Source organism: Rhinoderma darwinii, unplaced genomic scaffold, assembly GCF_050947455.1.
Source record: "Rhinoderma darwinii isolate aRhiDar2 unplaced genomic scaffold, aRhiDar2.hap1 Scaffold_850, whole genome shotgun sequence".
NCBI classification, from domain to species: domain Eukaryota; kingdom Metazoa; phylum Chordata; class Amphibia; order Anura; family Rhinodermatidae; genus Rhinoderma; species Rhinoderma darwinii.
Window position 1 is genome coordinate 181 of NW_027464419.1, and position 71785 is coordinate 71965.

General features: G+C 46.9%; 2 protein-coding genes across 3 annotated transcripts; one reads left to right on the forward strand and one right to left on the reverse strand.

Annotated features, from left to right (window-relative positions):
* Positions 1-19760: 19760 nt before the first annotated feature.
* On the forward strand, positions 19761-49228 carry LOC142731684 (choline/ethanolamine transporter flvcr2a-like). Of its 2 annotated transcripts, XM_075849459.1 has the most exons (11): positions 19763-21682; positions 25859-26000; positions 26149-26289; positions 26373-26440; positions 26510-26613; positions 27225-27335; positions 27491-27596; positions 46763-46874; positions 48367-48422; positions 48820-48877; positions 49078-49228. In XM_075849459.1, the coding sequence occupies exons 1-10, from the start codon at positions 21107-21109 to the stop codon at positions 48850-48852; spliced, it is 1449 nt and encodes a 482-aa protein (XP_075705574.1). In that variant the 5' UTR covers positions 19763-21106; the 3' UTR covers positions 48853-48877; positions 49078-49228. The 2 variants fall into 2 exon arrangements, with proteins under 2 accessions (XP_075705573.1, XP_075705574.1); XM_075849458.1 differs by lacking the exon at positions 48820-48877 and having other exon boundaries at positions 19761-21682.
* LOC142731685 (ergosterol biosynthetic protein 28 homolog) lies at positions 49184-59408 on the reverse strand. The gene is made up of 5 exons (XM_075849460.1): positions 59269-59408; positions 53584-53733; positions 53369-53459; positions 53175-53293; positions 49184-49825 (listed from the first exon to the last, which is right to left on the reverse strand). Exons 2-5 carry the CDS (start codon positions 53714-53716, stop codon positions 49737-49739), a joined length of 432 nt encoding a protein of 143 aa, XP_075705575.1. The 5' UTR covers positions 53717-53733; positions 59269-59408; the 3' UTR covers positions 49184-49736.
* Between the last annotated feature and the right edge of the window lie 12377 nt (positions 59409-71785).

Below are 71785 nucleotides of genomic sequence, written 5' to 3' on the forward strand. Positions count from 1 at the left end.
TATTCTTGTATATAGGGGCAGTATTATAGTAGTTATATTCTTGTATATAGGAGCAGTATTATAGTAGTTATATTCTTGTATATAGGAGCAGTATTATAGTAGTTATATTCTTGTATATAGGGGCAGTATTATAGTAGTTATATTCTTGTATATAGGGGGCAGTATTATAGTAGTTATATTCTTGTATATAGGGGCAGTATTATAGTAGTTATATTCTTGTATATAGGAGCAGTATTATAGTAGTTATATTCTTGTATATAGGAGCAGTATTATAGTAGTTATATTCTTGTATATAGGGGGTAGTATTATAGTAGTTATATTCTTGTATATAGGAGCAGTATTATAGTAGTTATATTCTTGTATATAGGGGCAGTATTATAGTAGTTATATTCTTGTATATAGGAGCAGTATTATAGTAGTTATATTCTTGTATATAGGAGCAGTATTATAGTAGTTATATTCTTGTATATAGGGGCAGTATTATAGTAGTTATATTCTTGTATATAGGGGGCAGTATTATAGTAGTTATATTCTTGTATATAGGGGCAGTATTATAGTAGTTATATTCTTGTATATAGGAGCAGTATTATAGTAGTTATATTCTTGTATATAGGAGCAGTATTATAGTAGTTATATTCTTGTATATAGGGGCAGTATTATAGTAGTTATATTCTTGTATATAGGGGGCAGTATTATAGTAGTTATATTCTTGTATATAGGGGCAGTATTATAGTAGTTATATTCTTGTATATAGGAGCAGTATTATAGTAGTTATATTCTTGTATATAGGAGCAGTATTATAGTAGTTATATTCTTGTATATAGGGGCAGTATTATAGTAGTTATATTCTTGTATATAGGGGCAGTATTATAGTAGTTATATTCTTGTATATAGGGGGCAGTATTATAGTAGTTATATTCTTGTATATAGGAGCAGTATTATAGTAGTTATATTCTTGTATATAGGGGCAGTATTATAGTAGTTATATTCTTGTATATAGAGGCAGTATTATAGTAGTTATATTCTTGTATATAGGAGCAGTATTATAGTAGTTATATTCTTGTATATAGGAGCAGTATTATAGTAGTTATATTCTTGTATATAGGGGCAGTATTATAGTAGTTATATTCTTGTATATAGAGGCAGTATTATAGTAGTTATATTCTTGTATATAGGAGCAGTATTATAGTAGTTATATTCTTGTATATAGGAGCAGTATTATAGTAGTTATATTCTTGTATATAGGAGCAGTATTATAGTAGTTATATTCTTGTATATAGGAGCAGTATTATAGTAGTTATATTCTTGTATATAGGGGCAGTATTATAGTAGTTATATTCTTGTATATAGGGGGTAGTATTATAGTAGTTATATTCTTGTATATAGGAGCAGTATTTATAGTAGTTATATTCTTGTATATAGGGGCAGTATTATAGTAGTTATATTCTTGTATATAGGAGCAGTATTATAGTAGTTATATTCTTGTATATAGGGGCAGTATTATAGTAGTTATATTCTTGTATATAGGGGGCAGTATTATAGTAGTTATATTCTTGTATATAGGAGCAGTATTATAGTAGTTATATTCTTGTATATAGGGGCAGTATTATAGTAGTTATATTCTTGTATATAGGAGCAGTATTATAGTAGTTATATTCTTGTATATAGGAGCAGTATTATAGTAGTTATATTCTTGTATATAGGGGCAGTATTATAGTAGTTATATTCTTGTATATAGGGGGCAGTATTATAGTAGTTATATTCTTGTATATAGGGGCAGTATTATAGTAGTTATATTCTTGTATATAGGAGCAGTATTATAGTAGTTATATTCTTGTATATAGGGGCAGTATTATAGTAGTTATATTCTTGTATATAGGGGCAGTATTATAGTAGTTATATTCTTGTATATAGGGGCAGTATTATAGTAGTTATATTCTTGTATATAGGAGCAGTATTATAGTAGTTATATTCTTGTATATAGGGGGCAGTATTATAGTAGTTATATTCTTGTATATAGGAGCAGTATTATAGTAGTTATATTCTTGTATATAGGGGCAGTATTATAGTAGTTATATTCTTGTATATAGAGGCAGTATTATAGTAGTTATATTCTTGTATATAGAGCAGTATTATAGTAGTTATATTCTTGTATATAGGAGCAGTATTATAGTAGTTATATTCTTGTATATAGGAGCAGTATTATAGTAGTTATATTCTTGTATATAGGAGCAGTATTATAGTAGTTATATTCTTGTATATAGGGGCAGTATTATAGTAGTTATATTCTTGTATATAGGGGGCAGTATTATAGTAGTTATATTCTTGTATATAGGGAGCAGTATTATAGTAGTTATATTCTTGTATATAGGAGCAGTATTATAGTAGTTATATTCTTGTATATAGGGGCAGTATTATAGTAGTTATATTCTTGTATATAGGGGGCAGTATTATAGTAGTTATATTCTTGTATATAGGGGGCAGTATTATAGTAGTTATATTCTTGTATATAGGAGGCAGTATTATAGTAGTTATATTCTTGTGTATATAGGGGCAGTATTATAGTAGTTATATTCTTGTATATAGGAGCAGTATTATAGTAGTTCTATTCTTGTATATAGGAGCAGTATTATAGTAGTTATATTCTTGTATATAGGGGGCAGTATTATAGTAGTTATAGTCATGTATATAGGGGCAGTATTATAGTAGTTATATTCTTGTATATAGGAGCAGTATTATAGTAGTTATATTCTTGTATATAGGGGGCAGTATTATAGTAGTTATATTCTTGTGTATATAGGGGGCAGTATTATAGTAGTTATATTCTTGTATATAGGAGCAGTATTATAGTAGTTATATTCTTGTATATAGGAGCAGTATTATAGTAGTTATATTCTTGTATATAGGGGGCAGTATTATAGTAGTTATAGTCATGTATATAGGGGCAGTATTATAGTAGTTATATTCTTGTATATAGGAGCAGTATTATAGTAGTTATATTCTTGTATATAGGGGGCAGTATTATAGTAGTTATATTCTTGTGTATATAGGGGGCAGTATTATAGTAGTTATATTCTTGTATATAGGAGCAGTATTATAGTAGTTATATTCTTGTATATAGGGGCAGTATTATAGTAGTTATATTCTTGTATATAGGAGCAGTATTATAGTAGTTATATTCTTGTATATAGGAGCAGTATTATAGTAGTTATATTCTTGTATATAGGGGCAGTATTATAGTAGTTATATTCTTGTATATAGGGGCAGTATTATAGTAGTTATATTCTTGTATATAGGGGCAGTATTATAGTAGTTATATTCTTGTATATAGGGGGCAGTATTATAGTAGTTATATTCTTGTATATAGGAGCAGTATTATAGTAGTTATATTCTTGTATATAGGGGCAGTATTATAGTAGTTATATTCTTGTATATAGAGGCAGTATTATAGTAGTTATATTCTTGTATATAGGAGCAGTATTATAGTAGTTATATTCTTGTATATAGGAGCAGTATTATAGTAGTTATATTCTTGTATATAGGGGCAGTATTATAGTAGTTATATTCTTGTATATAGGGGGCAGTATTATAGTAGTTATATTCTTGTATATAGGGAGCAGTATTATAGTAGTTATATTCTTGTATATAGGAGCAGTATTATAGTAGTTATATTCTTGTATATAGGGAGCAGTATTATAGTAGTTATATTCTTGTATATAGGGGCAGTATTATAGTAGTTATATTCTTGTATATAGGGGGCAGTATTATAGTAGTTATATTCTTGTATATAGGAGCAGTATTATAGTAGTTATATTCTTGTATATAGGAGCAGTATTATAGTAGTTATATTCTTGTATATAGGGGGCAGTATTATAGTAGTTATAGTCATGTATATAGGGGCAGTATTATAGTAGTTATATTCTTGTATATAGGAGCAGTATTATAGTAGTTATAATCTTGTATATAGGGGGCAGTATTATAGTAGTTATATTCTTGTGTATATAGGGGGCAGTATTATAGTAGTTATATTCTTGTATATAGGAGCAGTATTATAGTAGTTATATTCTTGTATATAGGAGCAGTATTATAGTAGTTATATTCTTGTATATAGGGGGCAGTATTATAGTAGTTATAGTCATGTATATAGGGGCAGTATTATAGTAGTTATATTCTTGTATATAGGAGCAGTATTATAGTAGTTATATTCTTGTATATAGGAGGCAGTATTATAGTAGTTATATTCTTGTGTATATAGGGGGCAGTATTATAGTAGTTATATTCTTGTATATAGGAGCAGTATTATAGTAGTTATATTCTTGTATATAGGAGGCAGTATTATAGTAGTTATATTCTTGTGTATATAGGGGGCAGTATTATAGTAGTTATATTCTTGTATATAGGAGCAGTATTATAGTAGTTATATTCTTGTATATAGGAGCAGTATTATAGTAGTTATATTCTTGTATATAGGGGGCAGTATTATAGTAGTTATAGTCATGTATATAGGGGCAGTATTATAGTAGTTATATTCTTGTATATAGGAGCAGTATTATAGTAGTAAGGGCGGGTTCACACATGGCGGAATTTCACTTAAATTCCGCTGCGGACACTCCGCAGCGTTAATCCGCAGCGGAGCCGTTTCTCCATTGACTTTCACTTTAATTTAGCAGTGTTCGTTTACACGATGCGTACAATTCCGCTGCGGAGCATAGGCTGCGGAGCGGAATTTGGTGTCCGCAGCATGCTCTGTCTGTTGCGGAGCAGTGGCGGACTGGTTGCGGACTCATGGCGGAATTTCTCCATTGACTTCAATGGAGAGTCAAAATTCCGCAATGAAGTCCGCAGATCTTATGTGTGCTGCGGAGCGTATTGTTTTTACTACCATGACATTTCTTCATTCTGGCTGGACCTATGTAGTTCTAGGTCTACAGCCAGACTGAGGAAGTCAATGGGGCTCCCGTAATGACGGGAGCGTTGCTAGGAGACGTCAGTAAATAGTCACTGTCCAGGGTGCTGAAAGAGTTAAGCGATCGGCAGTAACTGTTTCTGCACCCGGGACAGTGACTACCGATCTCAATATACATGTATCTGTAAAAAAAAATATAAGTTCATACTTACCGAGAACTCCCTGCGTCTGTCTCCAGTCCGGCCTCCCAGGATGACGTTTCAGTGTAAGTGACGGCTGCAGCCAATCACAGGCCAAGCACAGGCTGCAGCGGTCACATGGACTGGAGCGTCATCCAGGGAGGTCGGGCTGGTTGCCGAAAGAGGGACGCGTCACCAAGACAACGGGCGGTAAGTATGAATTTCTTTGACTTTCACTAGGGAAAGTGCTGTCCCTTCTCTCTATCCTGCACTGAATAGGGAGAAGGGAAGCACTTTTCCTGCAGTCCGCAGCGGCCAGTCCGCATCAATTTTCTGCACATTTTGTGCAGATCCGCTGCAGAATCTGCAACGCAGATTCTGTGCGGCATTGATGCGGACAGTTGCGGAGGAATTCCGCCATGTGTGGTCATGCCCTTATATTCTTGTATATAGGAGGCAGTATTATAGTAGTTATAGTCATGTATATAGGAGCAGTATTATAGTAGTTATATTCTTGTATATAGGGGCAGTATTATAGTAGTTATATTCTTGTATATAGGGGCAGTATTATAGTAGTTATATTCTTGTATATAGGAGCAGTATTATAGTAGTTATATTCTTGTATATAGGAGCAGTATTATAGTAGTTATATTCTTGTATATAGGGGCAGTATTATAGTAGTTATATTCTTGTATATAGGGGCAGTATTATAGTAGTTATATTCTTGTATATAGGAGCAGTATTATAGTAGTTACATTCTTGTATATAGGGGCAGTATTATAGTAGTTATATTCTTGTATATAGGAGCAGTATTATAGTAGTTATATTCTTGTATATAGGAGCAGTATTATAGTAGTTATATTCTTGTATATAGGAGCAGTATTATAGTAGTTATATTCTTGTATATAGGGAGCAGTATTATAGTAGTTATATTCTTGTATATAGGGGCAGTATTATAGTAGTTATATTCTTGTATATAGGGAGCAGTATTATAGTAGTTATATTCTTGTATATAGGGGGCAGTATTATAGTAGTTATATTCTTGTATATAGAGGCAGTATTATAGTAGTTATATTCTTGTATATAGAAGCAGTATTATAGTAGTTATATTCTTGTATATAGGAGCAGTATTATGGTAGTTATATTCTTGTATATAGGGAGCAGTATTATGGTAGTTATATTCTTGTATATAGGAGCAGTATTATAGTAGTTACATTCTTGTATATAGAGGCAGTATTATAGTAGTTATATTCTTGTATATAGAAGCAGTATTATAGTAGTTATATTCTTGTATATAGAGGCAGTATTATAGTAGTTATATTCTTGTATATAGGGAGCAGTATTATAGTAGTTATATTCTTGTATATAGGGGCAGTATTATAGTAGTTATATTCTTGTATATAGGGGCAGTATTATAGTAGTTATATTCTTGTATATAGAGGCAGTATTATAGTAGTTATATTCTTGTATATAGGGAGCAGTATTATAGTAGTTATATTCTTGTATATAGGGGCAGTATTATAGTAGTTATAGTCTTGTATATAGAAGCAGTATTATAGTAGTTATATTCTTGTATATAGAAGCAGTATTATAGTAGTTATATTCTTGTATATAGAGGCAGTATTATAGTAGTTATATTCTTGTATATAGGGAGCAGTATTATAGTAGTTATATTCTTGTATATAGAGGGTAGTATTATAGTAGTTATATTCTTGTATATAGGGGGCAGTATTATAGTAGTTATATTCTTGTGTATATAGGAGCAGTATTATAGTAGTTCTATTCTTGTATATAGGAGGCAGTATTATAGTAGTTATATTCTTGTATATGGGAGCAGTATTATAGTAGTTATATTCTTGTATATAGGAGCAGTATTATAGTAGTTATATTCTTGTATATAGGAGCAGTATTATAGTAGATATATTCTTGTATATAGGGAGCAGTATTATAGTAGTTATATTCTTGTATATAGGGGCAGTATTATAGTAGTTATATTCTTGTATATAGGGGACAGTATTATAGTAGTTATATTCTTGTATATAGGGGGCAGTATTATAGTAGTTATATTCTTGTATATAGGGGCAGTATTATAGTAGTTATATTCTTGTATATAGGAGCAGTATTATAGTAGTTATATTCTTGTATATAGGGGGCAGTATTATAGTAGTTATATTCTTGTATATAGGAGGCAGTATTATAGTAGTTATATTCTTGTATATGGGAGCAGTATTATAGTAGTTATATTCTTGTATATAGGAGCAGTATTATAGTAGTTATATTCTTGTATATAGGAGCAGTATTATAGTAGTTATATTCTTGTATATAGGAGCAGTATTATAGTAGTTATATTCTTGTATATAGGGGCAGTATTATAGTAGTTATATTCTTGTATATAGGGGGCAGTATTATAGTAGTTATATTCTTGTGTATATAGGGGGCAGTATTATAGTAGTTATATTCTTGTATATAGGAGCAGTATTATAGTAGTTATATTCTTGTATATAGGAGGCAGTATTATAGTAGTTATATTCTTGTGTATATAGGGGGCAGTATTATAGTAGTTATATTCTTGTATATAGGAGCAGTATTATAGTAGTTATATTCTTGTATATAGGAGCAGTATTAGGGCATGACCACACATGGCGGAATTCCTCCGCAACTGTCCGCATCAATGCCGCACCTAATCCGGGTTGCGGATTACGGCTGCGGATCTGCACAAAATGTGCAGAAAATTGATGCGGACTGGCCGCTGCGGACTGCAGGAAAAGTGCTTCCCTTCTCCCTATCAGTGCAGGATAGAGAGAAGGGACAGCACTTTCCCTAGTGAAAGTAAAAGAAATTCATACTTACCGCCCGTTGTCTTGATGACGCGTCCCTCCTTCGGCATCCAGCCCGACCTCCCTGGATGACGCGCCAGTCCATGTGACCGCTGCAGCCTGTGCTTGGCCTGTGATTGGCTGCAGCCGTCACTTCCACTGAAACGTCATCCTGGGAGGCCGGACTGGAGACAGAAACAGGGAGTTCTCGGTAAGTATGAACTTATATGTTTTTTTACAGATACATGTATATTGGGATCGGTAGTCACTGTCCCGGGTGCAGAAACAGTTACTGCCGATCGCTTAACTCTTTCAGCACCCTGGACAGTGACTATTTACTGACGTCTCCTAGCAACGCTCCCGTCATTACGGGAGCCCCATTGACTTCCTCAGTCTGGCTGTAGACCTAGAAATACATAGGTCCAGCCAGAATGAAGAAATGTCATGTTAAAAAACCAATACGCTCCGCACCACACATAACATGTGCATGACAGCTGCGGACTTCATTGCGGAACTTAGAATCTCCATTGAAGTCAATGGAGAAATTCCGCCATGAGTCCGCAACCAGTCCGCCACTGCTCCGCAACAGACAGAGCATGCTGCGGACACCACATTCCGCTCCGCAGCCTATGCTCCGCAGCGGAATTGTACGCATCGTGTAAACGAACACTGCGAAATTAAAGTGAAAGTCAATGGAGAAACGGCTCCGCTGCGGATTAACGCTGCGGAGTGTCCGCAGCGGAATTTAAGTGAAAATCCGCCATGTGTGAACCCGCCCTTATAGTAGTTATATTCTTGTATATAGGGGGCAGTATTATAGTAGTTATAGTCATGTATATAGGGGCAGTATTATAGTAGTTATATTCTTGTATATAGGAGCAGTATTATAGTAGTTATATTCTTGTATATAGGAGGCAGTATTATAGTAGTTATAGTCATGTATATAGGAGCAGTATTATAGTAGTTATATTCTTGTATATAGGGGCAGTATTATAGTAGTTATATTCTTGTATATAGGGGCAGTATTATAGTAGTTATATTCTTGTATATAGGAGCAGTATTATAGTAGTTATATTCTTGTATATAGGAGCAGTATTATAGTAGTTATATTCTTGTATATAGGGGCAGTATTATAGTAGTTATATTCTTGTATATAGGGGCAGTATTATAGTAGTTATATTCTTGTATATAGGAGCAGTATTATAGTAGTTACATTCTTGTATATAGGGGCAGTATTATAGTAGTTATATTCTTGTATATAGGAGCAGTATTATAGTAGTTATATTCTTGTATATAGGAGCAGTATTATAGTAGTTATATTCTTGTATATAGGAGCAGTATTATAGTAGTTATATTCTTGTATATAGGGAGCAGTATTATAGTAGTTATATTCTTGTATATAGGGGCAGTATTATAGTAGTTATATTCTTGTATATAGGGAGCAGTATTATAGTAGTTATATTCTTGTATATAGGAGCAGTATTATAGTAGTTATATTCTTGTATATAGGAGCAGTATTATAGTAGTTATATTCTTGTATATAGGGAGCAGTATTATAGTAGTTATATTCTTGTATATAGGGGGCAGTATTATAGTAGTTATATTCTTGTATATAGGAGCAGTATTATAGTAGTTATATTCTTGTATATAGGAGCAGTATTATAGTAGTTATATTCTTGTATATAGGGAGCAGTATTATAGTAGTTATATTCTTGTATATAGGGGGCAGTATTATAGTAGTTATATTCTTGTATATAGGAGCAGTATTATAGTAGTTATATTCTTGTATATAGGAGCAGTATTATAGTAGTTATATTCTTGTATATAGGGAGCAGTATTATAGTAGTTATATTCTTGTATATAGGGGGCAGTATTATAGTAGTTATATTCTTGTATATAGGAGCAGTATTATAGTAGTTATATTCTTGTATATAGGAGCAGTATTATAGTAGTTATATTCTTGTATATAGGGAGCAGTATTATAGTAGTTATATTCTTGTATATAGGGGCAGTATTATAGTAGTTATATTCTTGTATATAGGGGGCAGTATTATAGTAGTTATATTCTTGTATATAGAGGCAGTATTATAGTAGTTATATTCTTGTATATAGAAGCAGTATTATAGTAGTTATATTCTTGTATATAGGGGGCAGTATTATAGTAGTTATATTCTTGTATATAGAGGCAGTATTATAGTAGTTATATTCTTGTATATAGGGAGCAGTATTATAGTAGTTATATTCTTGTATATAGGGGCAGTATTATAGTAGTTATATTCTTGTATATAGGGGCAGTATTATAGTAGTTATATTCTTGTATATAGAGGCAGTATTATAGTAGTTATATTCTTGTATATAGGGAGCAGTATTATAGTAGTTATATTCTTGTATATAGGGGCAGTATTATAGTAGTTATAGTCTTGTATATAGGGAGCAGTATTATAGTAGTTATATTCTTGTATATAGGGAGCAGTATTATAGTAGTTATATTCTTGTATATAGGAGCAGTATTATAGTGGTTACATTCTTGTATATAGGGGCAGTATTATAGTAGTTATATTCTTGTATATAGGAGCAGTATTATAGTAGTTATATTCTTGTATATAGGGGCAGTATTATAGTAGTTATAGTCTTGTATATAGGGAGCAGTATTATAGTAGTTATATTCTTGTATATAGGGAGCAGTATTATAGTAGTTATATTCTTGTATATAGGGGGCAGTATTATAGTAGTTATATTCTTGTATATAGGGAGCAGTATTATAGTAGTTATATTCTTGTATATAGGGAGCAGTATTATAGTAGTTATATTCTTGTATATAGTGGGCAGTATTATAGTAGTTATATTCTTGTATATAGGGGGCAGTATTATAGTAGTTATATTCTTGTATATAGGAGCAGTATTATAGTAGTTATATTCTTGTATATAGGAGCAGTATTATAGTAGTTATATTCTTGTATATAGGAGCAGTATTATAGTAGTTATATTCTTGTATATAGGGGGCAGTATTATAGTAGATATATTCTTGTATATAGGGAGCAGTATTATAGTAGTTATATTCTTGTATATAGGGGCAGTATTATAGTAGTTATATTCTTGTATATAGGGGACAGTATTATAGTAGTTATATTCTTGTATATAGGGGGCAGTATTATAGTAGTTATATTCTTGTATATAGGGGCAGTATTATAGTAGTTATATTCTTGTATATAGGAGCAGTATTATAGTAGTTATATTCTTGTATATAGAGGGTAGTATTATAGTAGTTATATTCTTGTATATAGGGGGCAGTATTATAGTAGTTATATTCTTGTGTATATAGGAGCAGTATTATAGTAGTTCTATTCTTGTATATAGGAGGCAGTATTATAGTAGTTATATTCTTGTATATGGGAGCAGTATTATAGTAGTTATATTCTTGTATATAGGAGCAGTATTATAGTAGTTATATTCTTGTATATAGGAGCAGTATTATAGTAGTTATATTCTTGTATATAGGAGCAGTATTATAGTAGTTATATTCTTGTATATAGGGGCAGTATTATAGTAGTTATATTCTTGTATATAGGAGCAGTATTATAGTAGTTATATTCTTGTATATAGAGGGTAGTAATATAGTAGTTATATTCTTGTATATAGGGGGCAGTATTATAGTAGTTATATTCTTGTGTATATAGGAGCAGTATTATAGTAGTTCTATTCTTGTATATAGGAGGCAGTATTATAGTAGTTATATTCTTGTATATGGGAGCAGTATTATAGTAGTTATATTCTTGTATATAGGAGCAGTATTATAGTAGTTATATTCTTGTATATAGGAGCAGTATTATAGTAGTTATATTCTTGTATATAGGAGCAGTATTATAGTAGTTATATTCTTGTATATAGGGGCAGTATTATAGTAGTTAATATTCTTGTATATAGGGGCAGTATTATAGTAGTTATATTCTTGTATATAGGAGCAGTATTATAGTAGTTATATTCTTGTATATAGGAGCAGTATTATAGTAGTTATATTCTTGTATATAGGGGCAGTATTATAGTAGTTATATTCTTGTATATAGGAGGCAGTATTATAGTAGTTATATTCTTGTATATAGGGTGCAGTATTATAGTCGTTATATTCTTGTATATAGGAGGCAGTATTATAGTAGTTATATTCTTGTATATAGGGGGTAGTATTATAGTAGTTATATTCTTGTATATAGGGGGCAGTATTATAGTAGTTATATTCTTGTATATAGGGGGTAGTATTATAGTAGTTATATTCTTGTATATAGGAGCAGTATTATAGTAGTTATATTCTTGTATATAGGGTCAGTATTATAGTAGTTATATTCTTGTATATAGGGGCAGTATTATAGTAGTTATATTCTTGTATATAGGAGCAGTATTATAGTAGTTATATTCTTGTATATAGGGGGTAGTATTATAGTAGTTATATTCTTGTATATAGGGGGTAGTATTATAGTAGTTATATTCTTGTATATAGGGGGCAGTATTATAGTAGTTATATTCTTGTATATAGGGGGTAGTATTATAGTAGTTATATTCTTGTATATAGGGGCAGTATTATAGTAGTTATATTCTTGTATATAGGGGGTAGTATTATAGTAGTTATATTCTTGTATATAGAGTAGTATTATAGTAGTTATATTCTTGTATATAGGGGGCAGTATTATAGTAGTTATATTCTTGTATATAGGGGGTAGTATTATAGTAGTTATATTCTTGTATATAGGGGGCAGTATTATAGTAGTTATATTCTTGTATGTAGGGGCAGTATTATAGTAGTTATATTCTTGTATATAGGGGTCAGTATTATAGTAGTTATATTCTTGTATATAGGAGGCAGTATTATAGTAGTTATATTCCTGTATATAGGGGGCAGTATTATAGTAGTTATATTCTTGTATATAGGGGGCAGTATTATAGTAGTTATATTCTTGTATATAGGAGCAGTATTATAGTAGTTATATTCTTGTATGTAGGAGGCAGTATTATAGTAGTTATATTCCTGTATATAGGGGGCAGTATTATAGTAGTTATATTCCTGTATATAGGGGGCAGTATTATAGTAGTTATATTCCTGTATATAGGAGGCAGTATTATAGTAGTTATATTCCTGTATATAGGGGGCAGTATTATAGTAGTTATATTCCTGTATATAGGGGGCAGTATTATAGTAGTTATATTCCTGTATATAGGGGGCAGTATTACAGTAGTTATATTCCTGTATATAGGGGGCAGTATTATAGTAGTTATATTCCTGTATATAGGGGCAGTATTATAGTAGTTATATTCTTGTATGTAGGAGGCAGTATTATAGTAGTTATATTCCTGTATATAGGGGCAGTATTATAGTAGTTATATTCTTGTATATAGGGGGCAGTATTATAGTAGTTATATTCTTGTATATAGGGGCAGTATTATAGTAATTATATTCTTGTATATAGGAGCAGTATTATAGTAGTTATATTCTTGTATGTAGGAGGCAGTATTATAGTAGTTATATTCCTGTATATAGGGGGCAGTATTATAGTAGTTATATTCCTGTATATAGGGGGCAGTATTATAGTAGTTATATTCCTGTATATAGGGGCAGTATTATAGTAGTTATATTCTTGTGTATGGGAGCAGTATTATAGTAGTTATATTCTTGTATATAGGGGGCAGTATTATAGTAGTTATATTCCTGTATATAGGGGGCAGTTTTATAGTAGTTATATTCCTGTATATAGGGGGCAGTATTATAGTAGTTATATTCCTGTATATAGGGGGCAGTATTATAGTAGTTATATTCTTGTATATAGGGCCAGTATTATAGTAGTTATATTCTTGTATATAGGAGCAGTATTATAGTAGTTATATTCTTGTATATAGGAGGCAGTATTATAGTAGTTATATTCTTGTATATAGGAGCAGTATTATAGTAGTTATATTCTTGTATATAGGAGGCAGTATTATTATAGTAGTTATAGTCTTGTATATAGGAGCAGTATTATAGTAGTTATATTCTTGTATATAGGAGCAGTATTATAGTAGTTATATTCTTGTATATAGGAGGCAGTATTATAGTAGTTATAGTCTTGTATATAGGAGCAGTATTATAGTAGTTATATTCTTGTATATAGGGAGCAGTATTATAGTAGTTACAGTGAAGGAAATATGTATTTGATCCCTTGCTGATTTTGTAAGTTTGCCCACTGTCAAAGACATGAACAGTCTAGAATTTTTAGGCTAGGTTAATTTTACCAGTGAGAGATAGATTATATAAAAAAAAAACTGAAAATCACATTGTCATAATTATATATATTTATTTGCATTGTGCACAGAGAAATAAGTATTTGATCCCTTTGGCAAACAGGACTTAATACTTGGTGGCAAAACCCTTGTTGGCAAGCACAGCAGTCAGATGTTTTTTGTAGTTGATGATGAGGTTTGCACACATGTTAGATGGAATTTTGGCCCACTCCTCTTTGCAGATCATCTGTAAATCATTAAGATTTCGAGGCTGTCGCTTGGCAACTCGGATATTCAGCTCCCTCCATAAGTTTTCGATGGGATTAAGGTCTGGAGACTGGCTAGGCCACTCCATAACCTTAATGTGCTTCTTTTTGAGCCACTCATTTGTTACCTTGGCTGTATGTTTCGGGTCATTGTCCTGCTGGAATACCCAGCCACGAGCCATTTTTAATGTCCTGGTGGAGGGAAGGAGGTTGTCACTCAGGATTTGATGGTACATGGCTCCATCCATTCTCCCATTGATGCGATGAAGTAGTCCTGTGCCCTTAGCAGAGAAACACCCCCAAAACATAATGTTTCCACCTCCATGCTTGACAGTGGGGACGGTGTTCTTTGGGTCATAGGCAGCATTTCTCTTCCTCCAAACACGGCGAGTTGAGTTAATGCCAAAGAGCTAAATGTTAGTCTCATCTGACCACAGCACCTTCTCCCAATCACTCTCAGAATCATCCAGATGTTCATTTGCAAACTTCAGACGGGCCTGTACATGTGCCTTCTTGAGCAGGGGGACCTTGCGGATACTGCAGGATTTTAATCCATTACGGCGTAATGTGTTACCAATGGTTTTCTTGGTGACTGTGGCCCCAGCTGCCTTGAGATCATTAACAAGTTCCCCCCGTGTAGTTTTTGGCTGAGCTCTCACCTTCCTCAGGATCAAGGATACCCCACGAGGTGAGATTTTGCATTGAGCCCCAGATCGATGTCGATTGACAGTCATTTTGCATGTCTTCCATTTTCTTACTATTGCACCAACAGTTGTCTCCTTCTCAGCCAGCGTCTTACTTATGGTTTTGTAGCCCATTCCAGCCTTGTGCAGGTCTATGATCTTGTCCCTGACCTCCTTAGAAAGCTCTTTGGTCTTGCCCATGTTGTAGAGGTTAGAGTCAGACTGATTAATTGAGTCTGTGGACAGGAGTCTTTTATACAGGTGACCATTTAAGAGCTGTCTATAATGCAGGCACCAAGTTGATTTGGAGCAGTAACTGGTCTGGAGGAGGCTGAACTCTTAATGGTTGGTAGGGGGTCACATACTTATTTCTCTGTGCACAATGCAAATAAATATATATAATTTTGACAATGTGATTTTCTGTTTTATTTTTTATATAATCTATCTCTTACTGGTAAAATTAACCGAGCCTAAAAATTCTAGACTGCTCATGACTTTGACAGTGGGCAAACTTACAAAATCAGCAAGGGATCAAATACTTATTTCCTTCACTGTATATTCTTGCATATAGAGGGCAGTATTATAGTAGTTATATTCTTGTATATAGGAGGCAGTATTATAGTAGTTATATTCCTGTATATAGGGGGCAGTATTATAGTAGTTATATTCCTGTATATAGGGGCAGTATTATAGTAGTTATATTCTTGTATGTAGGAGGCAGTATTATAGTAGTTATATTCCTGTATATAGGGGCAGTATTATAGTAGTTATATTCCTGTATATAGAAGCAGTATTATAGTAGTTATATTCTTGTATATAGGGGCAGTATTATAGTAGTTATATTCTTGTATATAGGGGGCAGTATTATAGTAGTTATATTCCTGTATATAGGGGGCAGTATTATAGTAGTTATATTCCTGTATATAGGGGGCAGTATTATAGTAGTTATATTCCTGTATATAGGGGGCAGTATTATAGTAGTTATATTCCTGTATATAGGAGGCAGTATTATAGTAGTTATATTCCTGTATATAGGGGGCAGTATTATAGTAGTTATATTCCTGTATATAGGGGGCAGTATTATAGTAGTTATATTCCTGTATATAGGGGGCAGTATTATAGTAGTTATATTCCTGTATATAGGGGGCAGTATTATAGTAGTTATATTCCTGTATATAGGGGCAGTATTATAGTAGTTATATTCCTGTATATAGGGGGCAGTATTATAGTAGTTATATTCTTGTATATAGGGAGCAGTATTATAGTAGTTATATTCTTGTATATAGGAGGCAGTATTATAGTATTTATATTCTTGTATATAGGAGCAGTATTATAGTAGTTATATTCTTGTATATAGGAGCAGTATTATAGTAGTTATATTCTTGTATATAGGGAGCAGTATTATAGTAGTTATATTCTTGTATATAGGGGGTAGTATTATAGTAGTTATATTCTTGTATATAGGAGCAGTATTATAGTAGTTATATTCTTGTATATAGGGGGCAGTATTATAGTTGTTATATTCTTGTATATAGGAGCAGTATTATAGTAGTTATATTCTTGTATATAGGGGCAGTATTATAGTAGTTATATTCTTGTATATAGGGGCAGTATTATAGTAGTTATATTCTTGTATATAGGGGGCAGTATTATAGTAGTTATATTCTTGTATATAGGAGCAGTATTATAGTAGGTATATTCTTGTATATAGGGGGCAGTATTATAGTAGTTATATTCTTGTATATAGGAGGCAGTATTATAGTATTTATATTCTTGTATATATGGGGCAGTATTATAGTTGTTATATTCTTGTATATAGGAGCAGTATTATAGTAGTTATATTCTTGTATATAGGGGCAGTATTATAGTAGTTATATTCTTGTATATAGGAGGCAGTATTATAGTAGGTATATTCTTGTATATAGGGGGCAGTATTATAGTTGTTATATTCTTGTATATAGGAGCAGTATTATAGTAGTTATATTCTTGTATATAGGGACAGTATTATAGTAGTTCTATTCTTGTATATAGGGGCAGTATTATAGTAGTTATATTCTTGTATATAGGGGGCAGTATTATAGTAGTTATATTCTTGTATATAGGAGCAGTATTATAGTAGGTATATTCTTGTATATAGGGGGCAGTATTATAGTAGTTATATTCTTGTATATAGGGCAGTATTATAGTAGTTATATTCTTGTATATAGGGGGCAGTATTATAGTAGTTATATTCTTGTATATAGGGGCAGTATTATAGTAGTTATATTCTTGTATATAGGAGCAGTATTATAGTAGTTATATTCTTGTATATAGGGGCAGTATTATAGTAGTTATATTCTTGTATATAGGGGGCAGTATTATAGTAGTTATATTCTTGTATATAGGGGCAGTATTATAGTAGTTATATTCTTGTATATAGGGGGCAGTATTATAGTAGTTATATTTTTGTATATAGGGGCAGTATTATAGTAGTTATATTCTTGTATATAGGGGCAGTATTATAGTAGTTATATTCTTGTATATAGGGGGCAGTATTATAGTAGTTATATTCTTGTATATAGGGGTAGTATTATAGTAGTTATATTCTTGTATATAGGGGCAGTATTATAGTAGTTATATTCTTGTATATAGGGGCAGTATTATAGTAGTTATATTCTTGTATATAGTGGGCAGTATTATAGTAGTTATATTCTTGTATATAGGGGGCAGTATTATAGTAGTTATATTCTTGTATACAGGGGCAGTATTATAGTAGTTATATTCTTGTATATAGGAGCAGTATTATAGTAGTTATATTCTTGTGTATAGGGGCAGTGTTATAGTAGTTATATTCTTGTGTATAGGGGCAGTATTATAGTAGTTATATTCTTGTATATAGGAGGCAGTATTATAGTAGTTATATTCTTGTATATAGGGGCAGTATTATAGTAGTTATATTCTTGTATATAGGGGCAGTATTATAGTAGTTATATTCTTGTATATAGGGGCAGTATTATAGTAGTTATATTCTTGTATATAGGGGCAGTATTATAGTAGTTATATTCTTGTATATAGGAGCAGTATTATAGTAGTTATATTCTTGTATATAGGGAGCAGTATTATAGTAGTTATATTCTTGTATATAGGGAGCAGTATTATAGTAGTTATATTCTTGTATATAGGGGCAGTATTATAGTAGTTATATTCTTGTATATAGGAGCAGTATTATAGTAGTTATATTCTTGTATATAGGGGCAGTATTATAGTAGTTATATTCTTGTATATAGGGGGCAGTATTATAGTAGTTATATTCTTGTATATAGGGGCAGTATTATAGTAGTTATATTCTTGTATATAGGGGGCAGTATTATAGTAGTTATATTTTTGTATATAGGGGCAGTATTATAGTAGTTATATTCTTGTATATAGGGGCAGTATTATAGTAGTTATATTCTTGTATATAGGGGGCAGTATATATGAGAATACAGGCGTTTAGGGGGCGTGGTCACTGGATACATTGTAACACTTGTAAACCTGGGAGAACGCAATGAATGTGTCAAATTCTGGGAGGAGTCGCAGTGTGTGATCACGAGGTGTCTTCTTAGTGGTTGGTAGAATAGGTATGACGCCGGGAGGGCGTGTCGTATTTTCGCTTTGAGGAAGAGGCGTTTAATAAAGTCTTTCTCAACTGCTGACCAATCAGGGGCAGGGGCGGGGCAAGGGAGAGAATGCCGGGATGTGAAAACTTTTAGTTACTGAGAAACGTACGAGCTAAAGTTCGGGGAAAGGAGCGGAGAGACCGGGGGAGAAGAGGAAGGAGCGGAGAGACCGGGGGAGAAGAGGAAGGAGCGGAGAGACCGGGGGAGAAGAGGAAGGAGCGGAGAGACCGGGGGAGAAGAGGAAGGAGCGGAGAGACCGGGGGAGAAGAGGAAGGAGCGGAGAGACCAGGGGACAGGACGAGCGGAGAGACCGGGGGAGAAGAGGAAGGAGCGGAGAGACCGCGGGGACAGGAGGGATTTTGCTGACTAGACAGTTTATACTGAGAAAATTAGAGGAAGAGTCATCAGCTACAAGTGACCAGAGAAGGAGAGACTGTCCCATAGAGAAGAGGAGACTGTCCCATAGAGAAGAGGAGACTGTCCCATAGAAAAGAGGAGACTGTCCCATAGAGAAGAGGAGACTGTCCCATAGAGAAGAGGAGACTGTCCCATAGAGAAGGGGAGACTGTCCCATAGAGAAGAGGAGACTGTCCCATAGAGAAGAGGAGACTGTCCCATAGAGAAGAGGAGACTGTCCCATAGAGAAGAAGAGACTGTCCCATAGAGAAGAAGAGACTGTCCCATAGAGAAGAGGAGACTGTCCCATAGAGAAGAGGAGACTGTCCCATAGAGAAGAGGAGACTGTCCCATAGAGAAGAGGAGACTGTCCCATAGAGAAGAGGAGACTGTCCCATAGAGAAGAGGAGACTGTCCCATAGAGAAGAGGAGACTGTCCCATAGAAAAGAGGAGACTGTCCCATAGAGAAGAGGAGACTGTCCCATAGAGAAGAGGAGACTGTCCCATAGAGAAGGGGAGACTGTCCCATAGAGAAGAGGAGACTGTCCCATAGAGAAGAGGAGACTGTCCCATAGAGAAGAGGAGACTGTCCCATAGAGAAGAGGAGACTGTCCCATAGAGAAGAGGAGACTGTCCCATAGAGAAGAGGAGACTGTCCCATAGAGAAGAGGAGACTGTCCCATAGAGAAGAGGAGACTGTCCCATAGAGAAGAGGAGACTGTCCCATAGAGAAGAGGAGACTGTCCCATAGAGAAGGGGAGACTGTCCCATAGAGAAGGGGAGACTGTCCCATAGAGGAGAGGAGACTGTCCCATAGAGAAGAGGAGACTGTCCCATAGAGAAGGGGAGACTGTCCCATAGAGAAGAGGAGACTGTCCCATAGAGGAGAAGAGACTGTCCCATAGAGAAGAGGAGACTGTCCCATAGAGAAGAGGAGACTGTCCCATAGAGAAGAAGAGACTGTCCCATAGAGAAGAGGAGACTGTCCCATAGAGAAGAGGAGACTGTCCCATAGAGAAGAGGAGACTGTCCCATAGAGAAGAGGAGACTGTCCCATAGAGAAGAAGAGACTGTCCCATAGAGAAGAAGAGACTGTCCCATAGAGAAGAGGAGACTGTCCCATAGAGAAGAGGAGACTGTCCCATAGAGAAGGGGAGACTGTCCCATAGAGAAGGGGAGACTGTCCCATAGAGAAGAAGAGACTGTCCCATAGAGAAGAGGAGAGTGTCCCATAGAGAAGGGGAGACTGTCCCATAGAGAACGGGAGACTGTCCCATAGAGAAGAGGAGACTGTCCCATAGAGAAGGGGAGACTGTCCCATAGAGAAGGGGAGACTGTCCCATAGAGAAGAGGAGACTGTCCCATAGAAGAGACTGTTACGGAGAAGAGGAGACTGTCCCATAGAGAAGAAGAGACTGTCCCATAGAGAAGAGGAGACTGTCCAATAGAAGAGACTGTCCCATAGAGAAGAGGAGACTGTCCCATAGAGAAGAGGAGACTGTCCCATAGAGAAGAAGAGACTGTCCCATAGAGAAGGGGAGACTGTCCCATAGAGAAGGGGAGACTGTCCCATAGAGAAGAGGAGACTGTCCCATAGAGAAGAGGAGACTGTCCCATAGAGAAGAGGAGACTGTCCCATAGAGAAGAAGAGACTGTCCCATAGAGAAGAAGAGACTGTCCCATAGAGAAGAGGAGACTGTCCCATAGAGAAGAGGAGACTGTCCCATAGAGAAGAGGAGACTGTCCCATAGAAGAGACTGTTACGGAGAAGACGAGACTGTCCCATAAGGTCAGGGCTTTGAGAGACATCTAGTAATGATAGGGACAGTCTGAGTGGGCGGAGGGGGTGAGATTACAGGGGGAGGGGATACTTGTTTATTCTTTAGAGAGCGGGTGACCGAGGTGCAGAGTGTTAGGGACATAGCAGGATGGGACAGTGGATGGTCAGCTCTTGTGTCCAGAGATCTGCCGATACGTCATGAGTACTGCCACAATAGAGAATGAGGGGCGCTCAGGGCGAGATCTACTGCACCCCAAAAACGATAGCACAGAAAAGAACGCTGCGGCTGAGCTTGTCACCAATGGGGACACTGTCCGGCCGCCGGGGGGCCACGTGACTAAGCTGTACGCCCGGCGCTGGGTCATGGTGCTCCTCTTCAGCTCCTACTCGCTGAGTAATGCCTTCCAGTGGCTGCAGTTTGGGATCATCAGCAACATCTTCATTGACTACTATGGTGTCGGCAGCCTCGCCATTGACTGGCTGTCCATGTCCTACATGCTGGTGTACATACCGCTTATATTCCCCGTGGCCTGGCTGCTGGACACACGTGGCCTGCGGATCATTGCGCTCATTGGCTCGGGACTCAACTGTCTGGGCGCCTGGATTAAGACTGGCAGCGCGCGGCCGGACCTGTATGGTGTAACGCTGTTTGGACAGTTGATATGTGCGACGGCGCAAGTCTTCATCCTGGGAATGCCGTCACACATTGCGTCCGTGTGGTTTAGCTCAACTGAAGTCTCCACCGCCTGCTCTGTTGCAGTATTTGGCAATCAGGTAAGTGCCTCCACCAACTTTCTGGGGGTAGTTGTTCTACCTCACCCACTCCCTGATGGCTGCTATTCTATAAGCTGCAGTCATCGGTGTGAAGATCAGAGAGTATCCTCTACCGGTGACTGTGGTTGTATTTCCATGGGACTGGCTTCTCCATGTGGTTGTAGTTCCGTTCGACTGTGGCTTCTCCATGTGGTTGTAGTTCCGTTCGACTGTGGCTTCTCCATGTGGTTGTAGTTCCGTTCGACTGTGGCCTCTCCATGTGGTTGTAGTTCCGTTCGACTGTGGCCTCTCCATGTGGTTGTAGTTACCTGTGACTGTGGCCTCTCCGTGTGGTTGTAGTTCTCTGTGTGGTTGTAGTTTCCTGAGACTGTGGCCTCTCCCTGTGGTTGTAGTTCAATGTGACATCTTCATATGGGTGTAGTTCCGTGTGACTGGCCTCTACATGTGTTTGTGGTTCACTGTGACATCTCCATGTAGTTGTAGTTCCGTGCGACTGTGGCCTCACCGTGTAGTTGTAGTTCCGTGCGACTGTGGCCTCTCCGTGTGGTTGTAGTTTCCTGTGACTGTAGCCTCTCCGTGTGGTTGTAGTTACCTGTGACTGTGGCCTCTCGCTGTGGTTGTAGTTACCTGTGACTGTGGCCTCTCCCTGTGGTTGTAGTTACCTGTGACTGTGGCCTCTCCGTGTGGTTGTAGTTACCTGTGACTGTGGCCTCTCCGTGTGGTTGTAGTTACCTGTGACTGTGGCCTCTCCGTGTGGTTGTAGTTACCTGTGACTGTGGCCTCTCCGTGTGGTTGTAGTTACCTGTGACTGTCGCCTCTCCGTGTGGTTGTAGTTACCTGTGACTGTGGCCTCTCCGTGTGGTTGTAGTTACCTGTGACTGTGGCCTCTCCGTGTGGTTGTAGTTACCTGTGACTGTGGCCTCTCCGTGTGGTTGTAGTTACCTGTGACTGTGGCCTCTCCGTGTGGTTGTAGTTTCCTGAGACTGTGGCCTCTCCCTGTGGTTGTAGTTCACTGTGACTTGGCCTCTCCGTGTTGTTGTAGAAACCTGTGGCAGCTCCGGGTGGTTGTAGTAAACTGTGGCTGTGGCCTCTCCGTGTTGTAGTAACCTATGGCTGTGGTCTATCCGTGTGGTTATAGTAGCCTGTGGCCTCTCCGTGTGGTTGCAGAAACCTGTGGCAGCTCCGGGTGGTTGTAGTAAACTGTGGCTGTGGCCTCTCCGTGTTGTAGTAACATATGGCTGTGGTCTCTCCGTGTGGTTATAGTAGCCTGTGGCCTCTCTGTGTGGTTGTAGCTCCATGTGGTTGCAGTTCCGTGCGACTGGCTTCCATGTGGTTGTAGTTTCCTGTGACTGTGACCTCCATGTGGTTGTAGTTCCCTGTGACTGTGGCCTCTCCGTGTGGTTGTAGTTCCCTGTGACTGTGGCCTCTCTGTGTGGTTGTAGTTCCCTGTGACTGTGGCCTCTCCGTGTGGTTGTAGTTCCCTGTGACTGTGGCCTCTCCGTGTGGTTGTAGTTCCCTGTGACTGTGGCCTCTCCGTGTGGTTGTAGTTCCCTGTGACTGTGGCCTTTGTGTCTTTGTAATTACCTGTAACTGTGGCCTCTCCGTGTGGTTGTAGTTTGCTGTGACTGTGGCCTCTCTGTGTGGTTGTAGTTCCCTGTGACTGTGGCCTCTCTGTGTGGTTGTAGTTCCCTGTGACTGTGGCCTCTCCGTGTGGTTGTAGTTCCCTGTGACTGTGGCCTCTCCGTGTGGTTGTAGTTTCCTGTGACTGTGGCCTTTGTGTCTTTGTAATTACCTGTAACTGTGGCCTCTCCGTGTGGTTGTAGTTTGCTGTGACTGTGGCCTCTCTGTGTGGTTGTAGTTCCCTGTGACTGTGGCCTCTCTGTGTGGTTGTAGTTCCCTGTGACTGTGGCCTCTCCGTGTGGTTGTAGTTCCCTGTGACTGTGGCCTCTCCGTGTGGTTGTAGTTTCCTGTGACTGTGGCCTTTGTGTCTTTGTAATTACCTGTAACTGTGGCCTCTCCGTGTGGTTGTAGTTTGCTGTGACTGTGGCCTCTCCGTCTGGTTGTAGTTCCCTGTGACTGTGGCCCCTCCGTTTGGTTGTTCTCTGTGACTGTGGCCTCACCGTGTGGTTGTAGTTCCCTGTGACTGTGGCCTCTCCGTGTGGTTGTAGTAACCTGTGACTGTCCTCTTCGTGTGGTTGTAGTTCCGTTACTGTGGCCTCTCCGTGTGGTTGTAGTTCCGTTACTGTGGCCTCTCCGTGTGGTTGTAGTTCCGTGTGGTTGTAGCTCCGTGTGGTTGTAGTTCGCTATGACATCTCCATGTGGTTGCAGTTCCGTGCGACTGGCCTCCATGTGGTTGTAGTTTCCTGTGACTGTGGCCTCCATGTGGTTGTAGTTTCCTGTGACTGTGGCCTCCATGTGGTTGTAGTTCCCTGTGACTGTGGCCTCTCCGTGTGGTTGTAGTTTCCTGTGACTGTGGCCTTTGTGTCTTTGTAATTACCTGTGACTGTGGCCTCTCCATGTGGTTGTAGTTTCCTGTGACTGTAGCCTCTCCGTCTGGTTGTAGTTCCCTGTGACTGTGGCCCCTCCGTTTTGTTGTTCTCTGTGACTGTGGCCTCTGCGTCTGGTTGTATGTCACCACGACCTCTCCGTTTGGTTCGTTTACTGTGAATGTGGCTTCTCCGTGTGGTTGTAGTTCCGTGTAGTTGTAGTTCACTGTGAGATCTTCATGTGGTTGTAGTTCCGTGCGACTGTGGCCTCTCCGTGTGGTTGTAGTTTCCTGTGACTGTGGCCTTTGTGTCTTTGTAATTACCTGTGACTGTGGCCTCTCCGTGTGGTTGTAGTTCCCTGTAACTGTGGCCTCTCCGTGTGGTTGTAGTTTGATGTGACTGTGGCCTCTTCGTGTGGTTGTAGTAACCTGTGACTGTGGCCTCTCCGTGTGGTTGTAGTAACCTGTGACTGTGGCCTCTCCGTGTGATTGTAGTTTCCTGTGGCCTCTCCGTGTGGTTGTAGTTTCCTGTGGCCTCTCCGTGTGGTTGTATATCCCTGTGACTGTGGCCTCTCCCTGTGGTTGTAGTTCCCTGTGATTGGCTTCTCCGTGTGGTTGTGGCTCACCATGACATCTTCATGTGGTTGTAGTTCACTGTGACTGTGGCCTCGCCGTGTGGTTGTAAGTTCACTGTGACAGCTTCATGTTGTTGTAGTTCCGTGCGACTGTGACCTCTCCATATGGTTGTAGTTCTCTGTCACTGTGGCCTCTCCGTGTGGTTTCTAGTTCCCCGTAACTGTGGCCTTTACTTGTGGTTGTAGTTCCGTGTGACTGTAGTTCACTGTGGTTTCTCCGTGTGGTTGTAGTTCCCTTTTGTCTGTGGCCTCTCTGTGGAGTTGTAGTCCCCTGTGAATGTGGCCTCTCTGTGGGGTTGTAGTCCCCTGTGAATGTGGCCTCTCTGTGGGGTTGTAGTCCCCTGCGAATGTGGCCTCTGTGGGGTTGTAGTTCCCTCTGGCCTCTCCGTGTAGTAGTAGTTCGCTATGACTGTGGTCTCTTTCCCTGTGGTTGTAGTTCTTTGTGACAGTGGCCTCTTTCCGTGGGGTTGCGGTCCCCTGTGACTTTGGCCTCTCCGTGTGGCTGTAGTTCCCTGTGAGTGTGGCTTCTCCGTGTGGTTGTAGTTTGCTGTAACTGTGGCCTCTCCATGTGGTTGTAGTTCTTTGTGACTGTGGCCTCTCGGCGTGGTTGTAGTCGCCTGTGACTGTGGCCTCGCCATGTGGTTGTAGTCGCCTGTGACTGTGGCCTCTCCGCGTGGTTGTAGTTCGGTGTGACTGTGGCCTCTCTGCGTGGTTGTAGTTCGGTGTGACTGTGGCCTCTCCGCGTGGTTGTAGTTCGGTGTAACTGTGGCCTCTCCGCGTGGATGTAGTTCGGTGTGACTGTGGCCTCTGCATGTGGTTGTAGTTCGGTGTGACTGTGGCCTCTCCGCGTGGCTGTAGTTCGGTGTGACTGTGGCCTCTCCACGTGGTTGTAGTTGCTTGTGACTGTGGCCTCTCGACGTGGTTGTAGTCGCCTGTGACTGTGGCCTCTCCGCGTGGTTGTAGTTCGGTGTGACTGTGGCCTCTGCATGTGGTTGTAGTTCCCTGAGACTATCTACAGAGCAGAGATATTTGGACTGTATCCCCTCTATTTTGCAGCTTGGGGTGGCGGTGGGGTTCCTATTACCCCCGATCCTGGTTCCCAACATAGAAGATAAGGAGCAGCTCTCATATCATATCAGCATCATGTTCTACGGGACAGCGGCAGTGGCGACTCTTCTCTTCGCCCTGGTCATTTTTGGTACGCGACACCCAAATATAAAGTTATAGTAGAGATACAGGACAGGGTGAGCTGTGGGGTCAGTACAGGAATATTGGTGGGGAGTGACTAGCTTGGCAGGGGTTGTAGTACTCGCTGGGCCTCTTACTTCAGTTTATATTGGGTTCAGTATTTCAGGACGGGCCTCCGCTGCCCCCCACGTTGGCTCAGGCGGTGCAGCACTCTTCTCCTGATGTCCAGTATTCCTACAAATTCTCCATTCTGCGGCTCCTGAAGAACCCAAACTTCATCCTGCTGGTTGTTTCATACGGTGAGTTGTTGGTTAGGCCCCGAGGTGGACAGAGACCCATGGGCCTCCATTACTTTACTGAGTGACTTTCTCCATGATTTCAGGACTGAACACCGGAGCTTTCTACTCTCTATCCACCCTATTAAACCGCATGGTGACCGAGTACTACCCCGTAAGTGGATGATCAGCATGTGTGACCCGGTAAGTATGGCCGCCTCTCATCATCCGCTTTTCCGTACAGGGAGAAGAGGTGAACGCTGGACGCATTGGTCTGACTATCACGGTGGCGGGAATGTGCGGAGCGCTGGTCACTGGTTTCTGGCTGGACAGGACAAAGACCTACAAGTGAGTGTGAGGAGGAGGGTGGGGGGACGGCCGAGTGTGAGGAGGAGGAGAAGGGCGGGGGGGCCGAGTGTGAGGAGGAGGAGGGTAGGCGGGGGGCCGAGTGTGAGGAGGAGAAGGGCAGGGGGGGCCGAGTGTGAGGAGGAGGAGGGTGGGCGGGGGGGCCGAGTGTGAGGAGGAGGAGGAGGGTGGGCGGGGGGGCCGAGTGTGAGGAGGAGGAGGGTAGGGGGGGCCGAGTGTGAGGAGGAGGAGGGTGGGCGGGGGGGCCGAGTGTGAGGAGGAGGAGGGTGGGCGGGGGGGCCGAGTGTGAGGAGGAGGAGGGTAGGCGGGGGGCCGAGTGTGAGGAGGAGAAGGGCAGGGGGGGCCGAGTGTGAGAAGGGCAGGGGGGGCCGAGTGTGAGAAGGGCGGGGGGGCCGAGTGTGAGGAGGAGGGTGGGCGGGGGGCCGAGTGTGAGGAGGAGGAGGAGGATGAGCGGGGGGGGGCCGAGTGTGAGGAGGAGGGCGGGGGCTGAGTATGAGGAGGAGAGGGGCGGGGCTGAGTATGAGGAGTGTGAGAAGGGTGAGGGGGGCTCTAGTTGGGGGTGTCGGCTCATGCTCTCGGGGTCTCTCGCTCAGACAGACCACCCTGGGTGTCTACGTCTTCTCGCTGGTGGGGATGCTGGTCTTCACGTTCACCTTGGATCTTGGGTACCTCTGGCTCGTCTTCGTTACAGCAGGGTGTTTGGGGTGAGTAAAAGTTGAATGCAGATGGAGTAGAGCTTGGTGTACATGTGGCGACAGTTCCCCTTGTGCTCCACCCTTCACATAGCAGGTTCTAGTTGAGGTTTGGTATAATTTTGGGGTGTCGGGGAGCGCAGAGATGACGTGTCCCCTCCCCCCAGGTTCTTTATGACTGGGTATCTTCCTCTGGGCTTTGAGTTTGCTGCAGAATTAACACATCCAGAATCGGAGGGAACATCGTCCGGACTCCTCAACGTGTCGGCACAGGTACGTGGAACTGACGGCTTTCTGTTCTAGTCGTGTATTGTATCGGCTGCGGTCAGAAACGGGGGTTCTCATGTTGCGAGTTTTGAAAAGGGGGTTGGGATGAGAGGAAAGCGCTGCGCTGAATTTTCTGTCCGGTTTCCAGTCTCTTCGTCCCCCTTGTGGTTGTCCATGTGCGCGGTCTGTCTGAGCGGAGGGCGAGGTGGAGCAGACGCAGCGGCCGCGCACTCCCCTCCCCCTATTGCCGCTTCTCGTGCCTCTAAGGAGCAGAATATGACAGCTGGACTACAAGTATCAGTCTGATCAGAGCGGTCCCGGGGTGGATGATGAGAGTTGTTCTTCTTTCCTCCCTATCATTGGGCAGTGCTGGATGAGTGATGGTATTGCTATCTGGTGTCAGTCAGAAGGAATCATGAGGACGTGCGTTTCGTTGGTGTCCCGGCTTCTTCCTGGGCGGTGAGTTGTGTTCATGGGGCTTCTTATAAATGGGGGAGGGGGAAAGGATCGGTGAATCATTTTATTTCGGACCCTGTAGACTTCTTCATGACGTTGGGGTCCGGGTGGGCGACATCGCGGATCAGCCGGCAGTTTCATCGTGTCCGATCTGTGGAGCAGCCGGAAGTTTATCGTTACAGGAGGAAGAAGCTGCTAGAAACCAGGAGGAGGTTCTGTATCCGGCCCCCTCCCCCGCTGAGGAGATTACAGGGGGGGGGGGGAGTTATTGTAATTGTCTCCGCTGTTATCTGCAGTATTTCGGACGTTTCATGTCTTGCGCTCTGCATTTGTTCTCAGTTAATATTTCGTCTTATTTGGCGGCAGTTGCCATTTTTGGTTTTCTTTAGTGCTTTGTTATTGTGAGAAGATGGAGGAATCCTCCGGGAGACCGTAAATAACGCCACGTGGGCTACGCCGGGTGCTTTCTATCTGGGAAATGGAGCCGGATTTGTGTGGATAAAGTTGCGGATCTTGTGCGCTTCTTCTCAGGCCGGGTTCACACGAGCATGTTCAGTCTGTAATGGACGGAACGTATTTCGGCCGCAAGTCCCGGACCGAACTCAGTGCAGGGAGCATCATAGTTATGTACGACGTAGGAGTCCCTGCCTCGCTGCAGGACAACAGTTCGGGAATGTAATCATGTATTCAGTACGGGACAGAAGTTCCACGGAGAGGCAGGGACTCCTAGCGTCGTACATAACTATGATACTAGGAGCCCGGCTCCCTGCAGTGTGTTCGGTCCGGGACTTGCGGCCGAAATACGTTCCGTCCTTTACAGACTGAACATGCTCGTGTGAATCCAGCCTTACACGTGAAGCGGCGCGGTGCTCCTTCATGTCAGAACGTTCTTCCTTTTCTCTAGCCACGGTATCTGGGGTCCCGCATTATCACCCATTAGTCTTCCATGGGGCGTGGCGGTTGGCGCTGCTTCGTCTCGGTTCACGCTCTTTTACGGTTCCGTCTCCCTGATGACCGCTTAGATCTCAGGATCTTATTTTGAAGGCGTCACAGGCGCAGAAGTCCCTCATATTCCCTCTACTGTCCCTCCGAGCTTCTTCTATCCGGATAAATCCGTTATCCGTTCACCTTCCTCTCTTGTAATTCTTTCCACGTGCAGAGAAGGGATGGATTTCTGGCTGTACAGGGGGTGTTATTTAGTGTAACGATACATTCCTCCACAAGGTCTGCCGTGCCTTTCCAGATGAATACAACGCCCCATGTAACATCTCATAGACAGACGTGTGATGCGGCTTATTTATCTGTAAGAACAATATCTGCCCCCACTATTGGCGCACATGCCGCCCCCATAGCGGTACCTAAAATAAAACATTCATAGAACACACAATTATTTTTCTTCAAAATGAAGTTCAGCAGGTGGAGCCGGAAGGTCGTCCGAGGCTTCATATTCCTCATTTTGGGGAAGTTGTGGCCTCGTCCTCAGATTTCTGCTTTACTCAGATGTTTTCTGTCCGGGGTCGTCCTGAGGTCGCGTCGTCCTTGTGATTTGGGACGGGGTCATTCGCGGCCGGTGCTTTTGTCTTTTATTGATGGCTCTTCCTCCATCTTTGATGAAATAATGTCGGATCGCCCCACGAGGGCGGGAATGTATTGTATTGAGTAGTTGAGGTTCGGCTTCTTCAGTTTATAGTTTCTTGGCCCCTCCCAATGTTTCCTCCGTTGTCAGATTGTTTTCTGGCCTTTATTCGCTGCGTTGCTCGTGGACACTTTCTTGCTCCATATTCTCGGTGACTGGATGGACGGACGGAGCTCTAGGACCGCCGTTCTCTTTTTCGATCTCGGGGTAAACGGGTTTCGTGCGACGAGCGGCCGATCTGCGATGACCTGAAATGAATGGATTTTGGTATTTAGAGCAACGGTTAATCCTTGTGTGAGAAGAATAATCCCTCTGTCCCTCCCTCTGTCCCTCCGTCAGTCCCTCTGTCCGTCAGTCCGGTGGAAAGATTTATAGAACGGAAAAACATTTACAAGCTGAGAACAATGGATTATCTGAAGGAACTCGCTGAACCCCCGGGGACGGGGCGAAAACTAAAGCCATGAATTGAAATGCAGCAAATGAAGAGCGCGAGACGTGAAACGTCCGAAATACTGCAGATAACAGCAGAGAATATTACAATAACTCCCCCCCCCCCCCCCCGTAATCTCCTCAGCGGGGGAGGGGGCCGGATACAGAACCTCCTCCTGGTTTCTAGCAGCTTCTTCCTCATGTAACAATAAACTTCCGGCTGCTCCACAGATCGGACACGATGAAACCGCCGGCTGATCCGCGATGTCGCCCACCCGGACACCAACGTCATGAAGAAGTCTACAGGGTCCGAAATAAAATGATTCACCGATCCTTTCCCCCTCCCCCATTTATAAGACGCCCCATGAACACAACGAGGCGCTGCGTCGGCTCCACCTCTCCCTCCGCTCAGCAGACCGCGCACGTGGACAACGACGAAGAGACTGGAAACCGGACAGAAAATCAGCCGCGTTCACAGAACAAAGAAAGTGGAGTCTGATTAACCCCCGCAGCGCTCTCCTCCCATCCCCCTCCTCCCTGAATATATTCATCTTTTTCATAAAGGTGGCGCGCGGCGGGTGATTTCACTCCTTTGACAATCTGTTGATTAGGACAGGGTCATATGCAGGGCGTGGTCATGCAGGGCGTGGTCATATGTAGGGCGTGGTCATATGTAGGGCGGGGTCATATGTAGGGCGGGGTCAATCTGTTAAGGGCGAGGTCATCCAGTTTGTAGATTAGATCGGGTGTAGTCGCGTCACCCTGTTATGGGAGGAGCTATAAAGGTATTTTTTTACCTTCCTCTGTGTGGTAATTGGGAGGTGAAATATATAAAAGGGACAGTGAAGTGACCGCAGCCCCGTGATCGCACATCATTCATGGTGATGGGGCAGACAGGAGTTTGTTTTGATTGGCTGTTCTGGGCGCCGCTTCTCTCATGAACTGTGCAGAAAATACAAAATGAAAGAATGATTGTGTGATTCTGGCAGAGGAAGAGTTAAAAGATTAGACATATCTGACATTCCCCAGAGTCCGGCCAACAATGAACTTTATCCAGTGCAGAGTGCGCTCCCCCAGCACTAGAGGTGTAATAATCTGCAGAACATGACATTGTCAGGAGGTAGAGGAGCGATGTTCTGCAGAGAGGTCAGTGGTGTAATAATCTGCAGGATATATCACTATGTATCTGTCAGGAGGTGGAGGAGCGATGTTCTGCAGATCTGTAGAGAGGTCAGTGGTGTAATAATCTGCAGGATATATCACTATGTATCTGTCAGGAGGTGGAGGAGCGATGTTCTGCAGATCTGTAGAGAGGTCAGTGGTGTAATAATCTGCAGATATATCACTATGTATCTGTCAGGAGGTAGAGGAGCGATGTTCTGCAGAGAGGTCAGTGGTGTAATAATCTGCAGGATATATCACTATGTATCTGTCAGGAGGTAGAGGAGCAATGTTCTGCAGATCTGTAGAGAGGTCAGTGGTGTAATAATCTGCAGGATATATCACTATGTATCTGTCAGGAGGTAGAGGAGCAATGCTCTGCAGATCCCTAGAGAGGTCAGTGGTGTAATAATCTGCAGGATATATCACTATGTATCTGTCAGGAGGTAGAGGAGCGATGTTCTGCAGAGAGGTCAGTGGTGTAATAATCTGCAGGATATATCACTATGTATCTGTCAGGAGGTAGAGGAGCGATGTTCTGCAGAGAGGTCAGTGGTGTAATAATCTGCAGGATACATCACTATGTATCTGTCAGGAGGTAGAGGAGCAATGTTCTGCAGATCTGTAGAGAGGTCAGTGGTGTAATAATCTGCAGGATATATCACTATGTATCTGTCAGGAGGTAGAGGAGCAATGCTCTGCAGATCCCTAGAGAGGTCAGTGGTGTAATAATCTGCAGGATATATCACTATGTATCTGTCAGGAGGTAGAGGAGCAATGTTCTGCAGATCTGTAGAGAGGTCAGTGGTGTAATAATCTGCAGGATATATCACTATGTATCTGTCAGGAGGTAGAGGAGCAATGTTCTGCAGATCTGTAGAGAGGTCAGTGGTGTAATAATCTGCAGGATATATCACTATGTATCTGTCAGGAGGTAGAGGAGCGATGTTCTGCAGATCTGTAGAGAGGTTAGGGGTGTAATAATCTGCAGGATATATCACTATGTATCTGTCAGGAGGTAGAGGAGCGATGTTCTGCAGATCTGTAGAGGGGTCAGTAGTGTAATAATCTGCAGGATATATCACTATGTATCTGTCAGGGGGTAGAGGAGCAATGTTCTGCAGATCTGTAGAGAGGTCAGTGGTGTAATAATCTGCAGGATATATCACTATGTATCTGTCAGGAGGTGGAGGTGCAATGTTCTGCAGATCTGTAGAGAGGTCAGTGGTGTAATAATCTGCAGGATATATCACTATGTATCTGTCAGGGGGTAGAGGAGCAATGTTCTGCAGATCTGTAGAGAGGTCAGTGGTGTAATAATCTGCAGGATATATCACTATGTATCTGTCAGGAGGTAGAGGAGCAATGTTCTGCAGATCTGTAGAGAGGTCAGTGGTGTAATAATCTGCAATATATATCACTATGTATCTGTCAGGAGGTAGAGGAGCGATGTTCTGCAGATCTGTAGAGAGGTCAGTGGTGTAATAATCTGCAGGATATATCACTATGTATGTCAGGCGGTGGAGGAGCGATGTTCTGCAGATCTGTAGAGAGGTCAGTGGTGTAATAATCTGCAGGATATATCACTATGTATCTGTCAGGAGGTGGAGGTGCAATGTTCTGCAGATCTGTAGAGAGGTCAGTGGTGTAATAATCTGCAGGATATATCACTATGTATCTGTCAGGAGGTAGAGGAGCGATGTTCTGCAGATCTGTAGAGAGGTCAGTGGTGTAATAATCTGCAGGATATATCACTATGTATCTGTCAGGAGGTAGAGGAGCGATGTTCTGCAGAGAGGTCAGTGGTGTAATAATCTGCAGGATATATCACTATGTATCTGTCAGGAGGTAGAGGAGCGATGTTCTGCAGATCTGTAGAGAGGTCAGTGGTGTAATAATCTGCAGGATATATCACTATGTATCTGTCAGGAGGTAGAGGAGCAATGCTCTGCAGATCCCTAGAGAGGTCAGTGGTGTAATAATCTGCAGGATATATCACTATGTATGTCAGGAGGTGGAGGAGCGATGTTCTGCAGATCTGTAGAGGTCAGTGGTGTAATAATCTGCAGGATATATCACTATGTATCTGTCAGGAGGTAGAGGAGCAATGTTCTGCAGATCTGTAGAGAGGTCAGTGGTGTAATAATCTGCAGGATATATCACTATGTATCTGTCAGGAGGTAGAGGAGCAATGTTCTGCAGATCTGTAGAGAGGTCAGTGGTGTAATAATCTGCAGGATATATCACTATGTATCTGTCAGGAGGTGGAGGAGCAATGTTCTGCAGATCTGTAGAGAGGTCAGTGGTGTAATAATCTGCAGGATATATCACTATGTGTCTGTCAGGAGGTAGAGGAGCGATGTTCTGCAGATCTGTAGAGAGGTCAGTGGTGTAATAATCTGCAGGATATATCACCATGTATCTGTCAGGAGGTGAAGGAGCAATGTTCTGCAGATCTGTAGAGAGGTCAGTGGTGTAATAGTCTGCAGGATATATCACTATGTATCTGTCAGGAGGTAGAGGAGCAATGTTCTGCAGATCTGTAGAGAGGTCAGTGGAGTAATAATCTGCAGTATATATCACTATGTATCTGTCAGGAGGTAGAGGAGCGATGTTCTGCAGATCTGTAGAGAGGTCAGTGGTGTAATAATCTGCAGGATATATCACTATGTATCTGTCAGGAGGTAGAGGAGCAATGTTCTGCAGATCTGTAGAGAGGTCAGTGGTGTAATAATCTGCAGGATATATCACTATGTATCTGTCAGGAGGTAGAGGAGCAATGTTCTGCAGATCTGTAGAGAGGTCAGTGGTGTAATAATCTGCAGGATATATCACTATGTATCTGTCAGGAGGTAGAGGAGCGATGTTCTGCAGATCTGTAGAGGTCAGTGGTGTAATAATCTGCAGGATATATCACTATGTATCTGTCAGGAGGTAGAGGAGCGATGTTCTGCAGATCTGTAGAGAGGTCAGTGGTGTAATAATCTGCAGGATATATCACTATGTATCTGTCAGGAGGTAGAGGAGCAATGTTCTGCAGACCTCGAGAGGTCAGTGGTGTAATAATCTGCAGGATATATCACAATGTATCTGTCAGGAGGTAGAGGAGCAATGTTCTGCACATCTGTAGAGAGGTCAGAGGTGTAATAATCTGCAGGATATATCACTATGTATCTGTCAGGAGGTAGAGGAGCAATGTTCTGCAGATCTCTGGAGGTCAGTGGTGTAATAATCTGCAGGATATATCACTATGTATCTGTCAGGAGGTGAAGGAGCAATGTTCTGCAGATCTGTAGAGAGGTCAGTGGTGTAATAGTCTGCAGGATATATCACTATGTATCTGTCAGGAGGTAGAGGAGCAATGTTCTGCACATCTGTAGAGAGGTCAGAGGTGTAATAATCTGCAGGATATATCACTATGTATCTGTCAGGAGGTAGAGGAGCAATGTTCTGCAGATCTCTGGAGGTCAGTGGTGTAATAATCTGCAGGATATATCACTATGTATCTGTCAGGAGGTGAAGGAGCAATGTTCTGCAGATCTGTAGAGAGGTCAGTGGTGTAATAGTCTGCAGGATATATCACTATGTATCTGTCAGGAGGTAGAGGAGCAATGTTCTGCAGATCTGTAGAGAGGTCAGTGGAGTAATAATCTGCAGTATATATCACTATGTATCTGTCAGGAGGTAGAGGAGCGATGTTCTGCAGATCTGTAGAGAGGTCAGTGGTGTAATAATCTGCAGGATATATCACTATGTATCTGTCAGGAGGTAGAGGAGCGATGTTCTGCAGATCTGTAGAGAGGTCAGTGGTGTAATAATCTGCAGGATATATCACTATGTATCTGTCAGGAGGTAGAGGAGCAATGTTCTGCAGATCTGTAGAGGGGTCAGTGGTGTAATAATCTGCAGGATATATCACTATGTATCTGTCAGGAGGTAGAGGAGCAATGTTCTGCAGATCTGTAGAGAGGTCAGTGGTGTAATACTCTGCAGATATATCACTATGTATCTGTCAGGAGGTGGAGGAGCAATGTTCTGCAGATCTGTAGAGAGGTCAGTGGTGTAATAATCTGCAGGATATATCACTATGTATCTGTCAGGAGGTAGAGGAGCAATGTTCTGCAGATCTGTAGAGGGGTCAGTGGTGTAATAATCTGCAGGATATATCACTATGTATCTGTCAGGAGGTAGAGGAGCAATGTTCTGCAGATCTGTAGAGAGGTCAGTGGTGTAATAATCTGCAGATATATCACTATGTGTGTCAGGAGGTAGAGGAGCGATGTTCTGCAGATCTGTAGAGAGGACAGTGGTGTAATAATCTGCAGGATATATCACTATGTATCTGTCAGGAGGTGGAGGAGCAATGTTCTGCAGATCTGTAGAGAGGTCAGTGGTGTAATAATCTGCAGGATATATCACTATGTATCTGTCAGGAGGTAGAGGAGCAATGTTCTGCAGATCTGTAGAGGGGTCAGTGGTGTAATAATCTGCAGTATATATCACTATGTATCTGTCAGGAGGTAGAGGAGCAATGTTCTGCAGATCTGTAGAGAGGTCAGTGGTGTAATAATCTGCAGGATATATCACTATGTATCTGTCAGGAGGTAGAGGAGCGATGTTCTGCAGATCTGTAGAGGGGTCAGTGGTGTAATAATCTGCAGGATATATCACTATGTATCTGTCAGGAGGTAGAGGAGCAATGTTCTGCAGATCTCTAGAGAGGTCAGTGGTGTAATAGTCTGCAGGATATATCACTATGTATCTGTCAGGAGGTAGAGGAGCGATGTTCTGCAGATCTGTAGAGGGGTCAGTGGTGTAATAATCTGCAGGATATATCACTATGTATCTGTCAGGAGGTAGAGGAGCAATGTTCTGCAGATCTCTAGAGAGGTCAGTGGTGTAATAATCTGCAGGATATATCACTATGTATCTGTCAGGAGGTAGAGGAGCAATGTTCTGCAGATCTGTAGAGAGGTCAGTGGAGTAATAATCTGCAGGATATATCACTGTGTATCTGTCAGGAGGTAGAGGAGCAATGTTCTGCAGATCTCTGGAGGTCAGTGGTGTAATAATCTGCAGGATATATCACTATGTATCTGTCAGGAGGTAGAGGTGCAATGTTCTGCAGATCTGTAGAGGGGTCAGTGGTGTAATAATCTGCAGGATATATCACTATGTATCTGTCAGGAGGTGGAGGAGCAATGTTCTGCAGATCTGTAGAGGGGTCAGTGGTGTAATAATCTGCAGGATATATCACTATGTGTCTGTCAGGAGGTAGAGGAGCAATGTTCTGCAGATCTGTAGAGAGGACAGTGGTGTAATAATCTGCAGGATATATCACTATGTATCTGTCAGGAGGTGGAGGAGCAATGTTCTGCAGATCTGTAGAGAGGTCAGTGGTGTAATAATCTGCAGGATATATCACTATGTATCTGTCAGGAGGTAGAGGAGCAATGTTCTGCAGATCTCTAGAGAGGTCAGTGGTGTAATAGTCTGCAGGATATATCACTATGTATCTGTCAGGAGGTAGAGGAGCGATGTTCTGCAGATCTGTAGAGAGGTCAGAGGTGTAATAATCTGCAGGATATATCACTATGTATCTGTCAGGAGGTAGAGGAGCGATGTTCTGCAGATCTGTAGAGGGGTCAGTGGTGTAATAATCTGCAGGATATATCACTATGTATCTGTCAGGAGGTAGAGGAGCAATGTTCTGCAGATCTGTAGAGGTCAGTGGTGTAATAATCTGCAGGATATATCACTATGTATCTGTCAGGAGGTGGAGGAGCGATGTTCTGCAGATCTGTAGAGAGGTCAGTGGTGTAATAATCTGCAGGATATATCACTATGTATCTGTCAGGAGGTAGAGGAGCAATGTTCTGCAGATCTGTAGAGGTCAGTGGTGTAATAATCTGCAGGATATATCACTATGTATCTGTCAGGAGGTAGAGGAGCGATGTTCTGCAGATCTGTAGAGGGGTCAGTGGTGTAATAATCTGCAGGATATATCACTATGTGTCTGTCAGGAGGTAGAGGAGCAATGTTCTGCAGATCTGTAGAGAGGTCAGTGGTGTAATAATCTGCAGGATATATCACTATGTGTCTGTCAGGAGGTAGAGGAGCGATGTTCTGCAGATCTGTAGAGAGGTCAGTGGTGTAATAATCTGCAGGATATATCACTATGTATCTGTCATGAGGTAGAGGAGCGATGTTCTGCAGATCTGTAGAGAGGTCAGTGGTGTAATAATCTGCAGGATATATCACTATGTATCTGTCAGGAGGTAGAGGAGCAATGTTCTGCAGATCTGTAGAGAGGTCAGTGGTGTAATAATCTGCAGGATATATCACTATGTATCTGTCAGGAGGTGGAGGAGCAATGTTCTGCAGATCTGTAGAGAGGTCAGTGGTGTAATAATCTGCAGGATATATCACTATGTATCTGTCAGGAGGTAGAGGAGCAATGTTCTGCAGATCTGTAGAGGGGTCAGTGGTGTAATAATCTGCAGGATATATCACTATGTATCTGTCAGGAGGTAGAGGAGCAATGTTCTGCAGATCTGTAGAGAGGTCAGAGGTGTAATAATCTGCAGGATATATCACTATGTATCTGTCAGGGGGTAGAGGAGCAATGTTCTGCAGATCTGTAGAGAGGTCAGTGGTGTAATAATCTGCAGGATATATCACTATGTATCTGTCAGGAGGTGGAGGAGCAATGTTCTGCAGATCTGTAGAGAGGTCAGAGGTGTAATAATCTGCAGGATATATCACTATGTATGTCAGGAGGTAGAGGAGCAATGTTCTGCAGATCTGTAAAGAGGTCAGTGGTGTAATAATCTGCAGGATATATCACTATGTATCTGTCAGGAGGTAGAGGAGCAATGTTCTGCAGATCTGTAGAGGAGGTCAGTGGTGTAATAATCTACAGGATATATCACTATGTATGTCAGGAGGTAGAGGAGCAATGTTCTGCAGATCTGTAGAGAGGTCAGTGGTGTAACAATCTGCAGAATATATCACTATGTATCTGTCAGGAGGTAGAGGAGCGATGTTCTGCAGATCTGTAGAGAGGTCAGTGGTGTAATAATCTGCAGGATATATCACTATGTATCTGTCAGGAGGTAGAGGAGCAATGTTCTGCAGATCTGTAGAGAGGTCAGTGGTGTAATAATCTGCAGGATATATCGCTATGTATCTGTCAGGAGGTAGAGGAGCAATGTTCTGCAGATCTGTAGAGAGGTCAGTGGTGTAATAATCTGCAGGATATATCACTATGTATCTGTCAGGAGGTAGAGGAGCAATGTTCTGCAGATCTGTAGAGAGGTCAGTGGTGTAATAATCTGCAGGATATATCACTATGTATCTGTCAGGAGGTAGAGGAGCAATGTTCTGCAGATCTGTAGAGAGGTCAGTGGTGTAATAATCTGCAGGATATATCACTATGTATCTGTCAGGAGGTGGAGGAGCGATGTTCTGCTGATCTGTAGAGAGGTCAGTGGTGTAACAATCTGCAGAATATATCACTATGTATCTGTCAGGAGGTAGAGGAGCAATGTTCTGCAGATCTCTAGAGAGGACAGTGGTGTAATAATCTGCAGGATATATCACTATGTATCTGTCAGGAGGTGGAGGTGCAATGTTCTGCAGATCTGTAGAGAGGTCAGTGGTGTAATAATCTGCAGGATATATCACTATGTATCTGTCAGGAGGTAGAGGAGCAATGTTCTGCAGATCTGTAGAGAGGTCAGTGGTGTAATAATCTGCAGGATATATCACTAAGTATCTGTCAGGAGGTAGAGGAGCAATGTTCTGCAGATCTGTAGAGGTCAGAGGTGTAATAATCTGCAGGATATATCACTATGTATCTGTCAGGAGGTGGAGGAGCGATGTTCTGCAGATCTGTAGAGAGGTCAGTGGTGTAATAGTCTGCAGGATATATCACTAGGTATCTGTCAGGAGGTGGAGGAGCGATGTTCTGCAGATCTGTAGAGAGGTCAGTGGTGTAATAATCTGCAGGATATATCACTGTGTATCGGTCAGGAGGTGGAGGAGCAATGTTCTGCAGATCTGTAGAGGGGTCAGTGGTGTAATAATCTGCAGGATATATCACTATGTATCTGTCAGGAGGTAGAGGAGCGATGTTCTGCAGATCTGTAGAGAGGTCAGTGGTGTAATAATCTGCAGGATATATCACTATGTATCTGTCAGGAGGTAGAGGAGCGATGTTCTGCAGATCTGTAGAGAGGTCAGTGGTGTAATAATCTGCAGGATATATCACTGTGTATCTGTCAGGAGGTGGAGGTGCAATGCTCTGCAGATCTGTAGAGAGGTCAGTGGTGTAATAATCTGCAGGATATATCACTATGTATCTGTCAGGAGGTAGAGGAGCAATGTTCTGCAGATCTGTAGAGAGGTCAGTGGTGTAATAATCTGCAGGATATATCACTATGTATCTGTCAGGAGGTAGAGGAGCAATGTTCTGCAGATCTGTAGAGAGGTCAGTGGTGTAATAATCTGCAGGATATATCACTATGTATCTGTCAGGAGGTGGAGGAGCAATGTTCTGCAGATCTGTAGAGAGGTCAGTGGTGTAATAATCTGCAGGATATATCACTATGTGTCTGTCAGGAGGTAGAGGAGCGATGTTCTGCAGATCTGTAGAGAGGTCAGTGGTGTAATAATCTGCAGGATATATCACCATGTATCTGTCAGGAGGTGAAGGAGCAATGTTCTGCAGATCTGTAGAGAGGTCAGTGGTGTAATAGTCTGCAGGATATATCACTATGTATCTGTCAGGAGGTAGAGGAGCAATGTTCTGCAGATCTGTAGAGAGGTCAGTGGAGTAATAATCTGCAGTATATATCACTATGTATCTGTCAGGAGGTAGAGGAGCGATGTTCTGCAGATCTGTAGAGAGGTCAGTGGTGTAATAATCTGCAGGATATATCACTATGTATCTGTCAGGAGGTAGAGGAGCAATGTTCTGCAGATCTGTAGAGAGGTCAGTGGTGTAATAATCTGCAGGATATATCACTATGTATCTGTCAGGAGGTAGAGGAGCAATGTTCTGCAGATCTGTAGAGAGGTCAGTGGTGTAATAATCTGCAGGATATATCACTATGTATCTGTCAGGAGGTAGAGGAGCGATGTTCTGCAGATCTGTAGAGGTCAGTGGTGTAATAATCTGCAGGATATATCACTATGTATCTGTCAGGAGGTAGAGGAGCGATGTTCTGCAGATCTGTAGAGAGGTCAGTGGTGTAATAATCTGCAGGATATATCACTATGTATCTGTCAGGAGGTAGAGGAGCAATGTTCTGCAGACCTCGAGAGGTCAGTGGTGTAATAATCTGCAGGATATATCACAATGTATCTGTCAGGAGGTAGAGGAGCAATGTTCTGCACATCTGTAGAGAGGTCAGAGGTGTAATAATCTGCAGGATATATCACTATGTATCTGTCAGGAGGTAGAGGAGCAATGTTCTGCAGATCTCTGGAGGTCAGTGGTGTAATAATCTGCAGGATATATCACTATGTATCTGTCAGGAGGTGAAGGAGCAATGTTCTGCAGATCTGTAGAGAGGTCAGTGGTGTAATAGTCTGCAGGATATATCACTATGTATCTGTCAGGAGGTAGAGGAGCAATGTTCTGCACATCTGTAGAGAGGTCAGAGGTGTAATAATCTGCAGGATATATCACTATGTATCTGTCAGGAGGTAGAGGAGCAATGTTCTGCAGATCTCTGGAGGTCAGTGGTGTAATAATCTGCAGGATATATCACTATGTATCTGTCAGGAGGTGAAGGAGCAATGTTCTGCAGATCTGTAGAGAGGTCAGTGGTGTAATAGTCTGCAGGATATATCACTATGTATCTGTCAGGAGGTAGAGGAGCAATGTTCTGCAGATCTGTAGAGAGGTCAGTGGAGTAATAATCTGCAGTATATATCACTATGTATCTGTCAGGAGGTAGAGGAGCGATGTTCTGCAGATCTGTAGAGAGGTCAGTGGTGTAATAATCTGCAGGATATATCACTATGTATCTGTCAGGAGGTAGAGGAGCGATGTTCTGCAGATCTGTAGAGAGGTCAGTGGTGTAATAATCTGCAGGATATATCACTATGTATCTGTCAGGAGGTAGAGGAGCAATGTTCTGCAGATCTGTAGAGGGGTCAGTGGTGTAATAATCTGCAGGATATATCACTATGTGTCTGTCAGGAGGTAGAGGAGCGATGTTCTGCAGATCTGTAGAGAGGACAGTGGTGTAATAATCTGCAGGATATATCACTATGTATCTGTCAGGAGGTGGAGGAGCAATGTTCTGCAGATCTGTAGAGAGGTCAGTGGTGTAATAATCTGCAGGATATATCACTATGTATCTGTCAGGGGGTAGAGGAGCAATGTTCTGCAGATCTGTAGAGAGGTCAGTGGTGTAATAATCTGCAGGATATATCACTATGTATCTGTCAGGAGGTAGAGGAGCGATGTTCTGCAGATCTGTAGAGGGGTCAGTGGTGTAATAATCTGCAGGATATATCACTATGTATCTGTCAGGAGGTAGAGGAGCAATGTTCTGCAGATCTCTAGAGAGGTCAGTGGTGTAATAGTCTGCAGGATATATCACTATGTATCTGTCAGGAGGTAGAGGAGCGATGTTCTGCAGATCTGTAGAGGGGTCAGTGGTGTAATAATCTGCAGGATATATCACTATGTATCTGTCAGGAGGTAGAGGAGCAATGTTCTGCAGATCTCTAGAGAGGTCAGTGGTGTAATAATCTGCAGGATATATCACTATGTATCTGTCAGGAGGTAGAGGAGCAATGTTCTGCAGATCTGTAGAGAGGTCAGTGGAGTAATAATCTGCAGGATATATCACTGTGTATCTGTCAGGAGGTAGAGGAGCAATGTTCTGCAGATCTCTGGAGGTCAGTGGTGTAATAATCTGCAGGATATATCACTATGTATCTGTCAGGAGGTAGAGGTGCAATGTTCTGCAGATCTGTAGAGGGGTCAGTGGTGTAATAATCTGCAGGATATATCACTATGTATCTGTCAGGAGGTGGAGGAGCAATGTTCTGCAGATCTGTAGAGGGGTCAGTGGTGTAATAATCTGCAGGATATATCACTATGTGTCTGTCAGGAGGTAGAGGAGCAATGTTCTGCAGATCTGTAGAGAGGACAGTGGTGTAATAATCTGCAGGATATATCACTATGTATCTGTCAGGAGGTGGAGGAGCAATGTTCTGCAGATCTGTAGAGAGGTCAGTGGTGTAATAATCTGCAGGATATATCACTATGTATCTGTCAGGAGGTAGAGGAGCAATGTTCTGCAGATCTCTAGAGAGGTCAGTGGTGTAATAGTCTGCAGGATATATCACTATGTATCTGTCAGGAGGTAGAGGAGCGATGTTCTGCAGATCTGTAGAGAGGTCAGAGGTGTAATAATCTGCAGGATATATCACTATGTATCTGTCAGGAGGTAGAGGAGCGATGTTCTGCAGATCTGTAGAGGGGTCAGTGGTGTAATAATCTGCAGGATATATCACTATGTATCTGTCAGGAGGTGGAGGAGCGATGTTCTGCAGATCTGTAGAGAGGTCAGTGGTGTAATAATCTGCAGGATATATCACTATGTATCTGTCAGGAGGTAGAGGAGCAATGTTCTGCAGATCTGTAGAGAGGTCAGTGGTGTAATAATCTGCAGGATATATCACTATGTATCTGTCAGGAGGTAGAGGAGCGATGTTCTGCAGATCTGTAGAGGGGTCAGTGGTGTAATAATCTGCAGGATATATCACTATGTGTCTGTCAGGAGGTAGAGGAGCAATGTTCTGCAGATCTGTAGAGAGGTCAGTGGTGTAATAATCTGCAGGATATATCACTATGTGTCTGTCAGGAGGTAGAGGAGCAATGTTCTGCAGATCTGTAGAGAGGTCAGTGGTGTAATAATCTGCAGGATATATCACTATGTATCTGTCAGGAGGTGGAGGAGCAATGTTCTGCAGATCTGTAGAGAGGTCAGTGGTGTAATAATCTGCAGGATATATCACTATGTATCTGTCAGGAGGTAGAGGAGCGATGTTCTGCAGATCTGTAGAGGGGTCAGTGGTGTAATAATCTGCAGGATATATCACTATGTGTCTGTCAGGAGGTAGAGGAGCAATGTTCTGCAGATCTGTAGAGAGGTCAGTGGTGTAATAATCTGCAGGATATATCACTATGTGTCTGTCAGGAGGTAGAGGAGCGATGTTCTGCAGATCTGTAGAGAGGTCAGTGGTGTAATAATCTGCAGGATATATCACTATGTATCTGTCATGAGGTAGAGGAGCGATGTTCTGCAGATCTGTAGAGAGGTCAGTGGTGTAATAATCTGCAGGATATATCACTATGTATCTGTCAGGAGGTAGAGGAGCAATGTTCTGCAGATCTGTAGAGAGGTCAGTGGTGTAATAATCTGCAGGATATATCACTATGTATCTGTCAGGAGGTGGAGGAGCAATGTTCTGCAGATCTGTAGAGAGGTCAGTGGTGTAATAATCTGCAGGATATATCACTATGTATCTGTCAGGAGGTAGAGGAGCAATGTTCTGCAGATCTGTAGAGGGGTCAGTGGTGTAATAATCTGCAGGATATATCACTATGTATCTGTCAGGAGGTAGAGGAGCAATGTTCTGCAGATCTGTAGAGAGGTCAGAGGTGTAATAATCTGCAGGATATATCACTATGTATCTGTCAGGGGGTAGAGGAGCAATGTTCTGCAGATCTGTAGAGAGGTCAGTGGTGTAATAATCTGCAGGATATATCACTATGTATCTGTCAGGAGGTGGAGGAGCAATGTTCTGCAGATCTGTAGAGAGGTCAGAGGTGTAATAATCTGCAGGATATATCACTATGTATGTCAGGAGGTAGAGGAGCAATGTTCTGCAGATCTGTAAAGAGGTCAGTGGTGTAATAATCTGCAGGATATATCACTATGTATCTGTCAGGAGGTAGAGGAGCAATGTTCTGCAGATCTGTAGAGGAGGTCAGTGGTGTAATAATCTACAGGATATATCACTATGTATCTGTCAGGAGGTGGAGGAGCAATGTTCTGCAGATCTGTAGAGAGGTCAGTGGTGTAACAATCTGCAGAATATATCACTATGTATCTGTCAGGAGGTAGAGGAGCGATGTTCTGCAGATCTGTAGAGAGGTCAGTGGTGTAATAATCTGCAGGATATATCACTATGTATCTGTCAGGAGGTAGAGGAGCAATGTTCTGCAGATCTGTAGAGAGGTCAGTGGTGTAATAATCTGCAGGATATATCGCTATGTATCTGTCAGGAGGTAGAGGAGCAATGTTCTGCAGATCTGTAGAGAGGTCAGTGGTGTAATAATCTGCAGGATATATCGCTATGTATCTGTCAGGAGGTAGAGGAGCAATGTTCTGCAGATCTGTAGAGAGGTCAGTGGTGTAACAATCTGCAGAATATATCACTATGTATCTGTCAGGAGGTAGAGGAGCAATGTTCTGCAGATCTCTAGAGAGGACAGTGGTGTAATAATCTGCAGGATATATCACTATGTATGTCAGGAGGTGGAGGTGCAATGTTCTGCAGATCTGTAGAGAGGTCAGTGGTGTAATAATCTGCAGGATATATCACTATGTATCTGTCAGGAGGTAGAGGAGCAATGTTCTGCAGATCTGTAGAGAGGTCAGTGGTGTAATAATCTGCAGGATATATCACTAAGTATCTGTCAGGAGGTAGAGGAGCAATGTTCTGCAGATCTGTAGAGGTCAGAGGTGTAATAATCTGCAGGATATATCACTATGTATCTGTCAGGAGGTGGAGGAGCGATGTTCTGCAGATCTGTAGAGAGGTCAGTGGTGTAATAGTCTGCAGGATATATCACTAGGTATCTGTCAGGAGGTGGAGGAGCGATGTTCTGCAGATCTGTAGAGAGGTCAGTGGTGTAATAATCTGCAGGATATATCACTGTGTATCGGTCAGGAGGTGGAGGAGCAATGTTCTGCAGATCTGTAGAGGGGTCAGTGGTGTAATAATCTGCAGGATATATCACTGTGTATCTGTCAGGAGGTGGAGGTGCAATGCTCTGCAGATCTGTAGAGAGGTCAGTGGTGTAATAATCTGCAGGATATATCACTATGTATCTGTCAGGAGGTAGAGGAGCAATGTTCTGCAGATCTGTAGAGGGGTCAGTGGTGTAATAATCTGCAGGATATATCACTATGTATCTGTCAGGAGGTAGAGGAGCGATGTTCTGCAGATCTGTAGAGGGGTCAGTGGTGTAATAATCTGCAGGATATATCACTATGTATCTGTCAGGAGGTAGAGGAGCGATGTTCTGCAGATCTGTAGAGAGGTCAGTGGTGTAATAATCTGCAGGATATATCACTATGTATCTGTCAGGAGGTAGAGGAGCGATGTTCTGCAGATCTGTAGAGAGGTCAGTGGTGTAATAATCTGCAGGATATATCACTATGTATCTGTCAGGAGGTAGAGGAGCAATGTTCTGCAGATCTGTAGAGGGGTCAGTGGTGTAATAATCTGCAGGATATATCACTATGTATCTGTCAGGAGGTAGAGGAGCAATGTTCTGCAGATCTGTAGAGAGGTCAGTGGTGTAATAATCTGCAGGATATATCACTATGTATCTGTCAGGAGGTAGAGGAGCAATGTTCTGCAGATCTGTAGAGAGGTCAGTGGTGTAATAATCTGCAGGATATATCACTATGTATCTGTCAGGAGGTAGAGGAGCAATGTTCTGCAGATCTGTAGAGAGGTCAGTGGTGTAATAATCTGCAGGATATATCACTATGTATCTGTCAGGAGGTGGAGGAGCGATGTTCTGCAGATCTGTAGAGAGGTCAGTGGTGTAATAATCTGCAGGATATATCACTATGTATCTGTCAGGAGGTGGAGGAGCAATGTTCTGCAGATCTGTAGAGAGGTCAGTGGTGTAATAATCTGCAGGATATATCACTATGTATCTGTCAGGAGGTAGAGGAGCAATGTTCTGCAGATCTGTAGAGAGGTCAGTGGTGTAATAATCTGCAGGATATATCACTATGTATCTGTCAGGAGGTAGAGGAGCAATGTTCTGCAGATCTGTAGAGAGGTCAGTGGTGTAATAATCTGCAGGATATATCACTATGTATCTGTCAGGAGGTAGAGGAGCAATGTTCTGCAGATCTGTAGAGAGGTCAGTGGTGTAATAATCTGCAGGATATATCACTATGTATCTGTCAGGAGGTAGAGGAGCGATGTTCTGCAGATTATTGATCCTCCGGTCACGTTCTATGTGGAGTTTTGCCCCCGTCCGCTCCACGTGGCGCTGATTACTGCCGTTTCCTGGTGTGACGCGGGGGGGAGGGGCTGTCAATCATCTGTAGAGATCTCTATTCTTCTATTGCTCGGTGTTATCTGCCCGTGCTCTCCATGTTCTTGGCTCCGCCTCCGGCTGGTTAACCCTTTGTGGCTGTTTCTCTCTCGTCAGGTGTTTGGACTCATCTTCACCACGGCGCAGGGTCAGATCCTGGAGCGGTTTGGGGTGCGGCCCGGTAACATCCTCCTGTGCTGCTTCCTGCTGGTCGGCGCCGTCCTCACCGGTACGTTCTGGATTTGCGCGCGCCCTGATCCGCTGATCCGGTCCTGTTCACACATCGCATAAAAACCTGCAAGTCTTTAGTTGTGTATTTTGGTGCGACATTTGACGCTTCATCAGATATGGAGGTCGCAGCGGATTGTCAGACCGCCACTGACTGACGTCGTAATGTACGCCATGTGTGACCATCATTACTGAGTGCCACGTCCCCACCCATCCTGAGAGTGAAGGAGCAGCGGCGCTGGGAACTTCCTGCCGCCCTTGTTCTCCTGATCAGCGGCGCTGGGAACTTCCTGCCGCCCCTTGTGTATGATCAGCGGCGCTGGGAACTTCCTGCCGCCCTTGTTCTCCTGATCAGCGGCGCTGGGAACTTCCTGCCGCCCTTGTTCTCCTGATCAGCGGCGCTGGGAACTTCCTGCCGCCCTTGTGTATGATCAGCGGCGCTGGGAACTTCCTGCCGCCCCTTGTGTATGATCAGCGGCGCTGGGAACTTCCTGCCGCCCTTGTGTATGATCAGCGGCGCTAGGAACTTCCTGCCGCCCTTGTTCTCCTGATCAGCGGCGCTGGGAACTTCCTGCCGCCCTTGTTCTCCTGATCAGCGGCGCTGGGAACTTCCTGCCGCCCTTGTTCTCCTGATCAGCGGCGCTGGGAACTTCCTGCCGCCCTTGTGTATGATCAGCGGCGCTGGGAACTTCCTGCCGCCCCTTGTGTATGATCAGCGGCGCTGGGAACTTCCTGCCGCCCTTGTGTATGATCAGCGGCGCTGGGAACTTCCTGCCGCCCTTGTTCTCCTGATCAGCGGCGCTGGGAACTTCCTGCCGCCCTTGTTCTCCTGATCAGCGGCGCTGGGAACTTCCTGCCGCCCTTGTGTATGATCAGCGGCGCTGGGAACTTCCTGCCGCCCCTTGTGTATGATCAGCGGCGCTGGGAACTTCCTGCCGCCCTTGTGTATGATCAGCGGCGCTGGGAACTTCCTGCCGCCCTTGTGTATGATCAGCGGCGCTGGGAACTTCCTGCCGCCCTTGTGTATGATCAGCGGCGCTGGGAACTTCCTGCCGCCCTTGTTCTCCTGATCAGCGGCGCTGGGAACTTCCTGCCGCCCTTGTTCTCCTGATCAGCGGCGCTGGGAACTTCCTGCCGCCCTTGTTCTCCTGATCAGCGGCGCTGGGAACTTCCTGCCGCCCTTGTGTATGATCAGCGGCGCTGGGAACTTCCTGCCGCCCTTGTGTATGATCAGCGGCGCTGGGAACTTCCTGCCGCCCTTGTTCTCCTGATCAGCGGCGCTGGGAACTTCCTGCCGCCCTTGTTCTCCTGATCAGCGGTGCTGGGAACTTCCTGCCGCCCTTGTGTATGATCAGCGGTCACCCAGCCGTCATGTTGCATACCCTCCTGTGCCCGCGGTCGGGGGAGGTTTCGGCAGCGGTCAGCCCTGTGACGAGGTTGTTGGGACTGGCCGGGGTTACGTTTTCTTCATCTCTGGTTTTTCGTCTCCGCAGCCTTCATTAAGAATGACCTGCGCAGGCAGCGGGCCAATCAGGAGGCGGTGCACGCGGTAAGTACCGGATACTCTCACCACAGCGGCTCCTCCGGGTGTCCAGGACGCGGGTCATGCCGGGGCCACGATGGTCTACGATCCTCACACCAATATTTTACAAGCAGCCCCCCCCCCCCAGCCGCACCTCATCAACAGCTGTCGGGGGAGGCACCGGAGTAGGATCCGCACTCGTGCCGGGGGCTGGGTCTCGGGCATGGAATGGTTTGTTTTTTGGGGGTTATTACCTGGCTGGGGGACTGCGCTCCGTAGAGAGAAGAGAAGTCCAATGTCCCCGCAGATTACACACCGCGCCGCTCCCTATAATCCCCGTTACCCACAATGCTGTGCTGTGATATTGCTCATGACATGGGGGAGGGTGTAGAGCGCTCTCTGGTGACCGCCTATGTTGTTGCAGCTGCTGGTGTCGTGCCATAATGTGGACGTCTAGTACGGCTCTGGCGCAGCCCCTGCTGGTAAGTCGCGTGTACTCGGGGTTAACGCTTGTAATGGCCGGTGGCGGCTCCTCCATGTAACACATTCCCTGACTAACCTCACCCTGCGGGGGCGACTGGACCCCCCCCCCCCCTGCGGGCAACTGGACCCCCCCTGCTGACCCTGCGGGCAACTGGACCCCCCCCTCCCCCCGCTGACCCTGCTTTGTTTGTTTGCCTAGGGGCCCGTACAGGGTCACATGGACTCATGGGAGATTCCAGCTCCTCTCCTGGCCCCGGATCCCTGAGATCTCCGAACCAAAGAGCGGCCGACGGACAATCACGAGAAACAGTTTACACTTTATTTCAAATAAAAAAATGTTCTGGAAAAAATGTGTTGCCGGGTGTTTCCATCAGGGGCCCCTCTCAGGTGGCGGGTCGGTGGTCGGACTTCCATCAGGGGCCCCTCTCCTCAGGTGGCGGGTGGGTGGGGGGGGGGGCGGACTTCCATCAGGGGCCCCTCTCCTCAGGTGGGTGGGAGGGCGGACTTGCATCAGGGGCCCCTCTCCTCAGGTGCGGATCGGTGGGTGGGGGGGCGGACTTCCATCAGGGGCCCCTCTCAGGTGCGGATCGGTGGGTGGGGGGGCGGACTTCCATCAGGGGCCCCTCTCCTCAGGTGGTGGGTGGGGGGCGGACTTCCATCAGGGGCCCCTCTCCTCAGGTGCGGGTCGGTGGGTGGGGGGGCGGACTTCCATCAGGGGCCCCTCTCCTCAGGTGCGGATCGGTGGGTGGGGGGGGGCGGACTTCCATCAGGGGCCCCTCTCCTCAGGTGGCGGGTCGGTGGGCGGACTTCCATCAGGGGCCCCTCTCCTCAGGTGGGTGGGTGGGGGGCGGACTTCCATCAGTTTCTCTTCTTGGTGCTGGAGGGTGGGGGCTCAGGCTGAACCTCCAGAAACTGGAAGCCAATCAACATGCCAAGAATGGAGAAGCCTGCGGGGGAAGGGAGAAGCCTTCATGAGAGGTGTGGCGTACAGGAGTCACGGCTCCGCCTCCCCTGCGGGAGGGACGTTATCCATGGACTTCAGTTTAGGGCAGAGATCTGACACTCTCCAGCCGTTGGGGAAACTACAACTCCCAGCATGCTTTGACAGCCAAAGAATAGGACGACGTTGTGCCGGCCGCGCCCTTTACTGGAAGCGCCGCCATCGTTTTTTCAGTGATGCTTTTTCACATTTAGGGCGGACGGCCGCGCCGTACAGATCGATGACACCGCTAAAGATTTATCACGGGCCGAGTGGTTACGAGCAGCGATCAACAATAGAGCACGTCAATCCGCGCTGGTTTACGTGGCACAACGATCAGGACGGGTTTATACGTCTACATCACCATGTCGGCAGCACAACGCGGCTTATACGGGGAGACGCGGTCAGTGAACGAGCGCTCCAAATCATTGGCCCAGGAAGTGCAGACACCTCCCCTCCCCCATGATCACTACTTTGTCACATGACGAGTGCGCGGAGGTTTCGGTCGGCCGCTCATCTTAGCCCTTGTTCACTTACTGCAGATTTATCATTCATTGATTTATTTTTTTTTTAAACCAAAACCAGGAACGTCGCCTAACCAAATCTACAAGGAAGGCCTCCCGGATTCTGCTTTTAGAGGGCGGGGTCAGCACAGTCATCTTAGGGGAAGGTCACACGGAGCGGCATTGACGTGGCCAACAACAGCACCGGCACCTTGTTCGCCACGGTTGTCTGGTTGCTTGGTAATGGCCACATGTTGTTGAGGGTAAAATGAACGTTTACCTACAAAAAAAGTGCGTCCATAAAGGGTGTACTTATTTATGGCTGCATCATTTTGCAGGTATTCAGCAGCTATCAGATACAGGTACAACTGCTGGCCGCATCTATGCCGCTCCATGGGGTCATCATCTTGTCGTCAGCCCAGTCATCTCATAGTCAAGGGGGTGGAGTCAGCCCAAACATCATAGTCAAGAGGGGCGGGTTCAGCCCAGTCATCATAGTCAAGAGGGGCGGGCTCAGCTCAGTCAAGAGGGGCGGGCTCAGCTCAGTCAAGAGGGGCGGGCTCAGCTCAGTCAAGAGGGGCGGGCTCAGCTCAGTCAAGAGGGGCGGGCTCAGCTCAGTCAAGAGGGGCGGGCTCAGCTCAGTCAAGAGGGGCGGGCTCAGCTCAGTCAAGAGGGGCGGGCTCAGCTCAGTCAAGAGGGGCGGGCTCAGCTCAGTCAAGAGGGGCGGGCTCAGCTCAGTCAAGAGGGGCGGGCTCAGCTCAGTCAAGAGGGGCGGGCTCAGCTCAGTCAAGAGGGGCGGGCTCAGCTCAGTCAAGAGGGGCGGGCTCAGCTCAGTCAAATTGTCAAGAGGGCGGGTTCAGCCTAGTTCTCTCATTGTCAAGGAGGGGTGGGGCCAACTCAGTCATCTCATTTTCAAGAGGGCGAGGTCAGCTCAGTCATCTCATTGTTAGTAGAGGGCGGGGTCAGCTCAGTCATCTCATTGTTAGTAGAGGGCGGGGTCAGCTCAGTCATCTCATTGTTAGTAGAGGGCGGGGTCAGCTCAGTCTTCTCATTGTTAGTAGAGGGCGGTGTCAGCTCATTGTTAGTAGAGGGCGGGGTCAGCTCAGTCATCTCATTGTTAGTAGAGGGCGGGGTCAGCTCAGTCATCTCATTGTTAGTAGAGGGCGGGGCCAGCTCAGTCATCTCATTGTTAGTAGAGGGCGGGGCCAGCTCAGTCATCTCATTGTTAGTAGAGGGCGGGGTCAGCTCAGTCGTCTCATTTGTTAGTAGAGGGCGGGGTCAGCTCAGTCGTCTCATTTGTTAGTAGAGGGCGGGGTCAGCTCATTCATCTCATTGTTAGTAGAGGGCGGTGTCAGCTCATTGTTAGTAGAGGGCGGGGTCAGCTCAGTCATCTCATTGTTAGTAGAGGGCGGGGTCAGCTCAGTTGTCTCATTTGTTAGTAGAGGGCGGGTCAGCTCAGTCGTCTCATTGTTAGTAGAGGGCGGGGTCAGCTCAGTCGTCTCATTGTTAGTAGAGGGCGGGGTCAGCTCAGTCGTCTCATTGTTAGTAGAGGGCGGGGTCAGCTCAGTCGTCTCATTGTTAGTAGAGGGCGGGGTCAGCTCAGTCGTTTCATTTGTTAGTAGAGGGCGGGATCAGCTCATTGTTAGAGGGCGGGGTCAGCTCATTGTTAGTAGAGGGCGGGGTCAGCTCAGTCATCTCATTGTTAGTAGAGGGCGGGGCCAGCTCAGTCGTCTTATTGTTAGTAGAGGGCGGGGCCAGCTCAGTCGTCTCATTGTTAGTAGAGGGCGGGGTCAGCTCAGTCGTCTCATTTGTTAGTAGAGGGCGGGGTCAGCTCAGTCGTCTCATTTGTTAGTAGAGGGCGGGGTCAGCTCAGTCGTCTCATTTGTTAGTAGAGGGCGGGGTCAGCTCATTCATCTCATTGTTAGTAGAGGGCGAGGTCAGCTCAGTCATCTCATTGTTAGTAGAGGGCGGGGTCAGCTCAGTCGTCTCATTTGTTAGTAGAGGGCGGGGTCAGCTCATTGTTAGTAGAGGGCGGGGTCAGCTCAGTCATCTCATTGTTAGTAGAGGGCGGGGTCAGCTCATTGTTAGTAGAGGGCGGGGTCAGCTCAGTCATCTCATTGTTAGTAGAGGGCGGGGCCAGCTCAGTCGTCTCATTGTTAGTAGAGGGCGGGGCCAGCTCAGTCGTCTCATTGTTAGTAGAGGGCGGGGTCAGCTCAGTCGTCTCATTTGTTAGTAGAGGGCGGGGTCAGCTCAGTCGTCTCATTTGTTAGTAGAGGGCGGGGTCAGCTCATTCATCTCATTGTTAGTAGAGGGCGAGGTCAGCTCAGTCATCTCATTGTTAGTAGAGGGCGGGGTCAGCTCAGTCGTCTCATTTGTTAGTAGAGGGCGGGGTCAGCTCATTGTTAGTAGAGGGCGGGGTCAGCTCAGTCATCTCATTGTTAGTAGAGGGCGGGGTCAGCTCAGTTGTCTCATTTGTTAGTAGAGGGCGGGTCAGCTCAGTCGTCTCATTGTTAGTAGAGGGCGGGGTCAGCTCAGTCGTCTCATTGTTAGTAGAGGGCGGGGTCAGCTCAGTCGTCTCATTGTTAGTAGAGGGCGGGGTCAGCTCAGTCGTCTCATTGTTAGTAGAGGGCGGGGTCAGCTCAGTCGTTTCATTTGTTAGTAGAGGGCGGGATCAGCTCATTGTTAGAGGGCGGGGTCAGCTCATTGTTAGTACAGGGCGGGGTCAGCTCATTGTTAGTAGAGGGCGGGGTCAGCTCAGTCGTCTCATTGTTATTAGAGGGCCAGCAGCACGCGGCAAGACCACAAATTACTCACTTGCAACCATCAATGGCGCCATGATGCCGATCGTCACGTGTGCAGTGTGGTAAACCCAGACCTCAGACAGGAAGTGCGCCAAAGCCATGATGAACGTCCACAGGGTGATGTGATAGAGCCTGAGGGCAGAAAAAGCCAACGTGAGCACAGAGCGGGGGATGGGAGCAGCCGGCGGGTTACAGCTAAACACTTACGTTTTATTCTGGATATCTATGGCGCAGGTGCATCGTATCACAGAGGAGAGCAGCGTCCACACGCCAAAGGTCCGAGCCTGCAGACCGTTCACTGCAGAAGGAGTCAGGGGTTATATTGTCACGTGAGCCCACCCCCTATATATACACACCCCTCCCCTGCAGAGCTAGTGATCATATACATACACCCCCTGACATGCGCAGGGGGCGGGGCTTACCATGCTGGGGTTTCCCTGTATACAGCTTGTCACTGAGGAAGCTGTGGTCCCTGAAGCTCTGGAGCGTGTTCCCTGCCGCAATAATAGCGACCACCATCAGCCAACTGCGCAACACGGCGAGATAGCGACTCATCCCGAACACCACGAATCCTGCAGAGAGGACGCGGGGTTAATATACAGCTGACAGCACGCCCAACCAGGACCCTCCTCTGCCCCCCATATATACAAGTATATCATGTACACCCCCCCCGCACTGTATATAATGTACACCCCCCCGCACTGTATATAATGTACACCCCCCCGCACTGTATATAATGTACACCCCTCCCCCCCAAATATAAAAGTATATTATGTACACCCCTCCCCCGCACTGTATATAATCTCCGCCCCTCTGCTATATCATATCTCTCCTTCTCGCCCGGCTATGCAACTCCTGCATCCAGTCTGCCAAAAGCGTGTGGGAAACGTGTTGTGGAGCGCGGCAGGGCGGCATTACGGAGCGCGGCGGGGCGGCACTACGGAGCGCGGCAGGGCGGCATTACGGAGCGCGGCGGCATTACGGAGCGCGGCGGGGCCGGCATTACGGAGCGCGGCGGCGGCAGTATTATGGAGCATGGCGGCGGCAGTATTATGGAGCGCGGCGGCGGCAGTATTATGGAGCGCGGCGGAGGCAGCATTATGGAGCATGGCGGCGGCAGTATTATGGAGCATGGCGGCGGCAGTATTATGGAGCGCGGCGGCGGCAGTATTATGGAGCGCGGTGGCGGCAGTATTATGGAGCGCGGCGGCGGCAGTATTATGGAGCATGGCGGCGGCAGTATTATGGAGCGCGGCGGCGGCAGTATTATGGAGCGCGGTGGCGGCAGTATTATGGAGCGCGGCGGCGGCAGTATTATGGAGCGCGGCGGCGGCAGTATTATGGAGCATGGGGCGGCAGTATTATGGAGCATGCGGCGGCAGTATTATGGAGCGCGGCGGCGGCAGTATTATGGAGCGCGGCGGCGGCAGTATTATGGAGCGCGGCGGAGGCAGTATTATGGAGCATGGGGCGGCAGTATTATGGAGCATGGCGGAGGCAGTATTATGGAGCATGGCGGCGGCAGTATTATGGAGCATGGGGCGGCAGTATTATGGAGCATGGCGGCGGCAGTATTATGGAGCATGGCGGCGGCAGTATTATGGAGCATGGCGGAGGCAGTATTATGGAGCATGGGGCGGCAGTATTATGGAGCATGGCGGAGGCAGTATTATGGAGCATGGCGGAGGCAGTATTATGGAGCATGGCGGAGGCAGTATTATGGAGCATGGCGGCGGCAGTATTATGGAGCGCGGCGGCGGCAGTATTATGGAGCATGGCGGCGGCAGCATTATGGAGCATGGCGGAGGCAGCATTATGGAGCATGGCGGAGGCAGCATTATGGAGCATGGCGGAGGCAGCATTATGGAGCATGGCAGCGGCAGTATTATGGAGCATGGCGGCGGCAGTATTATGGAGCATGGCGGCGGCAGCATTATGGAGCATGGCGGAGGCAGCAATATGGAGCATGGCGGAGGCAGCATTATGGAGCATGGCGGCGGCAGTATTATGGAGCATGGCGGCGGCAGCATTATGGAGCGCGGCGGAGGCAGTATTATGGAGCGCGGCGGTGGCAGCATTATGGAGCGCGGCGGCGGCAGTATTATGGAGCATGGCGGAGGCAGTATTATGGAGCATGGCGGCGGCAGTATTATGGAGCGCGGCGGCGGCAGTATTATGGAGCATGGCGGCGGCAGTATTATGGAGCATGGGGCGGCAGTATTATGGAGCATGGGGCGGCAGTATTATGGAGCATGGGGCGGCAGTATTATGGAGCATGGCGGCGGCAGTATTATGGAGCGCGGCGGCGGCAGTATTATGGAGCATGGCGGAGGCAGCATTATGGAGCATGGCGGAGGCAGTATTATGGAGCATGGCGGCGGCAGTATTATGGAGCGCGGCGGAGGCAGTATTATGGAGCATGGGGCGGCAGTATTATGGAGCATGGCGGAGGCAGTATTATGGAGCATGGCGGCGGCAGTATTATGGAGCATGGGGCGGCAGTATTATGGAGCATGGCGGCGGCAGTATTATGGAGCATGGCGGCGGCAGTATTATGGAGCATGGCGGCGGCAGTATTATGGAGCATGGCGGAGGCAGTATTATGGAGCATGGCGGCGGCAGTATTATGGAGCGCGGCGGCGGCAGTATTATGGAGCATGGGGCGGCAGTATTATGGAGCGCGGCGGAGGCAGTATTATGGAGCATGGCGGAGGCAGTATTATGGAGCATGGCGGCGGCAGTATTATGGAGCATGGGGCGGCAGTATTATGGAGCATGGCGGAGGCAGTATTATGGAGCATGGCGGCGGCAGTATTATGGAGCATGGCGGCGGCAGTATTATGGAGCATGGCGGAGGCAGCATTATGGAGCATGGCGGAGGCAGCATTATGGAGCATGGCGGAGGCAGCATTATGGAGCATGGCGGAGGCAGCATTATGGAGCATGGCGGCGGCAGTATTATGGAGCATGGCGGCGGCAGTATTATGGAGCATGGCGGCGGCAGCATTATGGAGCATGGCGGAGGCAGCATTATGGAGCATGGCGGAGGCAGCATTATGGAGCATGGCGGCGGCAGTATTATGGAGCATGGCGGCGGCAGCATTATGGAGCGCGGCGGAGGCAGTATTATGGAGCGCGGCGGTGGCAGCATTATGGAGCGCGGCGGCGGCAGTATTATGGAGCATGGCGGAGGCAGCATTATGGAGCGCGGCGGAGGCAGTATTATGGAGCGCGGCGGAGGCAGCATTATGGAGCGCGGCGGAGGCAGTATTATGGAGAATGGCGGAGGCAGTATTATGGAGAATGGCGGAGGCAGTATTATGGAGAATGGCGGAGGCAGTATTATGGAGAATGGCGGAGGCAGTATTATGGAGCGCGGCGGAGGCAGCATTATGGAGCGCGGCGGAGGCAGTATTATGGAGAATGGCGGAGGCAGTATTATGGAGAATGGCGGAGGCAGCATTATGGAGCGCAGCGGAGGCAGTATTATGGAGAATGGCGGAGGCAGTATTATGGAGAATGGCGGAGGCAGTATTATGGAGAATGGCGGAGGCAGCATTATGGAGCGCAGCGGAGGCAGTATTATGGAGCGCGGCGGAGGCAGTATTATGGAGAATGGCGGAGGCAGTATTATGGAGAATGGCGGAGGCAGTATTATGGAGCGCGGCGGAGGCAGCATTATGGAGCGCGGCGGAGGCAGTATTATGGAGAATGGCGGAGGCAGTATTATGGAGAATGGCGGAGGCAGCATTATGGAGCGCGGCGGAGGCAGTATTATGGAGAATGGCGGAGGCAGTATTATGGAGAATGGCGGAGGCAGCATTATGGAGCGCGGCGGAGGCAGTATTATGGAGAATGGCGGAGGCAGTATTATGGAGAATGGCGGAGGCAGTATTATGGAGCGCGGCGGAGGCAGCATTATGGAGCGCGGCGGAGGCAGTATTATGGAGAATGGCGGAGGCAGTATTATGGAGAATGGCGGAGGCAGCATTATGGAGCGCAGCGGAGGCAGTATTATGGAGAATGGCGGAGGCAGTATTATGGAGAATGGCGGAGGCAGTATTATGGAGAATGGCGGAGGCAGCATTATGGAGCGCAGCGGAGGCAGTATTATGGAGCGCGGCGGAGGCAGTATTATGGAGAATGGCGGAGGCAGTATTATGGAGCGCGGCGGAGGCAGCATTATGGAGCGCGGCGGAGGCAGTATTATGGAGAATGGCGGAGGCAGTATTATGGAGAATGGCGGAGGCAGCATTATGGAGCGCGGCGGAGGCAGTATTATGGAGAATGGCGGAGGCAGTATTATGGAGAATGGCGGAGGCAGCATTATGGAGCGCGGCGGAGGCAGTATTATGGAGCGCGGCGGAGGCAGTATTATGGAGCGCGGCGGCGGCAGTATTATGGAGCGCGGCGGAGGCAGCATTATGGAGCATGGCGGAGGCAGCATTATGGAGCGCGGCGGAGGCAGTATTATGGAGCGCGGCGGCGGCAGTATTATGGAGCATGGCGGAGGCAGCATTATGGAGCGCGGCGGAGGCAGTATTATGGAGCGCGGCGGCGGCAGTATTATGGAGCATGGCGGAGGCAGCATTATGGAGCGCGGCGGCGGCAGTATTATGGAGAATGGTGGAGGCAGCATTATGGAGCGCGGCGGAGGTAGTATTATGGAGCGCGGCGGAGGCAGCATTATGGAGCGCGGCGGAGGCAGCATTATGGAGCGCGGCGGAGGCAGTATTATGGAGTGCGGCGGAGGCAGTATTATGGAGCGCGGCGGAGGCAGCATTATGGAGCGCGGCGGAGGCAGCATTATGGAGCGCGGCGGAGGCAGTATTATGGAGCATGGCGGAGGCAGTATTATGGAGCATTACGGAGGCAGTATTATGGAGCATGGCGGAGGCAGCATTATGGAGCATGGCGGAGGCAGCATTATGGAGCGCGGCGGAGGCAGTATTATGGAGCACCGTAAAAAAATGTAAACCCACTTGTGATCAAAAAGTCCCATGTACCAATAAAAACGACCGCTCGTCCCGCAAACAATAAGCCCGCCCACCGCTCAATGCACGGAAAAATAAAACAGTTATGGCTCTTGGAATGCGGGGAGTGAAAAACAAAAGTCAAAAAATGGCTTCGTCCCGAAGGGGTTAAAAGGTTTCCGTTTGTTTCTGGATGTTCGGATTACGGGTCACATGTTGCGTATTACGTGCGGTTTTGCGTGATCGAGTCTATGAGATTCCAGGAAACCTCATGTAACGCTGCCGGATTTTTCGGGACTGAAGTTGACCTGCGGAGCGTTTCTTAGAATCCGCGGCGTGACTTATTTTGCGTTTTTGCTTGTGAATTGTATCTGCCGGATTTTGTGCAAAACGCACCGAAAAACGCAACAAAAGCCGATCATTAGGCGCGGAATTATGTGCGAATACCTGCGGTTTTGATGCAGATTTTCCTCAGCAAATTACATAACGTGCGAACTGACCCTAAAGGTGGGAAAAGCTCCGAAATGATTCATCTTGTACCGATTATGTAACAAAAACCTCCTCCCCCTCTCACCTGTGCTCCCGGCCGGTGTATGGTCTCCTCCCCCTCTCACCTGTGCTCCCGGCCGGTGTATGGTCTCCTCCCCCTCTCACCTGTGCTCCCGGCCGGTGTATGGTCTCCTCCCCTTCTCACCTGTGCTCCCGGCCGGTGTATAGTCTCCTCCCCCTCTCACCTGTGCTCCCGGCCGGTGTATGGTCTCCGCCCCCTCTCACCGGTGCTCCCGGCCGGTGTATGGTCTCCTCCCCCTCTCACCGGTGCTCCCGGCCGGTGTATGGTGGTCTCCCCCTCTCACCGGTGCTCCCGGCCGGTGTATAATCTCCTCCCCCTCTCACCTGTGCTCCCGGCCGGTGTATGGTCTCCTCCCCCTCTCATCTGTGCTCCCGGCCGGTGTATGGTCTCCTCCCCCTCTCACCTGTGCTCCCGGCCGGTGTATGGTCTCCTCCCCCTCTCACCTGTGCTCCCGGCCGGTGTATGGTCTCCTCCCCCTCTCACCGGTGCTCCCGGCCGGTGTATGGTCTCCTCCCCCTCTCACCTGTGCTCCCGGCCGGTGTATAGTCTCCTCCCCCTCTCACCTGTGCTCCCGGCCGGTGTATAATCTCCTCCCCCTCTCACCTGTGCTCCCGGCCGGTGTATGGTCTCCTCCCCCTCTCACCTGTGCTCCCGGCCGGTGTATGGTCTCCTCCCCCTCTCACCTGTGCTCCCGGCCGGTGTATGGTCTCCTCCCCCTCTCACCGGTGCTCCCGGCCGGTGTATGGTCTCCTCCCCCTCTCACCGGTGCATGGTCTCCTCCCCCTCTCACCTGTGCTCCCGGCCGGTGTATGGTCTCCTCCCCCTCTCACCGGTGCTCCCGGCCGGTGTATGGTCTCCTCCCCCTCTCACCGGTGCTCCCGGCCGGTGTATGGTCTCCTCCCCCTCTCACCGGTGCTCCCGGCCGGTGTATGGTGGTCTCCCCCTCTCACCGGTGCTCCCGGCCGGTGTATAATCTCCTCCCCCTCTCACCTGTGCTCCCGGCCGGTGTATGATCTCCTCCCCCTCTCACCTGTGCTCCCGGCCGGTGTACGATCTCCTCCCCCTCTCACCTGTGCTCCCGGCCGGTGTATGGTCTCCTCCCCCTCTCACCTGTGCTCCCGGCCGGTGTATGGTCTCCTCCCCCTCTCACCTGTGCTCCCGGCCGGTGTATAATCTCCTCCCCCTCTCACCTGTGCTCCCGGCCGGTGTATGGTCTCCTCCCCCTCTCACCTGTGCTCCCGGCCGGTGTATGGTCTCCTCCCCCTCTCACCGGTGCTCCCGGCCGGTGTATGGTCTCCTCCCCCTCTCACCGGTGCTCCCGGCCGGTGTATGGTCTCCTCCCCCTCTCACCGGTGCTCCCGGCCGGTGTATGGTCTCCTCCCCCTCTCACCGGTGCTCCCGGCCGGTGTATGGTCTCCTCCCCCTCTCACCGGTGCTCCCGGCCGGTGTATGGTGGTCTCCCCCTCTCACCGGTGCTCCCGGCCGGTGTATAATCTCCTCCCCCTCTCACCTGTGCTCCCGGCCGGTGTATAATCTCCTCCCCCTCTCACCTGTGCTCCCGGCCGGTGTATGATCTCCTCCCCCTCTCACCTGTGCTCCCGGCCGGTGTATGGTCTCCTCCCCCTCTCACCGGTGCTCCCGGCCGGTGTATGGTCTCCTCCCCCTCTCACCGGTGCTCCCGGCCGGTGTATGGTGGTCTCCCCCTCTCACCGGTGCTCCCGGCCGGTGTATAATCTCCTCCCCCTCTCACCTGTGCTCCCGGCCGGTGTATAATCTCCTCCCCCTCTCACCTGTGCTCCCGGCCGGTGTATGATCTCCTCCCCCTCTCACCTGTGCTCCCGGCCGGTGTATGGTCTCCTCCCCCTCTCACCTGTGCTCTCGGCCGGTGTATGGTCTCCTCCCCCTCTCACCTGTGCTCCCGGCCGGTGGATGGTCTCCTCCCCCTCTCACCTGTGCTCTCGGCCGGTGTATGGTCTCCTCCCCCTCTCACCTGTGCTCCCGGCCGGTGGATGGTCTCCTCCCCCTCTCACCGGTGCTCCCGGCCGGTGGATGGTCTCCTCCCCCTCTCACCGGTGCTCCCGGCCGGTGTATGGTCTCCTCCCCCTCTCACCGGTGCATGGTCTCCTCCCCCTCTCACCGGTGCTCCCGGCCGGTGTATGGTCTCCTCCCCCTCTCACCGGTGCTCCCGGCCGGTGTATGGTCTCCTCCCCCTCTCACCGGTGCTCCCGGCCGGTGTATGGTCTCCTCCCCCTCTCACATGTGCTCCCGGCCGGTGTATGGTCTCCTCCCCCTCTCACCGGTGCTCCCGGCCGGTGTATGGTCTCCTCCCCCTCTCACCTGTGCTCCCGGCCGGTGTATGGTCTCCTCCCCCTCTCACCTGTGCTCCCGGCCGGTGTATGGTCTCCTCCCCCTCTCACCTGTGCTCCCGGCCGGTGTATGGTCTCCTCCCCCTCTCACCTGTGCTCCCGGCCGGTGTATGGTCTCCTCCCCCTCTCACCGGTGCTCCCGGCCGGTGTATGGTCTCCTCCCCCTCTCACCGGTGCTCCCGGCCGGTGTATGGTCTCCTCCCCCTCTTACCTGTGCTCCCGGCCGGTGTATGGTCTCCTCCCCCTCTCACCTGTGCTCCCGGCCGGTGTATGGTCTCCTCCCCCTCTCACCTGTGCTCCCGGCCGGTGTATAGTCTCCTCCCCCTCTCACCTGTGCTCCCGGCCGGTGTATGGTCTCCTCCCCCTCTCACCTGTGCTCCCGGCCGGTGTATAATCTCCTCCCCCTCTCACCTGTGCTCCCGGCCGGTGTATGGTCTCCTCCCCCTCTCACCTGTGCTCCCGGCCGGTGTATAGTCTCCTCCCCCTCTCACCTGTGCTCCCGGCCGGTGTATAGTCTCCTCCCCCTCTCACCTGTGCTCCCGGCCGGTGTATGGTATCCTCCCCCTCTCACCTGTGCGCCCGGCCGGTGTATAGTCTCCTCCCCCTCTCACCTGTGCTCCCGGCCGGTGTATGGTGGTCTCCCCCTCTCACCGGTGCTCCCGGCCGGTGTATAGTCTCCTCCCCCTCTCACCTGTGCTCCCGGCCGGTGTATAATCTCCTCCCCCTCTCACCTGTGCTCCCGGCCGGTGTATGGTCTCCTCCCCCTCTCACCTGTGCTCCCGGCCGGTGTATGGTCTCCTCCCCCTCTCACCTGTGCTCCCGGCCGGTGTATAGTCTCCTCCCCCTCTCACCTGTGCTCCCGGCCGGTGTATAGTTTCCTCCCCCTCTCACCTGTGCTCCCGGCCGGTGTATAGTCTCCTCCCCCTCTCACCTGTGCTCCCGGCCGGTGTATAGTCTCCTCCCCCTCTCACCTGTGCTCCCGGCCGGTGTATAGTTTCCTCCCCCTCTCACCTGTGCTCCCGGCCGGTGTATAATCTCCTCCCCCTCTCACCCGCACATCAATGATAATCATAATCTCACCTCACTACTCTGGCCCCGCCTACCCAATCACAGCCGCCAATAACACGTCGCCACGCCCACTTAACGCGCAAAACTGCAGCGAGGAGCGCCATGTATAAGGAGGCACCCGGAAGTTTGGGATCAATCTGACGGATGTGACGTAGTGGTTGTTGTGGTAACGAGAGAAGCAAAGACATTTCTCTGGCAGCAATGCCCAGCCAGGTGACCCGAGCGCCCGCTGACCCGCTGTGCCCTGCTGAGGAGGATTATGGGTGAGTACATGATCGTACTGGACTGCAAATGACTGAAAATCAGTGACGTCAGCAGGGTACAAGTAAATGACATCCAGCAGTCCAGTGTGTATAGGAGCCTGTGTAGTGCGTCACGGCAAATTTTTCTTTTAAGCCACGCCTCTAATCCCACCCAATCCCCGCCCATACACACCCGATGCTGCCTCCACACAGTATAATGTCCCCATAGCTGCCTCCACACAGTATAATGTCCCCATAGCTGCCTCCACACAGTATAATGCCCCATAGCTGCCTCCACACAGTATAATGTCCCCATAGCTGCCTCCACACAGTATAATGTCCCCATAGCTGCCTCCACACAGTATAATGCCCCCATAACTGCCTCCACACAGTATAATGCCCCCATAGCTGCCCCCACACAGTATAATGTCCCCATAGCTGCCTCCACACAGTATAATGTCCCCATAGCTGCCTCCACACAGTATAAGGTTCCCATAGCTGCCCCCACACAGTATAATGTCCCCATAGCTGCCGCCACACAGTATAATGCCCCCATAGCTGCCTCCACACAGTATAATATCCCCATAGCTGCCTCCACACAGTATAATATCCCCATAGCTGCCCCCACACAGTATAATGTCCCCATAGCTGCCCCCACACAGTATAATGTCCCATAGCTGCCCCCACACAGTATAATGCCCCCATAGCTGCCCCCACACAGTATAATGCCCCCATAGCTGCCTCCACACAGTATAATGTCCCCATAGCTGCCTCCACACAGTATAATGTCCCATAGCTGCCTCCACACAGTATAATGCCCCCATAGCTGCCCCCACACAGTATAATGCCCCCATAGCTGCCTCCACACAGTATAATGTCCCCATAGCTGCCTCCACACAGTATAATGTCCCCATAGCTGCCTCCACACAGTATAATGTCCCATAGCTGCCCCCACAGTATAATGTCCCCATAGCTGCCTCCACACAGTATAATGTCCCATAGCTGCCTCCACACAGTATAATGTCTCCATAGCTGCCCCCACACAGTATAATGCCCCCATAGCTGCCTCCACACAGTATAATGTCCCATAGCTGCCTCCACACAGTATAATGCCCCCATAGCTGCCTCCACACAGTATAATGTCCCATAGCTGCCTCCACACAGTATAATGCCCCCATAGCTGCCTCCACACAGTATAATGTCCCCATAGCTGCCTCCACACAGTATAATGCCCCCATAGCTGCCCCCACACAGTATAATGTCCCTATAGCTGCCCCCACACAGTATAATGCCCCCATAGCTGCCTCCACACAGTATAATGTCCCCATAGCTGCCGCCACACAGTATAATGCCCCCATAGCTGCCTCCACACAGTATAATATCCCCATAGCTGCCTCCACACAGTATAATATCCCCATAGCTGCCCCCACACAGTATAATGTCCCCATAGCTGCCCCCACACAGTATAATGTCCCCATAGCTGCCTCCACACAGTATAATATCCCCATAGCTGCCCCCACAGTATAATGCCCCCATAGCTGCCCCCACACAGTATAATATCCCCATAGCTGCCTCCACACAGTATAATGCCCCCATAGCTGCCCCCACAGTATAATGTCCCCATAGCTGCCTCCACAGTATAATGTCCTCATAGCTGCCCCCACACAGTATAATGTCCCCATAGCTGCCCCCACAGTATAATGTCCCCATAGCTGCCTCCACACAGTATAATATCCCCATAGCTGCCTCCACAGTATAATGTCCCCATAGCTGCCTCCACACAGTATAATGTCCCCATAGCTGCCCCCACACAGTATAATATCCCCATAGCTGCCTCCACACAGTATAATGCCCCCATAGCTGCCCCCACACAGTATAATGTCCCCATAGCTGCCCCCACACAGTATAATGTCCCCATAGCTGCCTCCACACAGTATAATGCCCCCATAGCTGCCCCCACACAGTATAATGCCCCCATAGCTGCCTCCACACAGTATAATGTCCCCATAGCTGCCCCCACACAGTATAATGTCCCCATAGCTGCCTCCACACAGTATAATGTCCCCATATCTGCCTCCACACAGTATAATGTCCCCATAGCTGCCTCCACACAGTATAATGTCCCCATAGCTGCCCCCACACAGTATAATGCCCCCATAGCTGCCCCCACACAGTATAATGCCCCCATAGCTGCCCCCACACAGTATAATGTCCCCATAGCTGCCTCCACACAGTATAATGCCCCCATAACTGCCTCCACACAGTATAATGCCCCCATAGCTGCCTCCACACAGTATAATATCCCCATAGCTGCCTCCACACAGTATAATGTCCCCATAGCTGCCTCCACACAGTATAATGTCCCCATAGCTGCCTCCACACAGTATAATGCCCCCATAACTGCCTCCACACAGTATAATGCCCCCATAGCTGCCTCCACACAGTATAATATCCCCATAGCTGCCTCCACACAGTATAATGTCCCCATAGCTGCCTCCACACAGTATAATGTCCCCATAGCTGCCCCCACACAGTATAATGTCCCCATAGCTGCCCCCACACAGTATAATGCCCCCATAGCTGCCTCCACACAGTATAATGTCCCCATAGCTGCCTCCACACAGTATAATGTCCCCATAACTGCCTCCACACAGTATAATATCCCCATAGCTGCCCCCACACAGTATAATGTCCCCATAGCTGCCTCCACACAGTATAATGTCCCCATAGCTGCCTCCACACAGTATAATGCCCCCATAGCTGCCTCCACACAGTATAATGTCCCCATAGCTGCCTCCACACAGTATAATGCCCCCATAGCTGCCTCCACACAGTATAATGCCCCCATAACTGCCTCCACAGTATAATGTCCCCATAGCTGCCCCCACACAGTATAATGTCCCCATAGCTGCCCCCACACAGTATAATGTCCCCATAGCTGCCTCCACACAGTATAATGTCCCCATAGCTGCCTCCACACAGTATAATGTCCCCATAGCTGCCTCCACACAGTATAATGTCCCCATAGCTGCCTCCACACAGTATAATGTCCCCATAGCTGCCTCCACACATTATAATGTCCCCATAGCTGCCCCCACACAGTATAATGTCCCCATAGCTGCCCCCACACAGTATAATGTCCCCATAGCTGCCTCCACACAGTATAATGCCCTCATAGCTGCCCCCACACAGTATAATGTCCCCATAGCTGCCTCCACACAGTATAATGTCCCCATAGCTGCCTCCACACAGTATAATGTCCCCATAGCTGCCCCCACACAGTATAATGTCCCCATAGCTGCCTCCACACAGTATAATGCCCCCATAGCTGCCTCCACACAGTATAATGCCCCCATAGCTGCCTCCACACAGTATAATGTCCCCATAGCTGCCCCCACACAGTATAATGCCCCCATAGCTGCCTCCACACAGTATAATGTCCCCATAGCTGCCTCCACACAGTATAATGCCCTCATAGCTGCCCCCACACAGTATAATGTCCCCATAGCTGCCTCCACACAGTATAATGTCCCCATAGCTGCCTCCACACAGTATAATGTCCCCATAGCTGCCCCCACACAGTATAATGTCCCCATAGCTGCCTCCACACAGTATAATGCCCCCATAGCTGCCTCCACACAGTATAATGCCCCCATAGCTGCCTCCACACAGTATAATGTCCCCATAGCTGCCCCCACACAGTATAATGCCCCCATAGCTGCCTCCACACAGTATAATGTCCCCATAGCTGCCTCCACACAGTATAATGTCCCCATAGCTGCCTCCACACAGTATAATGTCCCCATAGCTGCCTCCACACAGTATAATGCCCCCATAGCTGCCTCCACACAGTATAATGTCCCCATAGCTGCCTCCACACAGTATAATGTCCCCATAACTGCCCCCACACAGTATAATGTCCCCATAGCTGCCTCCACACAGTATAATGTCCCCATAGCTGCCTCCACACAGTATAATACCCCATAGCTGCCTCCACACAGTATAATGTCCCCATAGCTGCCTCCACACAGTATAATGTCCCCATAGCTGCCTCCACACAGTATAATGTCCCCATAGCTGCCTCCACAGTATAATGTCCCCATAGCTGCCTCCACACAGTATAATGTCCTCATAGCTGCCTCCACACAGTATAATGTCCCCATAGCTGCCTCCACACAGTATAATGTCCTCATAGCTGCCGCCACACAGTATAATGCCCCCATAGCTGCCGCCACACAGTATAATGCCCCCATAGCTGCCTCCACACAGTATAATGTCCCCATAGCTGCCTCCACACAGTATAATGTCCCCATAGCTGCCCCACACAGTATAATGTCCCCATAGCTGCCCCCACACAGTATAATGTCCCCATAGCTGCCTCCACACAGTATAATGTCCCCATAGCTGCCTCCACACAGTATAATGTCCCCATAGCTGCCTCCACACAGTATAATGTCCCCATAGCTGCCTCCACACAGTATAATGTCCCCATAGCTGCCTCCACACAGTATAATGTCCCCATAACTGCCCTCCACACAGTATAATGCCCCATAGCTGCCTCCACACAGTATAATGTCCCCATAGCTGCCTCCACACAGTATAATGTCCCCATAGCTGCCTCCACACAGTATAATGCCCCATAGCTGCCTCCACACAGTATAATGTCCCCATAGCTGCCTCCACACAGTATAATGTCCCCATAGCTGCCTCCACACAGTATAATGCCCCCCATAGCTGCCTCCACACAGTATAATGTCCCCATAGCTGCCTCCACACAGTATAATGCCCCCATAGCTGCCTCCACACAGTATAATGCCCCCATAGCTGCCTCCACACAGTATAATGTCCCCATAGCTGCCCCCACACAGTATAATGTCCCCATAGCTGCCTCCACACAGTATAATGTCCCCATAGCTGCCCCCACACAGTATAATGTCCCCATAGCTGCCTCCACACAGTATAATGTCCCCATAGCTGCCTCCACACAGTATAATGTCCCCATAGCTGCCTCCACACAGTATAATACCCCCATAGCTGCCCCCACACAGTATAATGTCCCCATAGCTGCCCCCACACAGTATAATGCCCCCATAGCTGCCTCCACACAGTATAATGTCCCCATAGCTGCCTCCACACAGTATAATGCCCCCATAGCTGCCCCCACACAGTATAATGTCCCCATAACTGCCTCCACACAGTATAATGCCCCCATAGCTGCCTCCACACAGTATAATGCCCCCATAGCTGCCTCCACACAGTATAATGCCCCCATAACTGCCTCCACACAGTATAATGTCCCCATAGCTGCCTCCACAGTATAATGTCCCCATAGCTGCCTCCACACAGTATAATGTCCCCATAGCTGCCTCCACACAGTATAATGTCCCCATAGCTGCCCCCACACAGTATAATGCCCCCATAGCTGCCTCCACACAGTATAATGTCCCCATAGCTGCCTCCACACAGTATAATGCCCCCATAGCTGCCCCCACACAGTATAATGTCCCCATAACTGCCTCCACACAGTATAATGCCCCATAGCTGCCTCCACACAGTATAATGCCCCCATAGCTGCCTCCACACAGTATAATGCCCCCATAACTGCCTCCACACAGTATAATGTCCCCATAGCTGCCTCCACAGTATAATGTCCCCATAGCTGCCTCCACACAGTATAATGTCCCCATAGCTGCCTCCACACAGTATAATGTCCCCATAGCTGCCTCCACACAGTATAATGCCCCCATAGCTGCCCCCACACAGTATAATGCCCCCATAGCTGCCCCCACACAGTATAATGTCCCCATAGCTGCCTCCACACAGTATAATGTCCCCATAGCTGCCTCCACACAGTATAATATCCCCATAGCTGCCTCCACACAGTATAATGTCCCCATAGCTGCCTCCACACAGTATAATGTCCCCATAGCTGCCTCCACACAGTATAATGTCCCCATAGCTGCCTCCACACAGTATAATGTCCCCATAGCTGCCTCCACACAGTATAATGTCCCCATAGCTGCCTCCACACAGTATAATGTCCCCATAGCTGCCTCCACAGTATAATGTCCCCATAGCTGCCTCCACACAGTATAATGTCCCCATAGCTGCCTCCACACAGTATAATGTCCCCATAGCTGCCTCCACACAGTATAATGTCCCCATAGCTGCCTCCACACAGTATAATGCCCCCATAGCTGCCTCCACACAGTATAATGCCCCATAGCTGCCCCCACACAGTATAATGCCCCCATAGCTGCCTCCACACAGTATAATGTCCCCATAGCTGCCTCCACACAGTATAATGTCCCCATAGCTGCCTCCACACAGTATAATATACCCCCATAGCTGCCTCCACACAGTATAATGCCCCATAGCTGCCCCCACACAGTATAATGTCCTCATAGCTGCCTCCACACAGTATAATGCCCCCATAGCTGCCCCACACAGTATAATGTCCTCATAGCTGCCTCCACACAGTATAATGCCCCCATAGCTGCCCCACACAGTATAATGTCCTCATAGCTGCCCCACACAGTATAATGTCCTCATAGCTGCCTCCACACAGTATAATGTCCTCATAGCTGCCTCCACACAGTATAATGCCCCCATAGCTGCCCCACACAGTATAATGTCCTCATAGCTGCCCCCACACAGTATAATGTCCTCATAGCTGCCTCCACACAGTATAATGTCCCCATAGCTGCCTCCACACAGTATAATGCCCCCATAGCTGCCTCCACACAGTATAATGCCCCCATAGCTGCCTCCACACAGTATAATGACCCCATAACTGCCCCCACACAGTATAATGTCTCCATAGCTGCCTCCACACAGTATAATGTCCCCATAGCTGCCTCTACACAGTATAATGTCCCCATAGCTGCCTCCACACAGTATAATGCCCCCATAGCTGCCTCCACACAGTATAATGTCCCCATAGCTGCCTCCACACAGTATAATGTCCCCATAGCTGCCCCCACACAGTATAATGTTCCCATAGCTGCCTCCACACAGTATAATGTCCCCATAGCTGCCTCCACACAGTATAATGCCCCCATAACTGCCTCCACACAGTATAATGTCCCCATAGCTGCCCCCACACAGTATAATGCCCCCATAGCTGCCTCCACACAGTATAATGTCCCCATAGCTGCCTCCACACAGTATAATGCCCCCATAACTGCCTCCACACAGTATAATGTCCCCATAGCTGCCTCCACACAGTATAATGTCCTCATAGCTGCCTCCACACAGTATAATGTCCCCATAGCTGCCTCCACACAGTATAATGTCCTCATAGCTGCCTCCACACAGTATAATGTCCCCATAGCTGCCTCCACACAGTATAATGCCCCCATAGCTGCCTCCACACAGTATAATGTCCCCATAGCTGCCTCCACACAGTATAATGTCCCCATAGCTGCCCCCACACAGTATAATGTTCCCATAGCTGCCCCCACACAGTATAATGCCCCCATAGCTGCCTCCACACAGTATAATGTCCCCATAGCTGCCTCCACACAGTATAATGCCCCCATAACTGCCTCCACACAGTATAATGCCCCCATAACTGCCTCCACACAGTATAATGCCCCATAGCTGCCTCCACACAGTATAATGCCCCATAGCTGCCCCCACACAGTATAATGCCCCCATAACTGCCTCCACACAGTATAATGTCCCCACAGCTGCCTCCACACAGTATAATGTCCCCATAGCTGCCTCCACACAGTATAATGTCCCCATAGCTGCCTCCACACAGTATAATGTCCCCATAGCTGCCTCCACACAGTATAATGTCCCCATAGCTGCCTCCACACAGTATAATGTCCCCATAGCTGCCTCCACACAGTATAATGTCCCCATAGCTGCCTCCACACAGTATAATGTCCCCATAGCTGCCTCCACACAGTATAATGTCCCCATAGCTGCCTCCACACAGTATAATGTCCCCATAGCTGCCTCCACACAGTATAATGTCCCCATAGCTGCCTCCACACAGTATAATGTCCCCATAGCTGCCCCCACACAGTATAATGTCCCCATAACTGCCTCCACACAGTATAATGCCCCATAACTGCCTCCACACAGTATAATGTCCCCATAGCTGCCTCCACACAGTATAATGTCCCCATAGCTGCCTCCACACAGTATAATGCCCCCATAGCTGCCTCCACACAGTATAATGTCCCCATAGCTGCCCCCACACAGTATAATGCCCCCATAGCTGCCTCCACACAGTATAATGTCCTCATAGCTGCCTCCACACAGTATAATGTCCTCATAGCTGCCTCCACACAGTATAATGTCCCCATAGCTGCCCCCACACAGTATAATGCCCCATAGCTGCCCCCACACAGTATAATGCCCCATAGCTGCCTCTACACAGTATAATGTCCCCATAGCTGCCTCTACACAGTATAATGTCCCCATAGCTGCCCCCACACAGTATAATGTCCCCATAGCTGCCTCCACACAGTATAATGTCCCCATAGCTGCCCCCACACAGTATAATGTCCTCATAGCTGCCTCCACACAGTATAATGCCCCATAGCTGCCCACACAGTATAATGCCCCCATAGCTGCCTCCACACAGTATAATGTCCCCATAGCTGTCCCCACACAGTATAATGTCCCCATAGCTGCCTCCACACAGTATAATGTCCCCATAGCTGCCTCCACACAGTATAATGTCCCCATAGCTGCCCCCACACAGTATAATGTCCCCATAGCTGCCCACACAGTATAATATCCCCATAGCTGCCTCCACACAGTATAATATCCCCATAGCTGCCCCCACACAGTATAATGTCCCCATAGCTGCCCCCACACAGTATAATGCCCCCATAGCTGCCTCCACACAGTATAATGTCCCCATAGCTGCCTCCACACAGTATAATGTCCCCATAGCTGCCTCCACACAGTATAATGCCCCCATAGCTGCCTCCACACAGTATAATGCCCCCATAGCTGCCTCCACACAGTATAATGCCCCATAACTGCCTCCACACAGTATAATGCCCCCATAACTGCCTCCACACAGTATAATGCCCCATAACTGCCTCCACACAGTATAATGCCCCCATAGCTGCCCCCACACAGTATAATGCCCCCATAGCTGCCCCCACACAGTATAATGCCCCATAACTGCCTCCACACAGTATAATGTCCCCATAGCTGCCTCCACACAGTATAATGCCCCCATAACTGCCTCCACACAGTATAATGCCCCATAACTGCCTCCACACAGTATAATGCCCCCATAACTGCCTCCACACAGTATAATGCCCCATAACTGCCTCCACACAGTATAATGCCCCCATAGCTGCCTCCACACAGTATAATGTCCCCATAGCTGCCTCCACACAGTATAATGCCCCCATAGCTGCCTCCACACAGTA

Coding starts and splice junctions, on each gene's coding strand:
- LOC142731684 (XM_075849458.1), top strand. CDS start 21,107: ATGAGTACTGCCACAATAGAGAATGAGGGGCGCTCAGGGCGAGATCTA. Junction 26,001..26,148: donor CTTCGCCCTGGTCATTTTTG/GTACGCGACACC, acceptor TATTGGGTTCAG/TATTTCAGGACGGGCCTCCG. Junction 48,423..49,077: donor ATCAGGAGGCGGTGCACGCG/GTAAGTACCGGA, acceptor TTGTTTGCCTAG/GGGCCCGTACAGGGTCACAT.
- LOC142731685 (XM_075849460.1), bottom strand. CDS start 53,716: ATGAGTCGCTATCTCGCCGTGTTGCGCAGTTGGCTGATGGTGGTCGCT. Junction 53,460..53,583: donor TACAGGGAAACCCCAGCATG/GTAAGCCCCGCC, acceptor CTCCTTCTGCAG/TGAACGGTCTGCAGGCTCGG. Junction 49,826..53,174: donor GGCGCCATTGATGGTTGCAA/GTGAGTAATTTG, acceptor CTTCCCCCGCAG/GCTTCTCCATTCTTGGCATG.